This window comes from Bidens hawaiensis, unplaced genomic scaffold (assembly GCF_021521415.1).
Source record: "Bidens hawaiensis isolate Kalapana, Puna unplaced genomic scaffold, B.hawaiensis_p1.1 tig00017568_1, whole genome shotgun sequence".
Classification (NCBI taxonomy): Eukaryota; Viridiplantae; Streptophyta; class Magnoliopsida; order Asterales; family Asteraceae; genus Bidens; species Bidens hawaiensis.
In genome coordinates, this window is record NW_027492656.1 from 264297 (window position 1) to 325244 (window position 60948).

Below are 60948 nucleotides of genomic sequence, written 5' to 3' on the forward strand. Positions count from 1 at the left end.
GCCTTCTATTGAAGCAACTGCTCGTAAAATTCAGGCGATATGCTTAAGGAGGTTGTTGAGATTAATGCCTAGTGTAAACTTCCAGAGAAAGTTAAGATGAATATCCTTTTGGTTATGAGGAAGTTGGGGAATTGATATCGGTTTCAGTTAATATTTAGTTAAAACCATTGAGCTGTTCACAGTGTATGGTATTTGGATAAGATTTTAATTCTTGTGTGTCTATACTTTTATTTGAAGAGATTAGGGATAAAGAAAATAAGCTTGATGAAGTTTTTGCTAGTGACAAAGTGTTGTTGCTAGTGAGAAAGTGAAGAGAAATTCAGTTATTTTGGCTGATGCGGATTGGTTTGTTACGGTAGGGAAGAATAATAGGCATGTTAGGACTATTGGGGTGAGTAATGAAAATGCTAATGGGATTACAAGGGGGGATTACTAACGTTAATGTAAGATGAAGGTTTAATTAATTTTAAAATAGGATTTATAGGGGTAGAGGTAGGAATAATTTTGGTAGTAACATGTATCGTAGAGAGGATTCTAATCAAAACAAGAGTGCTGAGGGGGATTCTAATTATGGCTTTAATGCTTATCAAAAGGCTGATATTGATGTAGCTGGTACTATCTATGAGGGGGCTTCCTTTGAAGGTTGTGGTAAGAGTAATGGTGTAAATAGGTTATCTCTTAAAAGGGCAATATGGAGATAATGCGATTTTAAGAATGAGATATATCTCCGATTTTAAGAATGAGAATAAGCCAGTAACTTGTAATTCTAAGATTAATAATAATGTGAAAATTAGTTGAGATAGGCTATTAGATGTGTTGGTATAGAATCTAAAGTGTATGATATATTTATAAGTGGTTTTGGATTAATAGCATTTTTCCAAATGTTTACTTATCTTAGGGGATTAAACTTTCTAGATTTGCAACTTTGACCTAAGAACATAATTATAGTTTCTCAAATGTCATATGGATGAGTGCATGAATGTGTATGTGAATAATATTACATCTTTTGAGGTTACCTATTTCCTATTGTATTTGGGGCTTGTGATTAAGGAGAGTAATGTGGTTTTGAGTGCTTTGCCTAATTTGGGGGTCAACATGGTAATATGGTAGGGTATACAAAGAGAAAGGTGACTAGTAAGGATGCGAGGGTTGTTGCTGATAGAGGCAAGATAAAAAAAGCTTCTAATATGAAACTATTTAATGCTAAGGCTAAGGAGATTGGTAAATACTTGGTTACTAAGAAGGAGTTACCATTCATTGAGAAACTAAAGACTATTTATAGTTTTGTATGATGTGGATATCAACAACAAGGTTGTATTTAGCACTAATATTGATTATGGGGCTGGAAAGAAGACTTAGGTGGATAGCATGTCTTCTATTGATGCAACTGCTTGTAAAACTCAGGCGATATGCTTAAGGAGGTTGTTGATATTGATGTAGTTGGTACTATCTTCGAGGTGGCTTTTGTTGATTGTTGTAATGGTGTAAATGGGTTACCTCTTGAAAGGGGGTATGGAGAATTTGTGATTTTAAGAATGAGAATAAGCCAGTGAATTCTAATTATATATTCTATGATTAATAATAGTGTGAATATTAGCTGAGATAGGCGATTGAAACTAAAGTGTATGATATATTTAAAGAGGTTTTGGATTAATAGCAGTTTTCCTAATGTTTAATTATCTGAGAGGATTAAGCTTTCTAGAGGTTGCAACTCTGACCTAAGAACGTAACTATAGTTTCTCAAAAGTTGTATGGATGAGAGCATGAATGTGTATGTGAATAATTTTACAACTTTTAAGTTTGTCAGTATTCGATTGTATTTGGGGCTTGTGGTTAAGAAGAGTAACGTGGTTTAGAATGCTTTGCCATTTTGGGGTGGGGGGGGGGGGAAGTTAACAGGGTAGGTATAAGAAGAGAAAAGTGACTAGTAAGGATGTTTGGGTTGTTGCTTATAGAGACTAGATAAAAAATGCTTCTACTAAGAAACTGTTTAATGCTAAAGCCAAGGAGATTGGTAAATACTTAGTTACTAAGAATGAATTACCATTAATTGAGACATTTAAGACTTTCTAAGTCAGTATGTTGTGGATATAAACAAGGTTGTATTTAGCACTAATAATGAATTTGGGGCTGGAAAGAAGACTAAGGTGGATAATGTGCTTCTATTGAAGCAACTACTCGTAAAATTCAGGCGATATGCTTAAGGAGGTTGTTGAGATTAATGCCTAGTGTTAACTATCAAAAAAAGTTAAGATGAATATCCTTTTGGTTATGAGGAAGTTGGGGGAATAAGTATTGGTTTAAGTTAATATTTATTTAAAACCTTTGAGTTGTTCACAGTGTATGGTATTTGGGTAAGACGTCAATTCTTGTGTGCATATACTTTTATTTGAAGAGATTAGGGATAAAGCCAATAAGCTTGATGATGTTGTTGCTAGTGAGAAAGTGAAGATAAATTGAGTTATTTTGGCTGATGCTGATTGGTTTGTTACGGTGGGGAAGAATAATAGGCATGTTAGGACTATTGGGGTGAGTAATGAAAATGCTAATGGGATTAGAAGAAGGGGGGGGTACTAACGTTAATGTAAGATGAAGGTTTAATTAGTTTTAAAGTAGGATTATAGGGGCGGAGGTAGGAATAATTTTGGTAGTAACATGTATCATAGAGGGGATTCTAATCAAAACAAGAGTGCTGAGGGGGCTTCTAGTTATGGCTTTAATGCTTATCAAAAGGCTGATATTGATGTAGTTGGTACTATCTATAAGGGGCTTCCTATGAAGGTTGTGGTAAGAGTAATGGTGTAAATGGGTTACCTCTTAAAAGAGCAATATGCAAATATTGCGATTTTAAGAATGAGATATATCTCCGATTTTAAGATTGAGAACAAGCAATTAACTTCTAATTCTAAGATAAATAATAATGTGAATATTAGTTGAGATAGGCTATTAGCTGTATCGGGATATAATCTAAAGTGTAAGATATATTTATAAGAGGTTCTGGATTAATATCATTTTTCCAAATGTTTACTTATCTTAGGGGATTAAACTTTCTAGAGTTGCAACTTTAACCTAAGAACATAATTATAGTTTCTTATATGTTGTATGTATGAGAGCATGAATGTGTATGTGAATAATATTACATCTTTTAAGGTTACCTATTTCCTATCGTATTTGGGGCTTGTGATTAAGGAGAGTAATGTGGTTTTGAATGCTTTTTCTAATTTGGGGGTCTATATGGTAATATGGTAAGGTATAAGAAGAGAAAGATGACTAGTAAGGATGCGGGGGTTGTTGCTGATAGAGGCAAGATAAAAAAAAACCTTCTGATAAGAAACTATTTAATGCTAAGGCTAAGGAGATTGGTAAATACTTGGTTACTAATGAGTTACCACTCATTGAGAAACTAAAGACAATTTATTGTTCTATATGATGTGAAAATCAACAAGGTTGTATTTAGCACTAATATCGATTATGGGGCTGGAAAGAATACATAGGTGGATAACGTGTCTTCTATTGATGCAACTGCTTGTAATACTCAGGCGATATGCTTAAGAAGATTGTTGAGATTAATGTTTAGTGTAAATTTCTAGAGAAAGTTAAGATTGAATATCCTTTTGGTTATGAGGAAATTGGAGAAGTGGTGTTGGTTTCACAAATATTAGTTAGAACCTTTTCGAGTTATTTGGGTAAGATTTTAATTGTGTGTCTATAATTTTATTTGAAAAGATTAGAGATAAAGCCAATAAGCTAGATGATGTTGTTGTTAGGGAGAAAGTGAAGAGAATTCAGCTATTTTGGTTTATGCTAATTGTTTTCTTACCGTGGGGAAGAATAATAGGTAAGTTAGGACTGTTGGGGTGGGTAATGAGAATGCTAATGGGATTAGAAGTTGGAGTGGGGGGGGTACTAACATTCATGTAAGGTGAAGGTTTAATTAGTTTTAAAATAGAATTTATAGGGGAGAGGTAGAAATAATTTTGGTGGTAACATGTATCAAAGAGGGGATTCTAATCAAAACAAGAGTGCTGAGGGGGCTTCTAGTTATGGCTTTATTGCTTATCAAAAGGCTAATATTGATGTAGCTGGTACTATCTCCGAGGTGGCTTTCGTAGATTGTTGTAATGGTGTAAATGGGTTACCTCTTAAAGGGGAATATGGAGAATTTGTGATTTTAAGAATGAGAATAAGCCAGTGACTTTTAATTCTATATGCTATGATTAATAATAGTGTGAATTTTAGCTGAGATAGGCGATTGAAACTAAAGTGTATGATATATTTAAAGAGGTTTTGGATTTAGCATTTTTCCTAATGTTTACTTATCTGAGAGGATTAAGCTTTCTAAAGGTTGCAACTATGACCAAAGAACGAAACTATAGTTTCTCAAAAGTTGTATGGATGATAGTATGAATGTGTATGTGAATAGTTTTACAACTTTTATATTTGTATGTATTCTATTGTATTTGGGGCTTGTAGTTAAGAAGAGTAATGTGTTTTTAAATGATTTGCCTACTTTTGGGGGGGGGGGGGGGGTGGGTTGGTTTGAACAGGGTAGGTATTAGCAGAGAAAGGTGACTAGTAAGGATGTTTGGGTTGTTCCTGATAGAGGCTAGATAAAAAATGCTTCTACTAAGAAACTATTTAATGCTAAAGCCAAAGAGATTGGTAAATAAATAGTTACTGAGAAGGAATTACTATACATTGAGACATTTAAGACTATTTCTAAGTCTGTATGTTGTGGATATCAACAAGGTTGTATTTAACACTAATATTGAATCTGGGGCAGGAAAGAAGACTATGGTGGATAACGTGCCTTCTATTGAAGCAACTGCTCGTAAAATTCAGGCAATATGCTTAAGGAGGTTGTTGAGATTAATGCCTAGTGCAAACTTCCAGATAAAGTAGTTAAGATGAATATCCTTTTGGTTATGAGAAGTTGGGGAATTTGTGTAATTATTAGTTAAAACCTTTGAGTTGTTCACAGTGTATGGTATTTGGGTAAGATTTTAATGTATGGTATTTGGGTAAGATTTTAATTCTTATGTATCTATACTTTTATTTGAAGAGATTAGGGACAAAGCCAACAAGCTTCATGATGTTGTTGCTAGTGAGAAAGTGAAGAGAAATTTCGCTATTTTAGCTTATGTTGATTGGATTGTTACGGTGGGGAAGAATAATAGGCCTGTTAGGACTATTGGGGTGAGTAATGAAAATGCTAATGGGATTAGAAGAGAAGGGGGGGGTACTAACGTTAATGTAAGATGAAGGTTTAATTAGTTTTAAAATAGGATTTATAGGGGCAGAGGAAGGGATAATTTTGGTAGTAACATGTATCAAAGAGGGGATTTAATCAAAACAAGAGTGCTGAGGGGGCTTCTAGTTATGCTTTAATGCTTATCAAAAGGTTGATATTGATGTAGCTGGTACTATCTATGAGGGGGCTTCCTTTGAAGGTTGTGATAATAGTAATGGTGTAAATGGGTTACCTCTTAAAACGGCAATATGAAGATATTGCGATTTTAAGAATGAGAGATATCTCTGATTTTAAGAATGAGAATAAGCCAGAAACTTCTAATTCTAAGATTAATAATAATGTAAACATTAGTTGAGATAGGTTATTAGCTGTGTCAGGATAGAATCTAAAGTGTATGATATATTTATAAGAGGTTTTGGATTAATAGCATTTTTCCAAATGTTTACTTATCTTAGGGGATTAAGCTTTCTAGAGTCGCAAATTTGACCTAAGAACATAATTATAGTTTCTCAAATGTCGTATGGATGAGAGCATGAATGTGTATGTGAATAATATTACATATTTCAAGGTTACCTATTTCTATTGTATTTGGGGCTTGTAATTAAAGAAATTAATGTGGTTTTGAATGCTTTGCCTAATTTGGGGGGTGAACATGGTAATATGGTAGGGTAAAGAAGAGAAAGGTGACTAGTAAGGATGCGAGGGTTGTTGTTGATAGAGGCAAGATAAAAAAAAGCTTCTAATAAGAAAGTATTTAATGCTATTGCTAAGGAGATTGGTAAGTACTTGGTTACTAAGAAGGAGTTACCATTCATTGAAAAACTAAAGACTATTTATAGTTCTGTATGATGTGGATATCAACAAGAAGGTTGTATTTAGCATTAGCACTAATATTGATTATAGGGCTGGAAAGAAGACGAGGGTGGATAACGTGTCTTCTATTGATGCAAGTGTTCGTAAAACTCAGGCGATATGCTTAAAAAGGATGTTGGAAATAATGCTTAGTGCAAACTTCCAGGGAAAGTTAAGACTGAATATTCTTTTGGTTGAGGAAGTTGGGGAAGTGGTGTTGGTTTCAGTTGAATATTGACTATTTATAGCTCTGTATGATGTGGATATCAACAACAAGGTTGTATTTAGCACTAGCACTAATATTGATTATAGGGCTGGAAAGAAGACGAGGGTGAATAACGTGTCTTCTATTGATGCAAATGTTCGTAAACTCAGGCGATATGCTTAAGGAGGATGTTGGAAATAATGCTTAGTGTAAACTTCCAGAGAAAGTTAAGACATATCCTTTTGGTTGTGAGGAAGTTGGGGAAGTGGTGTTGGTTTCAGTTGAATATTAGTTAAAACCTTTGGTCCTAGTTACTCTTCGGGAGGGAGTGGAAGAAGGGAGGGGATTCTCGAACGCGGATAAGGATCCAATAACTTTGAAAGAATTTGAGTCGTTCACACTGTCAAGTATTTGGACATGATTTTAATTCTTGTGTGTCAACTTTTATTTAAAAAGTAGATTAGGGATAGCTAAGAAGCTTGATGATGTTGTCGTTATTGAAAATGTGAAGAATTCAGTTATTTTGGCTGATGATGATGGGTTTGTTACCATAAGGAAGAATAATTGGCCTTGTTAGGAATGTTGGGGTGGGTAATGAGAGTGCAAATTGAATTAGAAGAAAGAGAGTGACCGGGGTGGGGGGGGGGGTCGGTCAGTTTCAAAATAGGAATAATAGGGTCAGGTGTAGGAGTACTTTTGGTGGTAACATGTATTAAAGTGGGGTTTTTTATCAAAAGAAAAGTGCTTCCAGTTATTGCATTAATGCATGTAAAAAGGTTGATATTGGTGTAGCTAGTATTATCTCTAAGCCGTATGATAAAGTTGATTTAGAGGATAAAGCTTCTGCCAAAGGTGATAAGGGTAATGGTGTAAATGGGCTGCCTCTTAAAGGGGAATGTTAAGATATTGTGATTTTAAGAATGAGAATAAGCCAGACTTCTAAGTTTATGATTGATAATGTGAATAAGGAAAATGTGATTTCTTGTGTCTCTTCTATGGATGTTTGTTTAGATGAGATGATTTTCAAAAACAGGTTTGATGTCCTTGGTACTGATGTTGCTTTATTGCTAGGGTGGATTTGCTTTATAATACTAAAACCGATTATACCAAAGGTTACTTAAGGTTTCTAATGCATAATTCAATGAAGTTATGAAGCATGTTGTGCTCAGATCCAGCCCTTCAGTTAAGACATCGAGGGGTTGGAGTGTAGGAAAATCAAAATTATTTTTTCAGCAATGGGATCTTAGGAGACAAGCTGAGTGTATGGAAACCGATGATGTTGAGTATGAAACTAATACTACTGATATGAATATAGAGGCCGATGTGGTAAATGCGTTGAAAGTTGCACAAGCTTCATGTGGTACTACTATATAAGATTGTTTCCAACAGATGTCTTGGAATGTTATGGGGCTCAATGTGAGTCAAGTCATTAGGATGACTATAGATTATAGCGTCAAAGTTTGTGGTCTACTTGAAACATGTGTTGTTGTCACTAAACTTAGTCGTGTTGGTATGAAAGTTGCTAGGAATTGGAGTTGGATGCTTAATGCTAGTTGTAGTAACTGTTGGGTTAGGTTCTTCATTGGGTGGGATACTAAGATGACTGATGTGGAAGTTATTAGTCAAAATGATCAGATCATGCATTGTGTGGTAAGGCCTATTAATGGTGTTTAGAAGTTCTTTTGTTCTTTCATTTTTGCTAGAATTTAGGATTTGGGTAGAAGACCTTTATGGATAATCTGGTACAATATAAAAGTTTTGTTATTGATAAGGCTTGAGTGTTGAGAGCTTAAGTTCGCTTAGAATTGATAAGGTGAGAGTGACGGTAAATGTGGCGAGACTTGGAAAGAGTAGGGTTCAGTAGAGTACGACAAACCAACAACTAAGATTACTTAAGAGGCAGGCCAACTAGTGGAGGGGAGTTTATACTTCCAACAAGAAGGTGGGCTGAAATGAGAATGGAAAACCAACTAGTTTATACCTCCTACAGAAAGGTGGTCTGAAATCAGAATGAAAAACCATCTAATCTAAAATATAAAACATCGGAGAACAATGTTGCTATTGTGGGCATACTATTTCTCTTCCAGCAAAGGAGCGTATTGCTTTTCAATTATGGAAGAAGGTCTCTTGGATTGGAGAAGTGAATGACCTATGCATCCTAAAAACACTTGAAGGGTGTAATAGAAAACTCAGAATAGAAGCAGATGGTGATTGAATACGAGGGTGGCTTGAAAGTTTTGTTAACCTTCATGTGTCTAGTCAAGGCGAAAGAGTTCATGGTATAAGTGGTTCAATGTTTTATAGGTCTGGGAACAAGGTAATTGTTGCAGTTCACACGGGTTTGCACACGTGGGAGAGAATTCCAGTAAAGAAATCATGAAGTTGACCTTGAAACATATCGGCCCGTTGGAAAACGACACGGCAAAAAAGAGACCGGGATGTAAGTTATGAACATGCTAAGGTACAAATGGTGTTAGGAGATAAAACTTTGGTTTGGCTAGTAACATTGGTTACTCACAACCATTGAACTCTAGGTAATGTTGCTATTAACATTTGGAGAGCAAGAAATATGGAAGTTTAGTGTTATTTGAAAGTAAATGATGAAATGACTTGACTTTAGAGGTGGAAAAAAAAATCCCCATTTAGGTATAGCAAAGTTTAGAGTTGGATGGCTGTATGAATTTAGTTTTAATGATGAGGTTGTTAAAAACGGTGAGATGGGAAACAAATAATTCAAAGGATCAGGAGGTCGACTTCAGTTTTTGGTTAAACTGGGTAACGATAAAGGTAAAGTGTTTAATTTGGAAATTACTTTTAGATTGTATAGCAACCAAGCTAGCTTGTCGGAGAGCTGTCAATTATGCAACTCATATTCAGAATGCTTAAGGCATTTGATGGTGCATTGAAAGTTGGTTAAATATAATTGGTCTATCATTACGAGATTTGGTCAAACTTCCTAGACATGCGCACTCGACTCTCGGGTTTCACATTCTCGCTTTGTTTAGAAAATTATAAGCTCTAGATGGAAGGATGAAGCACACATACCTAAGGGTTCGTTTTGTATCAATTCAAATGTCCTAACACTACGACGGCATAATGGCATATACATATCATTTTGTTTAGTGTTTTACCGGTTTAAGCAAAGTCATAATGTCTATCTTAGGATGCTTTATTTTAAACGCTAAATTTAACAAGTGTGATTTTATCACGAACATTAATTTATTCTTTCATAAACTCTTGTTTTAACTTTTAATAGTTAAATAAAATCTTACTCGAGGTAAATAAAATTTCAATACCTCGCAATTTAATTTTTGTTGTTTAGTTCTTAAAACCATTTTAAATTATCTTGATCGATTTACTATACTTGTATATTTTAACCCCTAAGTCTAAACAACCACAAGTTGCAAATCAAGCCATATGATGTTTGATATTGCTAGAGCCAATTAGCAACATCAAACGGGTCAAGGGGACAATTTTAAAAATTACATTCTTGTATCCGCTCGCACTTGCTTCAAGATACCCATCACCTTCTCCGTGACATCTTTGTTCCTCTGGTTCTTGATCTTCACTTTTCCATCTTAAATCTTGTTCTTGGCTTGGCTTTATTAAATTACAATTATTATAAATTGAAAACTAACCTAGCTATTACAAGGATTTTAAAACAACTAAAAATACATCCATAAAACAAACCAAAAAATGCAAAACCATATAAACAAACACAACCACAGGTCTAGGGGCTTGATTTGCAACCAACACAATAATTCAAAAATAAGAAAACATAAAGGTAGCAATCTTTTGCCACAAAGTAAATATAAATTGCTTTAATCGGTTTTAACCGTTAAAAGTTTTAAAGATTCGCAGAAGTGGCTCCAAAACTACTGTCGGAATTCGTACACAAGTTTATAAATTAACTATTTCATAAATCTTTTGTGTACGAACCATTCTTGACCTTCAGTAGTCCAGATGCGAATACAATAAAACTTAAATACACAACCATAGAAAAGTAAGAAACTTGTACCTTTCGGGTTTGTAGAAACTGCACTAAACTGAAACACCATGGGACAACTCGGTTTTCAAATCCAGTAACGAAAAACATCACACGAGGCAAACACCCGAAACTGCTTCTGGCCGATCACGGCCGAAAGAGAAACAGCCGGCTTCCTTTGCGCGACGGAGCTGCCAGTCTAGGTTTTATCCAGAATTTCAACCCAAAACCTCGTTAGGTAATTGTGGAATTCTGTAAAACTACCAAAACAAGCAATTCTTAGAGATAAAGCCATCACTACCTAGTAAAAATAAGTTAGAAAATTGAAGAAAATTGATATCTTTTAACAAAAAACTTACCTTTTGGAGCTGCCAGTCTATGCAAAAGTGGCTGCCATAATCTTGATGTTATTTGGTGATGTGAATGCATCAATGGGTTGTCTGTACTTTAGAGTAATAGCATCAAAACTGCTCCAGTAACCGAACCGATTAGATCAAAAAAGTAACTGAATGCTTAATCTGTTCATCTTTACTAGTTAAGTTTTGTATTATTCGCGATAAATCCACTGTTGTGACAATCATAATCGGCAAAAATGATTCTAAATTTGTAAGATTTTATACATTGCAACAAATAAAGGTCAAATTTTGAGAAAAAAGATTAAAAAAGTGTCAGATTTTAGACAATTATACCATGGGTGCTACTATACACACAACAATGATGTGCTATATAGACATCACTGAGGTGCCATACGGACACTACGGCCATACGGAGCCGTATGGTAGGGCAAAAAGTGGTCAAATGGGTCGTTTTGATAATCATGCAGACCGTTTGATAGGGCGAAAAAGGTCATACTGTTCGTATGAGGGCCAAACATATAGCCTGCATGATTTTTTTTGACTGAAATTGACTAATATGACAATTGATGACCTTTTTTGTCTTATCATATTGCCCTTACGAAATCCTACAGGCCTATGATAGGGTAAAACAGGTCATACGGTTCGTACGGTGGCCAATTAGCCAAATCATACGAGCCATATGATCTTTTGACTTACAAAAAAAATGACTGATTTAACCACTGACAAAATCCATACGGGCCGCTGTGTGACCTTTTTCGCCCTATCTTATGGCCTATACGACATCATACAACACATCTGATGGGCAAGCTGGTGTACACTTTAGGGGATGGTGTGCCGATAAAGTCCATTATCAAGTTGAAACTTTGAGAAAAAGTGTACCTTTCCTTCATCTTCATCATCTAGATTTATTGATCTAGAGCACTATTGTAACAGTATGAATTTGTGGTAGGTATTAAACATTTTAAAAAAATAAAGAAACAGATAAATAAAAGTTTTGCAGATCGCCTAAAAGCAATTTGGTTCTTGGTGATGGGTGCATATTGAAACCGGTTAAAATTAAACTGAACTGCCAGTTTATAAGCGGTTTGAGAACAAACCGAACCAGATTCGATCTATCTAGTGTGTCATTTATTGGTACTCTCACATGGACAAAATCATACTAACAGGAAGTTCGATTTAGTTACCTGATTGGACGAATCAGAGATGATGAACAGAGTGGTTCTGTTTGATTGGTGTCGCCAGAAGGGGTTTCACATAGAGCAGTAATGCATTACCGCGAACCTGCAAGAATGGAAAACCAATATGATTACAAATATAAAGATTATTAAAATCACATATAAAGGTAGTGCAAGCAGCCCAAGAAAGCCATATCATTTATTGGAGGTTTCCTAAAGTTTATGATTTGTTTGTCAAGTTTATTCATGATTTCATTGGGTTGAAACGAGTTTAGTAAAAACCCAAACTACCATTAGTCATAATTTGATGTATGCGATACATTCCAGAAAATTCAGATTTAATCTAAAAAATTTTGACTAAAAGGGTAATATGGTCTTTTTTGGAAAATCTGGGCATGGGAAAGAATTGGGTCAGTTTGAAAGTTTCTCAAATTAGACTTTTATTGGGTCAAAACTTCTAGTTGGTGGGTGTTGACTTTGGTGATGCACTGATCCTATGCACTTATTATGAGTATGCTAAGGGAATGAAGTGGGTTATACAGTTATCGGGAAAACTAGCACCTGGTTAATAGATGGCAGTTGGGCCTATAAAGTAGGCACCAAATGAAGTTGATCTTGGAAATTGAATTCCAAGATACAGATTTCCGTTCTTATTGTTGAAGGATAATTTGACATACTAAAACGTGATTACAATTTGCAGAAGCAATCTGAAAAGGTTTTTGCAATTTGTGGCAGTTTTGGGCAACTGATACAAATTCTGCGTGGGTGGTTTTTGTAATCATTTGTACAGGTCACAGTGGAAGTACAAGGGCATTTGGGATATGGGTTGGTTTATTTAATAAGTTTGTTAAGGTCAAAGAACATTCAAGATAACTCGAGTTATTTCCCGTCAAGCCCCTCATACAAATAAACTCAAACTAAAGTCATACCTGAACAGAGGCTGAAGCTGAATCAGCGGCATAATAACATCTTCTGTCATAAAATGACCTGCACTGAAATGCTGAAAAAGTCAATAAACTCTTAGAAAAAATATCCACAGTAAGCTGATTATGTTAAAATGACAAACCTTAACCGAGCGGAAGATATTTCATTCATATACATGCAGCAGCACATACATCCACAGTAGTAAGACTCAGAGCATCATTTATGATGTTAGCACCTCCATCTCCGACGTGTCACACAGTCACACCCCAAAAATGAAACCAAAGAAGCTGGAATAGTATCGTATCAATACAATAAATTATGCTAATAAGTTATTCAATCTTAGCAGGTAAACTACTATACTTTTTTCTCAAACTAACATGTTTTATATTGTTTTTTCAAACTTGAAATAGTTTAGTTTTATGTTAAAATGTACACAAATGTAATTTCATAGTAGGCTCTTGCTTAAATATATATTTTACTAAACTGTGTATAAAAATTATAATAATAAGAATGAAAAAAATAATTAAAATATAACAATGGATGTTAACGTGTGTATATGTAATAAGAGGCTACTATAGAAATCTAATCTATGGCGAGAACAAAAGAATATAAATTGTTTAATTTTCTATTAATGTTTCATATTTTTTTGGAATTCATAAATCTTAGATGCACGCACATATGTTATATACATAAAAGAATCACCAAGCAAACTTGCAAAAAATTGTTAAATGAAACAAATCAGTTTAATGATTACATATATACATATAACATACTCATGTGCATGTATGAAGTAAAAAATTTTGAAAAAATATAAATCACTAATTAAAAAACAAAACGATCTAGTTTGCTTTTTCGTTCTCGCATAAACTAATTGTGCTATAATGAACCTCACCATTTGCATACTTAAAATCTTCAATTTTCAAGTGATTGACCAACATGCAAAACACAACTTTCAAGCGTATAGTTTTAAGCAGAATATCACAAGGCAATCAAGATATGAAACTAATCTTGGAAAATAAATTCTATATACAAAATCGGTAACTAATAAGCACTATTCTGTTATCTTATTGGTTTTTTCAATGATGGATGATTGAACAAAAAGAGGTATGACCATTAACCTATAGTTTTCACTATTCTGATATCAGGGACAATAATCCAGCAGTTAAAAGCTATCACAATAGATCGCTAGTCGGTAATTACGTCTAATAATAATCAGTTAAAAACTATTACGACTTAAAAGCTTCTACCGTAAGTACCCTACGATAATTCACATGAGTTTATCACCATAACATCAATCATTATTTACTCCACGTTATTATATTTACTCTTACCGTATCGTCTATCATTAACTACTTAAAAGCTATTACCATAGATCACCGGTCCGTAGCTACGCCTAACCGCTACCATAAGTCCCTTATCATTATTTTAATGAATAAATTAAACTACTTAATGCACACACACACACATATATATATATATATATATAAATATAAGAAGTTTACTATAGACCACTAAGTTATTGCGAGAACAAAAAGAAAATCTTAATTGTTTAATTTTTGATTAATAATTTATATTTTTCATCTGAATTTATACGTCTTAGATGCAAACACATATGTTACATACATCAAAAAAATCACTAAACCGACTTGCAAAAAATTGTGAAATGAAACAAATCAGTTTAACGATTGGAAATATATATAACATACACATATGCATGTACGAAGTAAAAAACTTTGAAAAAATATAAATCACTAATAAAAAAATTAAACGATTCAGTTTGCTTTTTGATTCTCGCATAAACTCGTTGTTCTATAATGAACATCATCCATCATATATATACAACATATAAGTAGCTTATAACATTCAATTTACTCCACATTAATACTAAAGCATATTTCATCGGCTATCATTAACCACTTAAAAGCTAATATCATAGATAAGCGGTCGGTAATTACGCCTACCTGCTACCATAAGTCACCTATAAATGAACAAACAAGTGTAACCCTAGAAAGTAATGTCAGAACAGAATTTACGATTTTAAATCCTTAGAACTCAGTACCAACTCTTTAAAGCTATAACTGTAACCCTAGAAAGTACCAACTAGCTTAAACTAAAAACACTAAATAGAATTGTAGTAACCGTAAGTAAGTAATATCAACAACAGAGTGAGAACCGATCAAATCGCAGGTAGGCCTTATTTACGAGAACCGTTGAATATCTACTGAGTTGTGGATTTTATCGAATAAAAATCCGTGCGTAATCGCAGAGTTTAGACGAACGTAAACCGAGTAATCGCATAGTTTAATCGAAGAACAAATGGAATGGAATCGTTTGAGAAATCAGAGTTCAATTGCTGGGTTGTGGTGGAGAATCATTTGAGTTTACGAGAATAGAATAGAATTAAATCGCATCGGAGAATGGATCTAATTGCATAGTCAGAAAGCCGGACTTAATGACCGTTGGAGTTTAGGGTAGGGTTTTTACCAAAATCAATAAATTCTTAAAAACACTATCCATAGTAAACTAATTATTTTCAAAACAACAAACCCTAACCGAGGGGGATATGTTTCAAACCTTAGCATGCAGCAGCACATGCATCCACAGTAGTATGACTCAGAGCATCCGTTATGATGATTAGCACCTCCATCTCCGATTTGTCACACACCAAAAATGAAACCAATGAAACTGGATTAGTATCGTATCAATACAATAAATTATGCAAAATATCACAAGGCAATCAAGATGTGAAATTAAACTTGGAAAACAAATTCTAGATCTTAGTGATGCTTTCACTATAGATACAAAATCAGTAGCTAATAAGTACTATTCTGTTATCTTATTGGTTTTTCCAATGATGGATGATTGAACAAAAGGAAGTATGACCATTAACCTATAGTTTTCACTATTCTGATATCAGGGACAATAATCCAGCAAACAAAAGCTATTACCATAGATTGCTAGTCGGTAATTACGTCTATCAATAATCACTTAAAAACTGTTACCACTTAAAAGCTTCTACCGTAAGTACCCTACGATAATTCACATGATCTTATCATTAACTACTTAAAAGCTATTACCATAGATCAACGGCCCGTAGCTACGCCTAACCGCTGCCATAAGTCCCTTATCATTATGTTAATGAATAATTTAAACTACTTAATGCACATATATATATAAATATAAGAGGTTTACTATAGACCACTAAGTTATTGCAAGAACAAAAAGAAAATCTTAATTGTTTAATTTTTCATTAATAATTTGTATTTTTCATCTGAATTTATACGTCTTAGATGCAAACACATATGTTACATACATCAAAAAAATCACTAAACCGACTTGCAAAAAATTGTGAAATGAAACAAATCAGTTTAACGACTGAAAATATATATAACATACACATATGCATGTACGAAGTAAAAAACTTTGAAAAAATAAAAATCACTAATAAAAAGATTAAACGATTCAGTTTGCTTTTTGATTCTCGCATAAACTCGCTGTTCTATAATGAACATCATCTATCATATATATACAACATTTAAGTAGTTTATACTTTATAACAATCAATTTACTCCAAATTATTAGTAAATCATATTTCATTGGCTATCGTTAACCACTTAAAAGCTAATATCATATATCAGCGGTCGGTAATTACGCCTACCTGCTACCATTGACTGCCTATCATTGAAAAAACAATTGTAACCCTAAAAAGTAATGTCAGAACAGAATATGCGATTTTAAATCCTTAGAACTCTTGAAACCTATAACTGTAACCCTAGAAAGTAGCAACTAGCTTAAATTAAAACACTAATTAAATATAGAATCGTAGTAACCCTAAGTAAGTAATATCAGCAACAGAGTGAGTTAGAGTGTACGTTAGAGATCAGAGATTCGAGTTTCTTACCAGATTTGACGAGGTGCAATCACAGCTGCTGAGAACCGATTGAATCGTGTTGTTTACGAGAACCGTTGAATAGCTGCAGAGTTGTGGAATTGATCGAATGATAATCAGAGGATGGATTTGAGATTAATCGATGAGTTGTGGTGAGAAATCGCAGAGTTTAAAACCGAGTAATTGCCGCAGAGTTTAATCGATCGCAGAGTTGAAAACCGAGTAATCGCCGCAGAGTTTAATAGATTTTCTCACCGGGTTTGAAGATGGTGAATCGCTCGGAAAGATACGTCGTCGGAAAACAAACCGGATTTGATAACCGTTGGTTTCCCTCCTATACTTTCCTATTTCTTCAAACCGACCCTTTTTTTTAATATTATATTTAGTTAGTGGTGCATTAATCATGCCCGCTATTATACTAAAAACCATACCTTATGCATCATGTTTGGGTTAAAACGAAGTATTTGAATACCCTATTTACGGGTATAGAACCGATTTCGGGGACGTGTATTACCTAGTATATAAATCGGGTCCGGTTCCGAGTACGAGTTTTGGTATATAATGCTCATTGGTATATTAGTTGTCTGTTTCATGTGTCATTGCCTTTTGTTTTGACTTTATACTATGGTTATTCACGAGTTGAGCCCAAGTCGTCGAGCATGGGTGGGTTCAAGCTCGAGATCGAAATTAAACGACGCAGCTCGGCTAGGTTCGAGATCGAAATCAAATGACGCGGCTCGGCTAGGCTCGAGATCGAAATCAAATGACGCGACTCGGCTAGGCTCGAGCTCGATTTTGAAGTTAAAGTAGCCTAAGATCAAGCCAACGAGCCGATCTTGGATTGAACCATCGGTAACGTTTGAGTTCGCAATTGCTGAGTGGGCGGGGATCGGAATACATCACGAACTGAATGAGAGTGATTGTAATTGGTCCAAAGTGTCGGAGAACACCTCCCCCTTGGCGTTTTGGGGGCGTTTTGGCCTTCAAAAACAATCTCAGCCCGAGTCGAGCCTGGATGAGTTCAAGCTTGAGATCGAAATTAAACGACGCAGCTCAGCTAGGCTCGAGCTCGAAATTCGATGATGCATCTCAGCTAGGTTCGAACTCGATTTTGAAGTTAAAGTAGCCAAAGATTAAGCCGGCGAGTCGATCTTGGATTGAACCGTCAGTAACGTTTGAGTTCGCAATTGTTGAGTGGGTGCGGAATACATCACGAACTGAATGAGAGTGATTGTAAGGGGTTTGATGACCGTTGGGGTTTTAATTAAGACGTTTTCAATCGCTTCAAACTTCAACCGGCCGTTCTTTAAAATAGACTTTTTATTTTGGTGGCTATTTGTTTCTTATTATACCTTATATAAAACATAAATGAACAACATTCTGTTACGGTGAATTTATTTTGTACTGTGTTGGAGGCTCGTAGTATAATTAAGTATGTAAGACTGTGTAGTGGAAAGTTATGGCCGATATTATGAATAATTAAACCACTAACAAGTTAGTGGAAAACATGTCATAAATCACAAACCTTTTAGAATATGTTCTATGATTTAATTTTAATGCTTGACAGTTTTTATAAAAGTTATTTATCACCGGTGCTTGTTCTAATTCAATAAAAAAACACACGAGGGTTATAATATATATACCTTAATACCTTATAAAAAAATAAAGCAATTTCACATGCAAAACGTGAGTTGTTTGTTGATGCATTGATCCTAAATATCTAGGGGTGTGCATAAAACCGAGAAAACGAATCGATACAAAAAAAACCCAAAAAACCAAGCCGTACTAGTAACCGGCGGTTTGGTTTTGAACTTTAGAAAAAATCGAAATATTGGTTTTCGTTTAGTTTTGTATTTTGTTAAGAACCGAAATAACCAAAAATTGAAATAACCATAATATCTTAACCGTAAGTGTAACCATTAAAGCAAAATCTACCAACGACTATTTGTTTAGTTTTAACATATGGTTTTAAGGCATGGGTTTAAGTGGACAACAATATCGGTGATCGCAGTTTTTGTTGAGTCTAATTTTTTGTTGCGTGAAAGTGGGAGATGATGATATTTATCGGAAATTGGTTTTTCAAACTACTAATAATATGAGATAAACAATAGAAAACGCACTTAACTTGGGATGTGTCGGTAGGCTCAGCCTTGAAATTTGATAAAATGGGTCGGAAATCTCTTGTGGGTAAAGCGTTTTGTCCGTAGAAAATAAGTAATGAAAGGTCAGCCATACTCAAGCCTCAATTTTTGATATGAAAAAGTGGAAAATATTATAAAGTTTGAAAAGTTTGAAAAAATTGAATACGTTATCATATGATGTTTGGGTAGGTTTAACGTTAGAGTATGCCGTGTAGCCTGTGATATAAATCTTAAACTGCTAGTTTTAGTGTTTTACACATCATTGGCGTATGGCTTTATAACCTTAAATCTTGTATTGATGGGATGCCCCGGGTCCGAAGACCATGGGTCTGTATGCCGACTATTCACCTGGGTATTCACAATTCCAAATGGGGTTGTGAATATTTAAAATAAAGCTAAAAAAAGAAAGCAAACCCGCAGTTTTCTGCCACTTAAGTCTCTAAACATGATCACAAAAAAGTACAAAAGTACAAATGCATTACAGACTTGATCATCCACGCTGTTAGCCATGTGGGGTCCCCTTGCTCGCGTCTCATTACCATTAAGAAACGGACCACAAGGGACACGTTACATGTAAACCCTACAGATGAAATTTTGCATACTCACCAATGGTGATGGTTCGGTGTATTGCTTGATAACGGGGTATGTCATGTTGTGGGGTACACTAGCTATGAATTAATTGAACCTTAATAATATCTAATGGCTGCTTGGTAGACTTTGATGCTTAAGCTTAAGTGGATAAACAATACCCTTGATCGTCTTAACTATTCATGAAAAAAAAAATAGAGCAACAAAAAGTTTTAAATCTGCTAATTTTGAGGTTTAAGTCAAGTTGGGGTGGTTTGGTCCGGTAAAAGCTGAAAATAAGCGGGTCTTAACTGTGTAAACCACTGAGTAAAAAAATTGTCAGAACTTCTTTGTCCCGGTAAAGATTAAGGCATGGGTTTAAATGGACAACAATATCGGTGATCGCAGTTTTTGCGTTTTTTCTAAGCTTTAAAATTAACCTATATGTTTGTTAGACTGTATTTTCCGATTCTGATCTAACTGCATCAAACTTTTTCAGGGACGAAAAAAGAATAAGTGTGGGGATATTTGATATACCGTTACTTATATATGTTTCCCATGATAATTTTATACCGTCTTCGATGATTTATGATTCATTTTCGCTTAGAATTGATATATCACTAACTAAATGAAGTTTTGTAGGTCTCTGGTGCGATAAACAGTCAAAAAGGAGTTTAAACGAGTTAAAACGAAGAACCAGGACAAATGAGGGTTGAACCGGAATGAACCAGTAGAAGAACCGGACTAGAGGGACCTGGTCGCGTAACGCGACCAGGAGAAGGAACCTCGTCGCGTGACGCGACGAGGATATATTGTGTCGCCGCGTAACGCGGCCAAACTCCTTTATCTCGTCGCGTGGCGCGACGAGCACCTTTTTCTGGAAGATTCTGACGTGTGGACGGGTTTTTAAAGCCTTAATCACTATTTAAACATCTTTAACTTAAAACCTAAGGAGAACCTGACACCAGCCGAATTTGAGAGTTTTTGGAGCCATCTTACGAGTCTTGTGGTGATTTTGAAGGCAAGAGAACATCCAGTAAAGAGCTAGACGTTTAAGATCGAATAATACGAGTTTTATCGCCTTTAATCTTTCTTTCTTCATTATTTCACCATGTTTTCATTATTATTTGTTTTGTTTGATTTAGACTTTAAGATGCTAGGCTAGACTTCATGTCTACCTAGGTTTGATGAACATGTTTGAGACTTGATTCTTGCTTTGGATAATTGTTTGATTATGGATTTCGTTATTTAATAGTAAAGACTTGGTTTTGTTTTCATGATGCGTATAAGTATTTATTATCTTGATTGATTATTAACTATTGCTTCACATAGATCTTTTATCTTTTGATTGTGTTCTTTAGATTTAGGGTTTATGTTTAAATCATTACTTGGTGTTTTGATTATTGTGATTAAATGGGCCCATTTGATCATAGAAGCTTGTTGATAGTTAGTTAGGGTTTTAAATGTTTCATGTGTCTTGGTCAATTGCTTGCTAGGATAGTAGTGACAATATTCTTGCTTATTGTGTTGATCCATGTTCATGATGTCATGTTAGCTTATCAAGTTATCTAGAGTTTTGTATTTCGTAAGATTGCTTGCTTTAGATACTATTAATTAACCCTAATTGATGACTTTGCGGAAATCAATAATATTGATTGCTTAATAATCTAATAATTGTACTTTGGGATTTCATTTGATTCAGTCAAAGGTCTTTAGGGTTTGTTAGATGAATATGTTTAGAAATCAGTTTCCATAATCATGTTATTTGTCCATTGCTTGATGATTGTTGATACATGGGATTTTTACCTAGGTAGATTCCTTCTCTTATTGGTTTCGATCTTGTGTTTAATTGTTTGTTTCTCGTTTGCTTGTTTATTTACTTTCTTAGTTTAATATTAGTTTAAAATTAGTTTAAAATCCCCCTTTAAACATTAATAATAAATATTTGTGTCGTAAGTCGAGTCTAATTATTTAATTAACGTAATTTATAGAGTCTTGTGGGTTCGATATTCCGGACTTACTTAGATTTAGTACAATTGACCGGTTCACTTGCCGGTGTTTTGTGTAGTTGAGTCTTAGGTCTAGTTTTTATTACTTGTTTAATTTAGTTGATATTTAATTGACTGTTTTTAGCACATCAGTAACATGTATGACGAGATGTCGTGTGGTGCCGAACTTCAACTTGAAACCAAACAAAATGGATTGCTTTATTTCATCAATCGTTTATGGATTCCCGATCGTGACGATCTTCGCACATTCATCTTGGATGAAGCGCATAAGTCACGATACTCTGTTCATTCCGGTGCGGATAAAATGTATGCCGATCTTCGTTCCAATTATTGGTGGCCCGGAATGAAGAAGGATATTGCGGCATATGTTTCCAAGTGTCTCACGTGTTCTAAGGTTAAAGCCGAGCATCAAAAACCTTTCGGTTTACTCGAGCAACCTCCGATTCCCGTTTGGAAGTGGGATGACATTGCTATGGATTTCATCACTAAACTTCCAACAACCCGTTACCAACATGATAGTATTTGGGTAATCATCGATCGGTTAACCTAATCTACTCATTTCATCCCTATTCGTGAGAAAATTTTGGTCGAGCAACTTGCTAAGCTTTATGTCAAGAACATCGTTTGTCGTCACGGAGTACCTTTAACTATAATATCCGATCGTGATGGTCGTTTCATCTCACATTTTTGGAAATCCCTTCAAAAATCTTTGGGAACTCGATTAGACCTTAGCACCTCTTATCATCCTCAAACCGATGGTCAATCCGAGAGAACCATTCAGATTTTGGAGGATATGCTTAGATCTTGTGTACTGGAATTTGGTGGAAATTGGGAGGAACATCTACCACTCATTGAGTTCTCGTATAATAATAGTTTCCATTCTAGCATTGGAACGGCTTCGTTCGAATCTCTTTATGGCCGCAAATGTCGTTTCCCGATATGTTGGAACGAAGTTGGTGAATCTCAAATAACTGGTCCCGAGATGGTTCAAGAAACATCTTATAGAATTGCTCAAATCCATCAAAATCTTCTCGCCGCAAGAAGCCGACAAAAGAGTTATGCCGATAGACGTCGAAAGCCTCTCGAGTACGAAATTGGTGATCAAGTCCTTCTCAAGGTATCTCCTTGGAAGGGAGTCGTTCGTTTTGGTAAAAGAGGAAAATTATCACCTCGATTTGTTGGTTCGTTCAAGATAATTGATAGAGTTGGTAAAGTTGCTTACAAACTCGAACTTCCCGCTGAACTCTCTAATGTTCACCCGAATTTTAATGTATCCAATCTAAAGAAGTGTCTTGCCAAGGGTAATATCCATATACCTCTCGATGAAGTTCATATCGAGGAAACCATGCACGTTGTTGAAAAGCCGGTTGAAATTGTGGATCGTATGGATAAAGAAACGAAGCGTAGCCGAATTCCGTTAGTTAAAGTTCGTTGGGAATCTAAACGTGGTGCCACGGTTACTTGGGAACGTGAAGATCAAATGAAGACCAAATATCCTCATCTCTTTGTTGCAGTTTCACCTTAATTTCGGGACGAAATTTCCAAAAATAGGGAATACTGTAACATTCGTTATTTTTGTTTTCGTTGTACCTGACCCGTACTACAACTCAGGTCTTGAATTTATTAATAAAAGTTCATCTCATTTATTTGTCATATGTTACTTCCGTTGCAACTCGTTTATGTGTTTTAAGTACCAAGTTTTAGCATTTAGTTGCAACTTATCCAAACTACAGGGACTGTTATTGTCAGCAATCAAAACTATAAACTGCAGGGACCATTTTTGTCAAAACTGAAACTGTTGGGTCAGTCAGCAGCTGCAGCAGTTCGTTTCTGCTCGTTTAAGCTCGTTTAACTCGATTTTCAGCTCGTTTAGTGCTTAATTTTCATCCTATTATCATTATAATTCAAATTAAAGTTTCTAGAATATTACAAGATAGATTCCTATCCTAAAACATCAATATTTATCCTGAATTATTCAAGTTTTATCTCTAAATTGTGTTTTATCTCATTTATTTGAAGTTCAAAGATGGGTTTATCTCTAAAGTTGTGATAAACACGACCTAGATTCGTTTCCTATATAAACAAGACCTATAGTTCGTTCATAACTTGCACCTAAACTCATAAATCCTCTCCATATTCCCGAATTTAAGATATTTCTCCAACTGTTCTTCAAGTTTGACTTTCAAGGTCAAACGAGTCTAGTCCTTAATTGTCACACCCCGCCAAGGCAGATGCACGGGTGCGTGACGTCATGTATACCGTAAGCATATGATTATCGCAAACATAAATTTATATAGGATACCAATTGTTCAAAGCGTTTACAAAACATGATATCTTCAAAATACATAGTAAGATTTCAAAACATTTTAAGTTATAACAATGAAATCCTTCAAAAAGTGGTATCTTACGATGCATGTGAGGTCCCTACTTATATTCCATGACTTCGGTTTTAACCTGAAAAACATACTCGAAATCGTCAACATAATGTTGGTGAGTTCACAAGTTTTATAGTCGTAATGTAAAACGGTTTTCCAGGAAACAATAAAAAGGTTTACGTGCTCGTAATACGAAAACATTCTTGCTGAAAACGTTAGTAGGAATTATTATCCACAATTAGAAATAAGTTTTTCATAAAAACATCACAAATATTCCAAAGACCATATTTAGAAAGCGTTTTCCCTTAATAATGACCAATAACAGTAATAATATAGGGGTCGTAACCAGTAATCGTTTCCTAAAAGAAACTTCAGTATCAACAGTGATCTTGTGTATAAGTATGATTCAATCCTCGTGGGTCTAGGTCTAGCTTGGACTACAATTATGTTATTATATGAGCTTATATCCAACACTTGACCTATAAATCATATATTCCTAGAGTTTTTATGCGCCTCATTTGATAACGAGTATCGGCGATTTAAGTGCCCAACCATCATCGAAGAATCAACCCGTTAGTCCTATTCGTGTAACCTTAGGCTAAGCCGTAGCAAATGGTTTAAAGTGTGAATGATCTCAACAATGCTTAGTGAATGATCCTACAATCCCCGAGTGAATGATCTTTCGATCCTACGTGAATTGAATGAGCTTTCAAACCCAATGAATGATATATCGATCCCAGTGAATGATCTTTCGATCCAATGAATGATCTTTCGATCCCAGTGAATGATCTTTCGATCCAATGAATGATCTTTCACTTCCGTGAATGATCAGTAATTTGTAGCCTTGTGTTCGCATAAAACTTAGTTATATCCAATAAAACTTGGTTATAAAATATTTCAAGTATAATATGGTCTAGTGATTGTATAAAAATAGGTTTGAGTATGTTTCTCCCCCGGAGTTATAAAATCACTAAAAAGCATAAAAGGGGTTGTGAACTCACCTGGTGAGCGTGAATTTGTAACGACGGTGAATATTGCAAAACCTTGTCTCTACGTCGACCTATTAGTGTCCTAACATATATAAACACATTTTAAGTCTTAGGGACATAATCTCCAAAGTGTAAGTTTATGCAAACCAATCACCCAATCAGTTAGATTCGTTCGGTTCGTTAATTTGGTAAAGACCTGCTAGTAATAAAATCTTGTGTTTTCAAAATAAAATATAAATATAAAGTATTGTTTTCACCTCGTATTAACTAGTGTCGGTTTTGTTATTTGTCGTTCTATTTGAACAAATTTGTTTTGGCCAAGTAACACATAAACATATATGTACGTAACTGTACATATTTAGTTTCTAAAACGATATTCCTTTGACTTTGACCAATATTTCCTTAAAATATAAATATATTTATATTTCCTCTTGTATTTCTCCACTTCGTTATTATCAGTTCGTTATGGTCTTAATAAACATTGTCTCACATATAGTTTCCCAAAATATATATTTTGTTTTATTTTTCCTTGTTAAACATACACACATATTAACCTTGTGAAGCATATAATTACCGTTTTCTTGTCTTTCTCCTTACTAAACACATTTTTAATATAGAGATTTTTAAGTTTATAGATTTTATTTAAAATCCTCCACTAAACCATTTGTTTTAAGTTACTAGTTCTAGCCTTTAACATGTAAATGTATAGATCTAACTTTTTGGGTGAGATTAAAGCATAACATACGTGTTATGAACATGAAGGGATTAGGAAGCTTACTACGATATTTATGATGAAGAAAGGATGATGTTTGAATTTGATTCACCATTCTTCGTTTCCTAGCTCATCACCCCAAGCTTGTTCCTAGTTTTAACCCGTATGTGAGTGTGTAGAGGCACCCGAAACAGAGAGAGAGAATGGGTTGTGGATGGGATGTTGGGGCTGATTGTTAGAACCTAGAGAGATGAGGGGGATGAAGGTGATGGTTCGGTGGTGATGTATGGCGATGAAAGCCCGTGTAGGTCGATGGACATGGTGGCTATTAACCCAAGAGAGAGACGAGAAGAAAGGTGATGTATTCGGTCATGATGCGGTGGGGTTGGGTAACGGTATGGTGGCCAGTGGTGTCGACCGAAGGGGAATGGGGGTGGGTTATGGGGCCCGGTTGCAACAAAGCCCTCAATCAATTTCAAAAGAATTAAGGGACTTAATGTTCAATTTAATCCAAATCAATCTAGGGTTTATGTTGGAAACTAATTTGGGGCTTTTCAATTACATTAAGAATTGACCCAAATTAGCTTCTGGCTTTTCAATAACTTATGTTTATAATTAAGTTTTGGACGTGTTGGATCCAGATTCGACCTCATAATGACATTCGGACCGACTACGAACCGAACTTTCTTTAATTTTAAGTTTAAAATCAGATTTTATTATTAATTTTGGTTCGTTTTGGTTTTATTTTAACTTTGGAATATTTAACTAATTTTTAGGAAATCATCAAGTTCGGTTTGGTCAGCTCGCTTAAGTCAGTTTCTTTAATATTCTTATTTCCTTTCACTCGCCAATTTGTAAGGTGAGTAGATTCACATCCCCCTTTTAATTTTAAATGTTTTTGGGGACAACATGTACTATATAAACCTCAAGAATATTATTTTACATCCTCAACCACAATTCTAATACATGCGTTTACGTTTATTACTCAATTATTTGTTACATGTAATGTTCTAAAGTGTTTAATGTTTTATTGGTGGCCTCATCCTCATTCTCATCCTCATTAGTAAGATCTTACGCCATCTTAGTAGCTTGACCTAGTGTCATGATGAACGGATTATTATTTGTATTGTTGCAATTTAATTGTTGTAGTTACGTTTCCGCATAAGAATTGGTTTTTATTATTATATATATTAAATTGTTTTGTTGCTCACCAACCTTGTGTTGATAAAATTATTTTCATACATGCTGCAGGTTACTATCTTGGATAGAAGATAAGCAAGTAGTGGATACCTTAGGATATCAACGGATAATTATCTTTATTTAGTTTATATTTGAATTTTGTTGGATAATGTTTCTTTTGAGATTATGTGATGTACTTGAATTATTTAATTTAAATAATTAGATAATGTCACTTTATTATTAATAGTGTCTTACGAGCTACTATGCAATCAGTCGTGGCCCAGTATTTCCGCCGTAAGTTGGGGTGTGACAACATCTAATGACACTTAAATAAGACGAGGGGGCTCGACCCTTGGATCACGCCAAGAGTGTGGTGCCCCCTTGAACCTCCATGGTATAGGACGTGTTTCACCCCTAGAACCCCAAAGGTTTCATGATACTGGAAGTTAGACTAGTACAAGTATGTATTCCACGTCTCATAATTTGTATTAATTTTTATTTTGATTCCTCTACTGAAATTAATTATACTAAAACAATATCCACAGCACTAAAATCATCAACGCGTTATTTATTAGCTGGTACGAAGAAACACAAAATAGCATACTGGCCAATACACTATTTAACTAAAATATTGTTAAAAAAAACTAATGAAAAAGATTTAGAAGATAGTTCTAGAGCATCCTGTCACCGTTAATAAGGAGTAAATATCCTATTCTTAGTTAATGCGTTCGGATAAGAACTAAGATTATGGTGACAACAAATGAAAAGAATAAAATGAAGAGTGAAGAATTGCTGGTGGAGTCATCAGTAGCAACTTGGCTCATCACTTCTGGGAGAAGAGGTTAAAGAAGTAATAATACCAACACTTCTGGGAGAAGAGGGCGCGCAGACGTTTTTTAATGAAACGTCTTCGAAAAAACAAACACACTGCAGAGCCCAACGTCTGCGCGCCCTCTTCTCAGTGCAGACAAAAGAGGTGGAGAAGTCCTTCTGAGGAAAAACAAACAGCACCTAAGTAGTTGTGTTAAGATTGGACCATTGGTTTTGCATCTTTGGTCTATTCTTCGGGTTGACCATGCTAAATATATCATTTATAAGGTACGTGCGACATTATCCATATAGATATGCATTTTTTGAACAACTAATTTAGATTACTGAGAGGTTACCCGAGCATCTCCATTCTGTGAGTATCGGAGACCACTCTCAGAAGGAAACCTACCCCCCCCCCCCCCCAATTTTTTGTCATATGTAAAACTTAAACCACTTGAGCCAGGAGTATCGAGACTACCCATATAGAATACCAGAAGTTGGAATATGTATTAGGTAATTAGGTACATGTTATATATCATACCTTTTTAAATGTAAAAAAAGGTTAGAATGGGAATTTCATCACAATATTACTTCATTGTATGTATGGTCATGCCATGTGTCCGTGTATGCATGGTCATGTCATGAATCGGCGACCTCATTTAGAGAAAGTCACTTGGACACTGCTAAAGAGCCGTTCTTTTGGTTTGGAGTGTGATTATGAGATTAAGTTAGAGATTAACAATTTTGTTGGCAAACACTCATTATGGGCTACTGGTTTTGTGGGGTGTGGGTGGGGCTGGGTGAGGAATTGGTCCCAACTTGCTAATCGATCTTATAGAAATTTAAGACAAATAAACTGTAAAATTAAAGTTACAATTTAAATTATGAAGACAGAACATATAAACTGTAAAATTAACCCAACTTCATGCTCATTTACAATCCTACTACAATTTTATATATTCTGCCAACACATGAACACATTTTAACATGCCTATTCATGTTACCTCTGTTTATATTAATCCCTCAACATAAATAACATGTTTACAATATAACTTATGGGTGACCTGTTTATAACTTTTTATTTATTTTTTGTTCTAAAATTAGACTACAATCCGCCAACACATTTGCTAACACATGTTACTCATTTAACGTGTTTATGATATATTTATTGATTTTAGTGTAATTTTAGTTAAATGAGATTTACTTGAAAGTTGAGACCAAAGAGAATATATAAATTTCGATACGTGTTAAAATGTATGAAATACACACTGTGTTGAGAGTTGAGACTAATTTTGTCATCAATACTGTTGAACGGTCGGTTTCAAGGAGCTGCACCCCTGGTTGCGGGGGTCTTTGTTGCCCAAGCAATGAGTGGCATGACGCCTACAAGGCTACAATAAATAAAGTAAATTCTCAATAGAAACCTATTAATAGACACCGAAAAATAAATCGTAAATGTTTGATTCAAGGTAACTCAATCCTTGCTAACAAAAGTCAATTAATAACTTATGACAAGATTTATGCTAATATATAGGGAAGAAACACAAATCCACCTCTCAAGGTCTAACACGTTAGTCCGAGGGGTATGGTTAAGTATTCCCCACGATGGGTTATTGAAGGAACATGAGATCTCACCCCTCCTGGGTCAGATGGATGTTCTCTTCGGTTTTGGTACACATGTGAACCCGCATCTCGATCTTCTTCTCCAGTTGCTCGAGACCTGTCATGAAAAGACCGGGGGGAGTGGAAGTGACTGCTAAAAGTAAACTCTTTTTTACAGACACAAAAATATTGGTGGAGGCCAAGAGTCCCAGAAAGGATCCCAAATGAGATATTAAGGTCCTTATATAGGTGACTCAATGACAACCATCATGAACCCTAACCTTAATGGGCCAAGCCCGGTTAGGGGTTACCTCCACAACCCCCCAGCCTATTGGGCCTTAGTTAGTAACCAAATAATATCATAATAAATATGAAACGTAATGCAATAAGTAAATGGTCGTACCGGGGGTTCGGGACCCTACCTCTACATATAGAGTTTCGGCTTATGGTATACAAGTCTCCCTGTTTAATTAATTCTTAACTAACACATCTTTTATGAAGAATTGTGTAATTTGAACTAGACACCCTAATGGTTCCCCGACTAAGGGCCGGGGTGTTTGGGATTCCTTATTTTACTTCCTTATAACTTATTTAAGGCATATGTTATAAGTTACAAAGTTGTAACTTATATCTTATACACTCATAAAATATAACTTTCTCACACCTTATAACTTACAACCCATAAATTATAAGCTATAAGGAACTAAAATAAGGAATCCCAAACACCCCCTAAATCTTTGTTCTATATTGGGTACACAAGTCTCACAATGAAAAATGCGCTCTCGTTCTTGGTTTTTTTCAAAACATCGATTAAATACGCCAGAGAAAAATCATTCAAAGCATTTACAAACTACGAAACTTACATTTAACATCTATAAATGTAGAGTTTTTTTTTTCCCGATTCACTAATTTCATCCTTTCAATCTTTAAACCCGTAGATCTAACACGTAGATTAGAAATAACAACTAGGGTTACACACAAGAGTACTACTTTTGATAATTTTGTATGAAATGTTGGTTCGAAGGGACAAGAATCTAACATGTTTGGGCGAGTGGGTGGACCTGAGGTGATACATGAAAGGAGCCATGCACGTGGTGGTGGTTCACTCTCGGTGGCTAAATATGGTTCACAATTTTTCTTTCTTTTTGTTCTAACACACCTAAAGAGATGCTCCACATCAATCAATCAAATCCCTATTTTCAAGCAATGGCTTTTTGTGGGATTATTTAGTGAACCCTCTTAATTGTTCTTCTAAGTTCAATGTAAGTACACAACAATGGGCGTTTGACCAACCAATTTTTAAAATAGTTAAGCTCTTCGACCTAGGTCGTATCTTAAATTCTTAATTATTACTTGACAGGATTTTTAACCAACAAAATTCCGTCATGCATCATAAAACCATCGGGTCGCTAGTTTTTTTAATCGTTAGAGCTTGACGGGATAATTTGTTCTGGTTTCGGACGTGATTTATTTTGACTTCAGGCGAGATTTATTTTGGCTTCCCACGAGAGTTATTTTGGCTTATGACAAGATTATTTTGGCTTCTGAGAAGATTTTTTTGTCCAAGTGGCAAAATTGGTTGGTTTAAAATCTCGTTGACTAATTGTTAAAAGGTGACCAGGTCGACAAGTTTTGGGATGAGCATTATGGGTCTTGATTCGAGCCGAGGGTCTCACCGGAAGCAGACTTTCTATTCCTAGGGGGTAGAGGTAAGACTGTCTACATCTTACCCTCCTCGGACCCTACCAGTTTTGCTATTGGTGGGATTTACTGAGTACGAAGATTATGATGATGATGATGATGATGATGATGATGATGGGTCTTGATTGGTCAAATAAACATGTTGTTGATAACCGAGATAGGCCGGGAAATCCCTCTTCGTAGACAGATGGCAACTTAGCTTCTATGTAAGGAAAGGAATGCTTGTGCCCAATCAAACACAACAATCATGAAAAGCACATGAATGAAGACCTAAAGCTGAATTGCTAAAGGAACATTTTTCCGTAGTTAAAGCGTGTACGCGTTTCAAGATTTTTTCTTACTCCTAGCAGGGTCGGCCCTTAGGTCAGCAAACACAAGCACGGGCTTTAGGCTCACACTTAATTAAGGCCTCAAAATAAAATAAAACATTATCGATGAGGCAGAGTAAAATCAAAATTTTGTATTGGTCTAGTGGTAAAACATGTGTGTTGCTTAGTTGGAGGTCACGAGTTCGAGATTTTTTTTTAATACACAATTGTCATGAAATAACCACAAAATCTTATTTTGATTTACGACTTCAAAATCGTTGAGCCGGCCTTGACTCTTGATAAAGCATGATCAGTCAAATAGACATGTTGATCATTTTCTCTTTCAAGTGAGGTATATGCATGTGTGTTCCCGTGATAAAACACAAACTCAAAAAGAAAAACTCAGTCACAGGGCATGATTCAATGATTATTATACATATGTAGCTTATAATGAACAAATGATTACACATATTGCTTACTTTATCGACTTCTGAATATATAAGAGAAAAAACTAGACATAAGGCCTGGTTTGGCAAAAATTTTTCCTGTATTTTCTTTTTATATTCTCTCTATTTTAAAATAAAAAATGAAATATGAAATAGAGAATTCAATGTGAATGGTCTTGCCTTTATAGGTGAATGAAGGCTCAATAATTTATTTCTGATAGAGAAATAGAGAATATCTATCACGTGCTTCTGACCCATTTTATTAATTTTAACACAGCATAGTTTTTGGCCATGTGTAGCCAACACCTTAAACTTTAGGGAACACAAAGGAGAATAAGTATCATGTTATGCCTTCCTATCTAATTGTTTAGTTATTCTTGTATTCATGATACACTTCATGGAATTCGAAATGACCGTTGGCATGAAATTTATTATTCTAGGTGTCACTTCTAAATTAGAATATCTGAATATGTAAGTTGTAACATTAAATATGATAAAAGTGAACTAAATTAGTAAATTGTGATAACTACCATGGTTCACAATTATTATAACATGTGCATGGAAGGCGATTACAATGCAGTAACTTTCAAAGTTTTTACTTTTTAGGCAACGGTTTTAATTGACACAATATTATGTGCATGTGCGTTGCAAACGGTCTAGGTTTCGAGATTGCTACAAGGGCCAGTGCCCTTTAATCGAAAAGAGTGTTCCACACTCTTGATCCTTACATTTATTTTGATGCATGTAAGACCATCCTCAATACTAAATATCTAAATTCATGTCATATCACCATTCTTATTTCTCACTCATTCTCTTAACACACACACACTTTTTCATTTTCCCTCGTTCTATCTTATAACATCACAAATGCACGTACTTATCTAAACATTTTTCTACCTTCTCTCTTTCCCAACTTATAATCTTTCATGTCACAAATATGCCCTAAATTCATTGCATTGAGTTCGGTCTAAGTGTGTTGATATACCGCGTGTTTGCAATCTTATTGCATCGATACTAATTAAAACATCATTTTATAATTTGTTTAAAGACTAATATTAAAGATACTTGGAATAAAAAAGTTGTAAAAGCTTATTTTTGTTCAAATATGAATGACTTATTTGAAATTTTTTGTTTATTCGTGTGGAATAAAATTAGCATTAAAAAAAAACTTTATATGCAACTTTTACAATAGAAAATTGAGTGTCCTTGTATGTTTTAAGAGCATGACACCCACAAAATTATAAATGACTTGGTTTTATAATTTCAAAAAGGTTAATGATACACCTTTTTGCATGTTTGTCTTCTATTTTAAGATAAATTCATCAGTGATTTATAAATCGATGATCTATACTCTATAGTAAAGAAAAAAAATAAAGAAATTAAAATATATAATAAATAATATATTAATAAATTTACCAAAAAAATGTATAGCTAGAATATATAAATCTAATTTAAAATGTAAGGAAAAAGTTATCCATATATATATAATAAAATACATAATATATAAAACTAGATTCTCAAATTATCCATATATAGATGAACAAGTTCAATCTTTTTCATATCATTTTCGAATAGTAAAATGATAATAATAAATATAATGTGGTCCTTTTCATCCCTCCGACATTGTTCATATCATTTACTTATACCACAATAAGTCAATAATATATTAAATGCAATTGTGAATCAATTTCCTCCCAAATATCAAATGTGACCCCAAGTAGCTCTAGTCCATATATGCAAGCACCTAAGCCAAAAAGCCATCTGTTTCTTCTCTCTTTCACCACTTATTTTGATCAACCAAGAAACATATACCCATATTTTGATTCTGATTGTGATTAAACCTTGTTCAAGAATGAGTCAGTGTGTTCCTAGTTGGAACGTCGAAGATGATCACTCGAATGCTAGCCATACTGGCCATCTGAAAGCTTCGTTACCTAACTCTATGTCTTCCAATCTTGATGTTCCCATGTATGTAATTACGCTCTCTCTTTCTCTCACTCGCTCGTGTACAAAGAGTTGTTTTTTTTCTATATATATTATGTTAATATTGTGTTATGATGACGATAAGACCATCTCGAATTATGTTAATATCATGTTATAATTATAACAATAAGAATATCTCCAACTCGGTTTTAGTTTTCTCTTAATATATTTATGCGGAGAGAATTGATAACTTGTATACCATATTTATTCGTTACTTGAAACCATGTTAAATTTAGAAATTCGGTAAAATGATAAAAGTACATCATGCTTTTATTTTAAAAACATTACTTATAAATTTTTTGTAAAGTTTTTATTTCTTTAATACACTACTTTAAGTTATATAACTATTTGTTAGTATTTTGCTAATAACGTATTTGGTTTAATAAAAAAATATAGTTTTGTTTGGTATAAAAACAATTTAATTATATAAAATCAGTATAAAAGGTATTAATACTGTGAAAATTAAGAATTTGTAAGAGCTTCTGTAGTAATAAATAAATAAATAATGTTCTAATAACAGTGAACAACATTATGTTTCATTGGTGTGTTGAGTGTTTTAACAAATATGAGAGGAAGAGTAGAAGAATTTGTGTAAAATAGTTGGTTACATTTTTATGATATAAAGGGGTTAAGCATTTTTTTTCCTTAAATGTTCCCACAAGGGCTACATGACTGTTGTTCTTCGGCTTCAACATCAGGTTCACGAACCATTTTTTGTACCCAAAAATCGAACCCGAGTCACTTGAAGCCGTGTTCTCAAAGTACGCAATCAACCCGAATTCACTACCATATGTTGCATGATTTGAAATTCAAATGTTTTTTGCAATACTAGAAGAGTGTCCGCGCAATGCAGCGGGGAATACGGACCTTGGTAATTACATTATAGATTTATGGGTGTTCGTCGTTTCGTTTGTAACTGTGAAACCATGGTATAAGTAGGTTCATAGTTCTAATTTTAAACTCATTTTAATATCGAAGTACAAACGAAACGGAACTAACCATTGTTAATGGTTTGATTTTGTTGGGTAATTTTCAACGGTTTAGTTTCAATTTTTGGTGACCAAAAACCGTTAATAATGGTCTGGCTCATGGTTTAATTTAAGACCATTAAAACCGGACGGCAAACGGTTATATGTAAAATTTTATTTTTTTTAACTGAAAAGAAACTATGACAAGATCATAATCAAATTAAAGAGAATTAAATGCTCGTTTTTATGGTGCAATTTAAAAAAATAATATTAACGTATGAAAAGGTTATAACCGTTTAAAAATCATGGGGATATTTGGGTTAAAAATGAAATTATAAAGAATAAATAGTTAAAAGATAAAATAAAAAAATTAAAGTTATAACTATTTCTTAAATTTGCAAAAATATTCTTAAAGTTAAAGGAACAATCTTGTAACTAATTTGAAGAAAATGAAACACACATGAGATTTAACGTTAAAATGACCACTTTGCCCTCATTTTAGGTTGTATCATGTGCTTGAAATTTTGTAAATCCCTTAAAATTCACCGTCTTAATTTTCCCATCTCTCCCTCATTATATATAGTATAGATTATCTTAATACTATATTATGATAATTAATTATAATTTTTTTCTTGTAGAGTGGATTATGAAGTGGCGGAATTAACATGGAAAAATGGTCAACTAGCCATGCACGGGTTAGGTCCACCGCGCGTGGTGTACAAAACCAACACCACTAAGTACTCGTGGGATAAGCCACAGGCAACCGGAACCCTAGAAACCATAGTCAATCAAGCCGGCCTCCAACGCCACGGCAAATTGCATAATGATCTCTTTGGTTCCGAAGAGTTGGTTCCATGGCTGGACCACCGCGGCTCTGCTCTTGTAGCTGGTAGCGTTAGTGCATCAGCCACCATGACTATGGACGCGTTGGTGCCAAGCTCTGGCACCAAAGCGTTGGTGTCAGGGGATAATGGTTGCTCCACACGTGTGGGATCATGTAGTACTAACCGGTCGGGTGTTGGGGACCGTGTGGTGGGTTATGGTGGTGGCAATGTGGCAGTGCGTGAGTGGAGCAGCTGTCGGGACCAGAGTGTAAGTGGGAGTGGAAGCGGAAGTGAGAGTAGTCGGCAGTTGACCGCAGAAATGCGAAAAAGGGAATTGGGTGTCAAAGGGTTCACGTCTACTTCAACGGGGTCGCCGGATGATACTACCTCGGGGAAATCCACAAAGTCGACGTCTCCCAATGAACATGACTCTGTTTGTCACAGTAAGCCTCAGGTATACGCTAATACGCATTCTCAATGGGACAACTATATACATATCGGCTGACATCTAATCCCACACCATTTCAAATAGCCATCCACATAGAGATTGGATGACTGTTTTGACCAAAAAAAATTAAAAGTTTAATTGTCTATGGTAATACCAATTGTCCAGATATTGACCAAACGGTAATTCCAACCAACAATTTTCAAAGTTTCATTTATTTGTTTATTTTTGTCAAAATGACTATCTGAATGTTTTGTGGACGACTTTTATTGGTGTGAAATCAAATGAAGACGGTGTTGCTATATCATGATCCTTTTAAATACTGTTAACAATATTTGATGGAATTTTATATAGTTAAATAACATAAAATAATTGTAAATGAAAAAAGTATATAACAAAGTATAGAAAGTAAAAAATGGCAATACTAAATTTTTTTCCACCTATTCACCGTATGTTTAAAATGAAACTAGACACCACAGCAGTTAATTAAGATTTTTAAGATAATTTTTCCTTATCTAACACAATTATTTATTTAAAAGATGGTACCAGAGGAAAAGAAGAAAGGAAAAGGGAAATCTTCAATTCCGATTAAAAGAAGTAGAGCGGCTGCAATTCATAATCTGTCTGAGCGGGTAATTTTAATTATATAAAGTTGTTCTTAGTTTTAGTTTTAATAATAAAATTAATTATATATTTGTTAATTAGTATTCATTTTTCTATTATATATTGGTGTGTGACGAACTTTATAAATCAATCATTTTAGAGACGAAGAGACAAGATCAATCAGAAAATGAAGACTCTACAAAAGCTTGTTCCAAATGCTAACAAGGTATATTTTTCGCTATCCGAAAAATGAATATTTGTGACCGTAGTAGTAAATTTTTTTAACATCTTTTGTGGCATTTTTATATCACACTATTTCATTTGATATCACACTATCAACCCGACCATCCACTAAACACTAAGACGGCCTAGACCAAATAAGTCAAATTTTAAAAATCGTTGGTTAAGACAGTCGTTTGAACAATATCCATATGGTCATTATAACCATAGGAGGTCAAACTTTGAAAAACTTTTGACAGAATGGTCGTCTGTTAATTATTTAGACAATCCTTCTGACCATAAACAGTCAAACTTTAAAATTTTTTGATCAAAATGGTTGTTCGACGGTGTGTGTATAACTGATCCCGTTATCCATAATGTTTATATTTATAATTTCAGACGGATAAAGCGTCAATGTTAGATGAAGTGATAGAATATCTAAAATAGTTACAAGCTCATGTTCACATGATAGGAAGAATGAGCATGTCACCTATGATGATGCCATTAGCCATGCAACAACAACAACTTCAAATGGCCATGATGAACCACATGGGTATGGGAATGGGAATTGGCATGAGTCCCATGGGAATGGCAATGCCTGGAGTCATGGACTTAAACGCCATCGCTAGCAACCGCCCCAACATTCCCGGAATGCCACCAGTCTTCCACCCCTCCGCCTTTATGCCACCCATGCCGGCTTCATGGGATATGCAAGCGTCCACGGGAGACCGAGTTCCAAACCATAATGATCCCATGGCTGCCTTCCTTGCATGCCAATCACAGGTATGTAGTTAAAAAAATATTAAAAGACTGTTTATTGTTAATAAAACACTCTTAGTAAGATACTTAGACATGAATCAGGTAGGTAGTAACATGTTTTAATTTATAATGGTTGTTATTTCTTAAATTTTGTGTTTTTTTTTAATTTAAAAATTTTAATTAGTTAATATTAAAAAAAATGTCTATACAAGGATCATAAGTCTATATGAATCGTACAGACTTATACTACTTGTATAGGACTATATATGCGTGACACGGAAACATGTACGGACACAAAACTGACAAAAATAGTCCATATACGACTCGTATTGGTCTCAAATGGTCCACCATGGTGTCCAAATATTGCATGCATAAAACAATACTTAGCTAAATTAAACATGTTGGTTGCAGCCGATGACAATGGAAGGCTATAGTAGAATGGCTGCTTTGTTTCAGCAGATGCAGAATCAATCTGGCTACTCTGTTCTCAAGAATCTAAACTGTTATGGGTGGTTTATATATTATTATTTTGATAAAGTGCAAGGTTAATTTTAGGTTAATGTAATGTGTGTATATGTTGTTAACTATTAAATATGGTACTCAAAGGTAATGAATATATTATCTAGGGTTTATTTAATCTATTCAAGTGTTATCAAGAATAATTAATGTTTGTGTAAAATACATATTACATGAATAAAATTAGTGCAATATGTATCTGGTGTACAATACAAATTTTTAGAAGTTATACATTTCCAAATGACTTCATACATGCCAACACTCATTACCCCTCTCATCTGTTTTACCATACCATGTCTCCTCAGTCCGAATTGACGGACTTCAACCTGTCGTTCATTCTACATCCCACTATGTGATAGCAACTACATCAGACTCTTTCCCCCGAGGTTTGAATCCATGTGGCTGCAACAGACACGAGGAAAGGCAAACTCCACCGTCGTGGATAAAAGTTTTTGATGGATGGGTCCTTGGAATCAAACTAGAAGCAGACGCCAACTGGATCCAATGGTTAATTTTACTAAAAACAAATAAATAATAAACAAATCAATAACCATCTTCATGACTCCATCAGTGAATTTGTCAAATAATATAATAATAAACACCCTCCAATGGTCACATTAAATGAAAAAAATTAATACAAAATTATAAATTTTCTACAAATACACACTCAAACGTACTTCAAACTCACACATAATTTTTTTTGTTCTCTAAAATGACTCATATAAACTTTAAAAAAGAGCTCTAGTGAAGATGAAACTCTGCAATCTCTGTCTCCTCCTTTTGTTTAGCGATGTTTAATTTTTATTTATGTTATTTCTATTGTATAATGTGTTAACATTTTAACTATTTTGTGTTTAAATAATAATGTTATCAAAAGTATTATACTTATATATGAAATATAAAAAATAGATATGTTATGAAAAGTAGTTAAATTTAAATTATTTGTAGGAGTAGGTTATGATGTGGCAGTTTGTGAAAGTTTGTTGTTGTGGGAAAATGCGAGGTTTTTAAGTAAAGTTTGAAATATGATGTGGCATTAATGTGACGATTTGTGAAAGTTTGTTGTTATGGTGGATCCTCTTATATCATATCTTCCAATTCTGTCTTGGTTGTTCCAGTCACGTATCCATCTAAGCAACAAAATACTAAGTGTGAATATAAATATTTAAAGTAGCATACACTCTCTTGGTGAATTAAAAAGAACTTTTAAGTTCAAATATAGAAAACAATGAATTGTAAGTTGTAACATACATTTTTTTTTGGTCATGTACATACTTTATATATAAGGCTTAAAAATAGTGAATTTATCAAAATAGAAGGCAAACGGATAACAATCTGCACCATTAAGGCATTAACTCCTTTTGAATCGTAAAATCCAGTTTGTTTTAAAAAGCACATTAGGTGATCTTGGAGATATAACATCACTTGTTGAACTCAGCTAAATAACTTCACAACCTAACACGCGAGAAAACCAAAAATATAAAAAACAAAATGAATAAATACATGTTGATTGTTAAAATAACGCACCTTCTCATGTTTTAAAACAACTTGACTGACTATGAAAACATTTCAAAATTCCCAAAACAGTAGCAGCTTTACTGACTCTGAAACCGATAAATTTTTAAAAAACATGTTTTTAACTTTTAATTAAATTTCCAAGTGTAAATAAGGAAATCCAAAAAACAAAAATATAAAAAATTCAAAGCGAACTCTTTCCTTTTTTGTCAACTCCCCTCACCAAACCATTTCAAAATTCCCCAACACAAAACCTCCAATTTCTCATACCAAATTTCCCCATTTCAAAACCCTAATTCTTTCAATCAATCAATTACCCCAAATTCACTCTTAATTCATGGAATCAAAACGCCAATTAATCGATTCCTTAACATCCCACATCTCCCTCTACAACACCCACTTACCAATTTCATCATCATCTTCATCTTCACCAAACCCTAACCCTAGATCGTCAATTCTCAATTGGTTCAAATCACTCACGATTCGTCAACGGCAATCTCATTTAACAATCGTAGACAAATCTTTTACTCAATTACTAATCCAATTGCAGTTTAAGCTCAAAACCAATGGAATTGGATCGTTTATTGTGTTACCTGATATACCCAGTTCACAATCACACCCTAATATCCCAAGCTTCTGTTTTCGGAAGTCCCGCGGGTTGTTATCGAGAGTCGGCACTGATTCGCCGCCCGAGAAGCGGATTCGGGAGTCCGTTAGAATGTTCGGGTCGAAAGACGGTGAGGATTTTGGTAGTGGTAGTAAAGTTAGTTGTAGTTGTTTGGATTCGGTTACGGTTAGTTACGAGTTTGTTGAGAATGTGGATGAGTTTGTTGCGGAGATGGACGCGGTGTCGAACGGGGAGTTTTTGAGAGGGGAGGAGAGTGTGGTGTTGGGGTCGGTGGATTGGGCGGAGTTGAATTGGTTGAATGGGAAAGGTTATTATAGTTTGGAGGCGTTTGTGGCGAATAAGTTGGAGTTGGCTTTGCGGTTGGCGTGGTTGAATGTGAATGTTGGGAAGAAGAGAGGGGTGAAGGTGAAGGAGAAGTCGGTTTGTGCGGTGGCGGGTGTGGCGGCGAATGCGTATTGGAGGAAGGTAGGGTGTGTGGATTGGTGGGTGAAGTTGGATGAGCAAGTAAAGAAGAAGGTTTTTAGAATAATATTGGGGAAAGCTGCGAGATTGTTGGTATGTGTCTGTTAATCTTTTGTTGATATTAGTTGTAAGTTGTAACACTAAAAAACCGGTTTTTATTTGCTAAGATTGATTTATGTTTGTACATATAAGTAGGTTGGAACTTACTGACTTGTAAACGAACCGAACGAACACAAATGGAGCATGTTCGTAAAATTTTAACCAAGCGAATGTTTTTTTTTTGTTCGTGAAGAAAATGACATTTTCGTTTTTGTTTGTGTTTGGTCGTTAATAGTGTAAACAAATGGTTCACGAAAGAACATAACTGAGCGTCTGAGCTAAAATTAGTTGAAAGTAAATGTGAACAGCAATGTGTTGAGCCTAGAAAATTATTAAAACCAGACTAAATTGTAATGTGCCTATAAAATATAAATTAATATATCAACAATTATAACAAATGAACTTAAAAAAAAAGTAAAATGAATGGAAACGAATTTAAACACAATCGTTCACGAACATAAATGAACGAAAGAGGCACGTGTTCATGTTTGTTTGTTTATTAAACAAACAAACATAAACAAAATTGCCGTCAAACGGTTCACTAAACATTTGGTTCGTTTACAGATCTAGAACTTAGGGTAAGTTGGGGGTAAAATGGTAAATCAAGGATTTGATATATATATTTTTTGGAATATTCAGACTCGTGACATTTTATATGGAAGTAGTGGTATGGAGGATGAGTTGCAGGCCACTTGTGGGAGAGATAAACAACCTTCTAAATACAATCATCCTAGCTGGCATCAAGAAACCGTTGATACCTTTAAAGGAAAAGACTTTGAATCAGGGATGACTCTTTTTACTACTCCGTCTAACAAATTATCTTCAATAGCCCATACGTTTAATAGCCTGCTAGTTGTTTGCGAGATTTCAACAATGTTACTAGCGTTTAACCATGGTCAGTTTAATGAGGAACAACTGTTTTTTAGCTCGTTAGAGGCCGTTAGTACGGTTTCTGACCGTGTGTTAAGGAGATTGCGAGGCTTGCTCATGGTTGTTTCACTTGATTTCACAAAACTTGAGCTTCTTGAAGATCATAGCTCAACCAAACCCGTGAAGAAACCGAAACCGAAACCGAAACCAAAACCTGTTTCTGGTAAGAAAGGAAAATCACGTGATGTGAAAAAAATAAATCCCGTTCAAATATCTGAAAAGAGTAGTTCGACTTCAGACACGGCTACTAAGGTGAACTTTCTTTAGCTGTATACGTGTATTTATGTTTTAGTTAGATGTAGACGGATCGACTTGGGTTATGTTAAATCACTAACGGGTTAATGGGCTTCAAACTTTTCAGGACAAGGGGGGTAAATCCGAGATTCAAGAAATGGATTATAAACAAGAAAGCGGGCCCACATCGGTAGAAATGGTTGTGCTTTTTGTATGTGATTTATGTTTTAAATGTTGCATAATGTTGAACGTTTTTTAACTCGTTGATTAATATCAGGAGCACGTTGAAGAAGTAACTAACACGCCAGTCCAAACCACCTCAAAGAAGAATAAGAGAGCAAGAAAGAAGCATAAGAAAGACGGCATCAATAACCAACTCAAAAATATCATTTCCCAAACTACCCCTGTGGAAGTGTCTGATATTAATCATATTACCACCGATTGTGCGAGTGTTGTCGACAACAATCCAGTAGAGTGTGATAATAATATTATTGAAAGTCAAGATGTTGACGAGATCATCAATGAGCAAGTAAAGGAAATGGATACACAATCTTCAGTTACTAACAAGGAAAAAATGGAACCAAATCCGGTAGTCGTTCATGATAATGGGCCCGTGAACTTTTCGGGGAACCCAAAACCGCCAAATGAGCGGCCCGTTGCATCACCTCAATTGTCATTTGTCCACCAATTGGGCTTTGTGCACACAGTCGGGCTTTGTACACGATAACCACTTGGTCAGAGAAGATGATTTAGCAGTTTCCGGGTTGGACTATAGTCAATATTTTGGTGGTGGTGTGATGTATTGGGACTCTTACGATCACCCGGTGGCTAGTTTTTCAAGACCACCGTCTCTGAGCTCGGATGACAGCTCGTGGGCTTGGCAGGAAGCTGATATGAACCGAACCGTTGATGATATGGTTGCGTTTTCGTCTTCTTATAGTACAAACGGGTTGACATCACCATCCGCGACGTCATTCTGCTCGCCTTTTGACCCGATTGGTTACGTTTTACCCAGTGAGGTATCCGGGAAAATGAAGGAATTATCTGAAGAAAACGTTCCGGTTTCTTTAGCCAATTTTCCAGGTGATATCGAAGCGAAAACCAGTGATTTATTCCCGTATCCGATTTTACGACCAATTATTATTCCAAATATTGATCGATCACGGGAGTTTAAACGTAACTTTGAACATAAAAGCCCGTGTGTTCCTCCAAGCAGACGGGAAGAACCTCGAATTAAGCGACCACCGTCACCTGTTGTGCTTTGCGTTCCACCGGTTCCCGATTCGCGAAAACAACGCGGGTTTCCGACCGTTCGATCCGGTAGCTCGAGCCCGAGGCAGTGGGGTGTGAAAGGGTGGTTTCATGGAGAAAAAAAGAGCCTTTCGGCCCATCAGTTAAGTCAAACTTTACCCGGAGCTTTATTGCAGGACCGTTTGATTGCTATCTCACAATTAACGCGTGATCAAGATTCGCATCCAGATTTATCGATCCCACTTGATAAATCATCGCTCGATTCTTCGACTCGGAAATCATCACTTCCCGTTATGCACGGTTTACTAAACGATGAAATTGACTCGTTTTGTAAACAGGTGGCGGGAGTAAACATGGCTAGAAAACCGTATATTAACTGAGCGGTTAAACGGGTTGCCCGCTCGCTTCAAGTCTTATGGCCTCGGTCCCGAACAAACATTTTTGGTTCGAACGCGACTGGTTTATCGCTTCCAACAAGTGATGTCGATCTTGTGGTTTGTCTTCCACCCGTTAGAAACTTAGAACCGATAAAAGAAGAGGGAATCTTGGAGGGTAGAAACGGAATTAAGAAACTTGTCTTCAACATGCTGCTAGGTATCTTGCTAATCAAGAATGGGTCAAAATCGATTCGTTAAAAATCGTCGAAAATACCGCTATTCCCATTATTATGCTCGTCGTCGAGGTTCCTCGTGATGTCATCGTGTCGGTTGACCCGGAAATTTCTGGAAAACACACGGACGTGCAGTCGATCCGAATCGATATTAGTTTTAAATCCTCGTCACACACCGGGTTACAAACCACCGAGCTCGTTAAACAGCTAACCGGACAGTTTCCCGCAGCTACACCGCTCGCGTTAGTTTTGAAACAGTTTTTAGCCGACCGATCTCTCGATCAGTCTTATTCGGGTGGGTTGAGTTCATATTGTTTAATATTATTAATCACACGGTTTCTTCAACACGAGCATCATTACGGACGGTTGATAAGTCAGAACTTTGGTGGTTTACTGATGGACTTCTTTTATTTCTTCGGGAACGTTTTTGATCCACGTCAGATGCGGATATCTGTACAGGGAAGCGGGGTGTATATAAATCGGGAACGGGGGTATAGTATTGACCCGATTTATATCGATGATCCTTTGTTTCCTGCAAATAACGTTGGCAGGAATTGTTTTAGGATTCATCAGTGTATAAAGGCGTTTGCGGATGCTTATTCTACTTTGGAAGATCAACTCGATAACTGTGAATCGAGTAACGGGTCGTTATCGGTTAAATTACTCCCTTTGATCATTCCTAGTATTGCTCCTTTGTAGATATGATCGTACAGCGCGAATTTGATGATAATTGCGAGAAAAGTTGACTGGTCAGAAAGTCAACGGGTGGCACTCGGAGTCTTCTGATGGAAAGACGAGACAATGGATCGGGCTGAGCCTGTTTACACAATACGGGCCGGGCTGGGCCAGGTTGGGTTGGGTTGACCGCTAGTAATCGCGGGTTCTATTTGTTGGCTGTAGGCTCTATATAAGTACAAATGGCGGGCCCCACGAACCACCCGATGCTCTCTTCTCCCCACAGACCGTGACCAGTTTGTCTCTCCTCCACTCTCGAAGCGTTTAACAGGAGACGAGTTTTCTATAGTTATATAAAGTGTGTTGATAAAAAGAGTTGTAGCCATAGCTAAAAATATAAAATGTCACACAAATCTTTATTATTTAAAAGATTGTGTATGTTGTTTTACATAATCTATATTAAATTGTTTTGACCAGTTTTGTGTTCTTTTGCACACTAGCAAAATGAAAGTATGAAACTTAGTGTGTTTAACGTTTTATCTGTTTGTCTTCTTCGTTATTTTTTATGTAACCATTTTTTTATGTAAATATTATTGTTTGTTTTTTCTGTGAAATATTTCCCACGTCCCAATTTTTGGTATTTTACCTCTTTTATATCGGAGATCCTTTCGGAGATTCCTAAGAATTGGTCGTTTCTAGTCTAGACATTGTGTCACTCTTACTTTAAAGCAATTGCTAATTTTAAAGAAAAAAATAAACTAATTTATTGTTATGATTAGCAAACTAACAGAGATAATGTAAATAGATCAAATAACCGTATTATCGTTTCTATGAATGTAAATTATATTAGTTGTGCTCGAGTTTGACTCGTTTAACTTTAAAAGCTCCAGAACGAGCTCAACTTGTGTGCAGTATTTCAAACTTGAAGTCGAGCTTATTTAGTACTTATTCGTTATTTAATTATTTTATTTATTTATACCATATAAGATATTTTGTGCATATTTTCTAAACATAATGCGTACAGTTAAGTTGTTTTGAAGCACGTAACATTATTGGTATATATCTTTAGACGAACTTGATTTTTTTTGTTAAATGGATATTAACTAGAATACCTTTAGGCTAAAAGAAAACAAAATAAGATATATTATTTAATTATATTTCATTAATCTATAATATTAAATATAATGTAAATATATATTATATATTTAACACATTAAGTAATATACATATTAGGCCCGTTTAAACTAGCGAGCCAACTCAAACTTGATATATGAAGCTTGATCTCGTTTATCAAAAGTGCTCCAATATAAGCTCAAAATCGACCCTAGCTTGTTTAAACTTAGCTCATTTTAAACATTTAGCAAGTCGATGTTAAATAATTCAAAACCAAAAAGTCATGCATTACCACATTTACTATGGAAACCAAACCAGTAATATAAACCAATGTAGTAATTTTGTTTCGCATTCATATTGATTTAACACAATAATAAAAGAGAAATGGCACATGTCATTTTTAAGATTAAAAGAAAGTCATTCTAGTCTTAGTTGGATAGATAGAAGTGAAAATTAGGTTCAAAACTTGACACGAGAGTAAATTATTCTTTATAATAATAGCTTAACAGTAGAGATAGATGGGTGAGTATAGGGTGTGAAAAACAAAAAGAAAGTAAAAACTTTGGTTTGTGTGGATGTATTATTTTATTACCAAAACAATGATAATGCATGGTGTTGGTCTAAAGCATGAGTATTACTAGTGGAATATGCCAAAATATCCCTTCACTTTTTCTCTAATCACGACTTCATACACGCCAAGCATATGCCCTCTAAATATTCTAACTCTTTCTTGCTAATAAATTTCCACAAATTTCATCTTTTTCATCATAAATTTTGATAGTTGTGATGTGGGTATTTTAGATTTTGTGTCCCCTAACAATACCCAGGTTTCAAATTTACGGTTTTGTAATCAAGAAAACCGGAAAATGAAATTCGGTAAGAGATTGAAGCAACATGTTCAAGAAACTTTACCAGAGTGGCGTGATATGTACTTAAATTACAAGGGGTTAAAGAAACATGTGAAGTTGATATCTTCGTCGTTGGAGTGTGAGATATCTGAAGATGAGTTTGTTTATCTTTTGGACAATGAGGTCGAGAAGTTTAATGCGTTTTTCATGGAACAAGAAGAAGATTTCATTATACGTCACGAGGTAAAAGTATCCATTTTTTTTGGTCTCGCATATCTATTACCATAAAATCTAAGTTGATATAGAATGTTTTCCCTATATTTTGATAATAAGAACTTCAAAAATATTTGTATGCCTTTGTCTTAGTTAGTGCGGTAACATCATTTTGTTAAATACAATACCCTATCATGTCGTATATAAAAGTTAATCGACCAATAAAACAACTTTATCTTGACAAAAAAGATGACTTTATCTTGAAAACTGTTTTGTCTTGTATAGTTGTCTCATATCTTACTTATTAAGTTTGTATATCTTTTTTGCAATATGATCATAAGTCTAATGTGGTTTCCAAGGAACAAGAACTAGATTTCTCTATATGTTATAAGATATAGTGAAATTTTTAGTGTTTTTCTCATATATGGATTAGCATGAATCCTAGTTGATATAGTGTTTTCCCTCATATTTGGAGTAATAAGGACTTCAAAAAATATTCTGTTTGTTTCCTCTTACATCAGCAAACTTTTGTTAATTACAATAATATAGTGTCAAAAGAATCAATTTTCTTTTTTAATAACTGCTTTTTCTTGTATTGTTGTCTCAAATCCTACTTACACTGACAATCCATTGTCACATGTTGAAGTCTTTTGTACTATATTTTATCCGATTTTTTTTTGAAAACCGTGATGAGCGATCATCTTGTTGACTAAGTCAACGGCACACGATTTCAAGCATAATTGTTTTTCTTAGTTTATTTGATATTTTTTTTCATGAAACATGTAGGAGATGCAATAAAAAATAAAAAGGATTATTATGAATGAACCATCATCACAAGAAGAGTATGATACGTATGAACAAGAGATGTCAAAAATTAAGAAAGACATCGTTGACTTCCATGGTGAAATGGTTCTTTTAGTCAACTATAGTAACATCAATTACACCGGTAAGTCAAACTAGAAAAAGTCAACCTATTTTATTAGTCAACAAAAATTATTAGAATTCAAAGATCCAATCTTTCTAAATAAATTAACAAGCTTTATAAACCTTGACTTTTTGGTGTAGGAGTGACAAAGATTCTAAAGAAATATGATAAACTAACCGGAGGATTTTTTGAGTTTACCATTCATCCAAAAGGTCATGGAGCAACCTTTTTTCACCACGGAGCTCGTTTCTAAGCTCGTGAAAGAATGTGAAACCACCATCGGTGAGCTTTTTCCTGCGATGGTGGCAGCAGAGGAGATGACAAAGGCGGCAGGCATGGTGGCAGGAGAAGGGATTTTTAGAAACACCATAGAAGCCTTGTTGACAATGAAAGAGATTAGAAAAGGGAGCTCAACTCATAGTCATTTCTCCCTCCCGACTCTAAATTTACGTGACATTGAGCTTATACGATCCTTTCAGTTCAGCTCACCTATACCTATCATTTAACTTAAAGTTGTTAGTTCGGATTTGGATATCGATACTTTCAACTCAATTTATTTGTGTCGGTTTTAACTATGTATTTCCTATCACATTACATGTATGATGTATCCATTATGATTTTTTTTTCTTCTTGAAAGCGTTTATCTAGTTACAATCATCAAAGTCATACTATTATGCTTATATACATATACATACTACATTACATGTATCATGAAAAGATATGACAAAATAATCGTCCTATGGACCACACCTTTCAACATATTGCAACTTTTGGGGATATTATAATATTCTTGACTTGCAATTTTTTAACGGATTGATAACTTAAACTAGAAAGTGAAGACTTGTTTTTACCGGTGTTAATTTTTGTATAATATTTTGTATTTCTAATTAATTTTAAAACGTCTCAAATTTTAATGTTCTTTTAGTATTTTATAACTTTAAAATTATTACAACATTTTTCATATTTTAAATTGTTTCTATCAATGAATCCTAAACGATTAACCTTAAAACACTCGTAGTAGACATATGTAGGGATGAAAAATGATAATTTGAAGGGAAAGCGGGAACAAGAATATTTCGGATGCATATCGAGACTAGTTTTATATATTTTTGTTCATGTTTGGGATGTAACTGGTATAAGACGATACTCACATGTTTACTTATATCGCTGAATATACTAATATATTTCACAAGTTTAAAAATATAATAAATATTATGTTGAAATTGTTAAATTAACCAAAATGTAATTGGCTATGAGATTTTCATATCGGTTTAAAGTGAGATTAAGATCAAGTTTAAGGCAATGAGCGTTTCGATAGTAACTTTCAACCATATTAGACCATAAATGGATGCACCCCTAAGCACAACATGTAATGAATAAAGAATACATGAAGTCTATAAAAACACAATTTTATAACGAAACATAGTAAATGATTTGAGAAACCTCAATTGAAAGTTGGGCATACGGGGCAAATGAGCTGAGCTTCTCACTAGCTAGTTAAGCTCGGATCAATAAAAAGCTCGAAACAAGCCCAATTTTTTGAACCCGAACCTTAAATAAAGCTCGTTTAGTTATCGAGCCCAAACATTGTACATGAAGCTCGTTTAGGCTCGCCAAGCCTTAATGAACCTTGCGTACTTATAAGTTTTACCTCCTTCCGGCGTCTCTTTACTAATTTCACACTGCATAGTCGTTGTTTAAGGTACTACACGGGCTCGATCTGAGTTTAGACTCGTGTAAGGTTTTTAATTAATATATTAAAAATAAAGAAAAAACTTTTATTTATAAGTAAATTGATATATAATAAACGAATCGAGCCATAAATTAGAAAATAAATAATAACTTACGAGCCTAGCACAAGTTATAAAAAAAGGATCGAAATAAGCTCTCGTAAGTTAAAACGAGCCGATCTCGGACATAGAGGAGAAACTCTACTTCCTATTATTATTCTTCTTTCTCTCGATTGTCTTCACTGCATCAAACTGAATTAAACAGAGGCGAGTTTATGCGTTGAGGCTGCATAAAACGCATAAACTCAAATTCGTTGAGTTCTAATCGATTGACCAGGTAACTAATTTCATCTATTATTCGAAACCCTAAATTTATTATTATTATTATTATTATTATTATTATTAATTCTACTTTCTTATTTGAATAATATTAGAAACGAATAGATATATAAATTAATCAGACTCTGGAATCTGTTTGTGAGTTTGATTTGATTTAATTTAATTTCGTTTAGTTTTAGGGTTTATTGGTCTAGTTTTAGCTTCAAAATTAGTAGTATCATTTCATATGAAACTGATGGTGTTGAATATTACCAATTTAATTTCAATATTGTCATGTTTGACCTCTTGATTCATATCTTTTTTAAGTGATTATTATTCAATCAAAGGAGACAATCACATCTACTCGTAAAAGTCCCTTAACAGTTTTTTGCACGTAAAAGTCCCTTAACATTATTATTATTATCTTGCACATAAATGTCACGCCACGTGTTAAATTTGAACAAAATTGTGATCTTTTTAAACTTATTATAGCTGAGCTAAGCTCATTTTGATTTACAGAGCTTGAGCTCGGCTCGTTTCGAACTCTTTTTATCAAGGTTGCAAAAGTCGTTAGGCGGACCCAAGGACTGTGGAGTTGGGAGTACTCGACCTTAGTCGGTGAATACTCGGGGATGGCTTACTGAGAACTCGGCTTAGGCGGGGATTACTCGTTGAGTGCTCGGCGTCTAGGCGCGATTTTTACAACCATGTTTTTTATGAAGCTCGTTTTGAGGTCCTTTTCTAAAGCTCGAGCTTGGCTCGTTTCAAGATCTTTCTCTAAAGTTTGAGCTTGGCTCATGAGTCGTATTTTCAAGCTGAAGTTCAGCACGGGCTCAACTTGTTAAAAAGTTATATACAAATGATATCTATCGTTATTATAATGTAATTTGTTAATTAACGTGTTCATGATTTTATCCAATCATAATAACTAAGAAATGTATATGTTTTTCAAGTTTAACATGTTAAGGGACTTTTATGATACAGTTTGAAAGCATGTTGATTTTTTATGAGCAAAATATTGTTTAGAGACTTTTATGGGAAAAAATAGAATGTATGTTGGTTTTTCATGTGAAAAATGTTGTTAAGGGACTTTTACGAGAAGAAATAGAAAGTATGTTGGTTTTATATGGTATGCGCCTGTTAGGCCACCTGTAGTGGGCGACAAATTGCCAAAATATGGGGCGATTTGGGGGGGGTGTTTTTTTGTCGCCGGTTATTGTTTGATTAATATTATTATTATATCTGTGTGTGTGTGGTATATATATATATTGTTCTACAACATCATTGCATCCCTAAAACAAAAACCCACAATTTGCTAACTGGGCGCCACATGTCACAAAACGCCCCATTTTGTAGCCCCCCCCCACTACACATAGCCTTATAATTTGATCACCTTTTAATCCTTTTGTGTTTCAGTGTTTTGACATATTGTTTAAATCCTTTCTTTTTCAGTTTTCAGGTAAGTTTATACATTTAATTTAACCGTATAATGGCTTCGGTTGTACGACCTCCCTCTACAATGGCATCAATGGTTCTTTCAAAAACTCACTCTACAAACCACAAATTTTATAAACCTACAAACTACAGGCTCACCTTTCCTCATTTAGCCACAAAACACCGTACCATTTGTTGCACAAATGCGACCCCATGGGACCCACCTCCCGTGGCATTTGCACTAAAAGACGACACCACCAAAGGCGAGTTCTTAACGGGGCCCACCACTTTATTCGAAACCATTGATTCCGATGAAACCAAGTCAGCCTCAGCCGAATCTTTAACAACAGATACGAAACAAGTCTCGAAACTCGACTACATCAGATGGCCTATGTGGCTCATGGGCCCGTTGGTACTTTTAGCCACGGGAATGGTTCCGACTCTTTGGTTACCAATTTCTTCAGTCTTTTTAGGACCGAATATAGCGAGCCTGTTGTCGTTGACCGGTCTCGACTGCATATTCAACCTCGGTGCATCACTGTTTCTGTTAATGGCTGATGCATGCTCACGTCCAAACACCCCGGATCAAGACCCGTGTCTTAGCCAGCCGCCTTTGGGCTACAGGTTCTGGAACATGGTTGGAACCGTATCCGGTTTCATCATTCCTTTAATCATGTTTTTCGGTTCTGAAAAGGGTCTTTTCCAACCTCAACTTGCGCCAATTTCCTTCGCGATTCTTTTGGGCCCGTATCTTTTGCTTCTTGCAGTACAGATGCTGACTGAGATGCTGACATGGCACTGGGAGTCGCCTGTTTGGCTTGTGACGCCGGTTGTGTACGAAACGTATCGTGTGTTGCAGTTGATGAGGGGTTTGAAGCTTGGGGCGGAGCTTGGTGCACCGGCTTGGACGGTTCATGTGATTAGGGGTCTGGTGTGTTGGTGGGTGCTGGTTCTTGGTATGCAGGTTATGAGGGTTGCTTGGTATGCAGGTTTTACAGCTCAACTTTATCAAAACCGTTCGTCGAATGATGCTAGTGAAGTTGAAGTTGAAGTTTCTTCTGGTTGATGGTTATATGATATATCAGTTTGAATGTTATATTACTAATTTTGTGTTTGTTTATAAAGTGTAACAATAAGATATAATTGTACAAACTTTTAGCAGCATTTTGTTAGGAAAAAAAAAAGATGGTAATCACTGTGTATACATGACTTAGAAGATGGATTTTCATTTGTTATAACTTTCTCATGTGATATTGTTATATGATGAATTCACCATGTTTTTTACCATTTCATAAATTGATAACTTTTCTTTTAATATAGGCAAATTGGAAATAAATAATCTCAGCATTTATGTACTGGCCAATAATAATTCTAACTTTAAAATTTAAAACTCACTATCAGTAGTCCCAACTTTTAACTATTTTTGTCTCAATGGACATCCGTTAAAAAACACTTAACGCGTTAAGTTTTTTCCCGAGTTTCAAATCGATGTTTTAGGGCTTTTGATTGAAAGAATGATATGAGTCGACCGATGTAAAATTTATCTCGAAACGGTGATCCAAGCGATGAAACAATGTTTCAATTCGTGTGTTTGAATTTCCGATTAACAAAAATCAAGTCATTTGAATTACCGTTTCGAGTTAAGTTTTACATTAGTCGAACCGTATTGTTCTTTCGATAAAAAAAACCCTAAAACATCGGTTTGAAACTTCGGAAAAAACTTAACAGCGTTATGTGTTTTTTAACGGAGGTCCACTGAGACAAAAATAGTTGAAAGTTGGGATTGCTAATAGTGATTTTTAATGTTAAGATTATTATCAGCCAATACATAAAAATTATGATTATTTATGTTCAATTTTCCTTTAATATATATAGATAGAGAAAGATGTTGAATATAAAAGCAATTATTTTAAAAACAGGATTGACATAAACAATATGAATAATGAAAAAATAGTTTACAATACATTAAATGGAAGTTCCAATGCAATCATTTAAATTTAAACAATAAATACAAAAAATTACCCAAGTTTAAATAAACATAACATAATCCTGACTTAGGTTATTTGCCGTGGTTTAGTAAGCGATGGCTACAACGGATAAACTGAGCCACATAACTCGTGAACATCGCAACGGGTGTTAACCAAACGGTGGCTTCAACGGCATAAGCGAGCCGGCTAGCGGCAATAGGCAAAAAGTGAAGGGATAGGGGCGCGAATGGCTAGCGGACCGTCAGGCCACAACGGGCTCAAGAGAACGGTGGCGCGAACGATAAGAGGTGACGGATTAAGTCCAGTCATTACCATGCGACACAATATGTTAGTGGTGGCTTCAACCAAAACACAATAGTGTTAAGTGAACCTAACACAAGTTTGAGCATATATAAGTGACTTATAGAACATCCAAAATAAGCACCATGAACATTCAAATCATCTTGATCTTCATTTATTTCTTTGTCTATAGTTTTAGAAAATGACAAAATATTACACAATAAATAGCAAATTGAACACTCACTATGTGAGTACATGTCACTTAAAAAACATAAGATTATTTCACATATTTGCCTGGCTATTTCATAAACGGGCTACTATGACCTTGTCAGCGTCTTGTTCGATCGTTTAAAACGTTGTATAAACCAATTTTAAGTAAACAACCACTATAACCACATATATAGTTGTACATTTTGTTTCAACTTAAACTGCTATTGTGTTTTCGTAACCGCTCATTTTATGGTCATTTCAATTCTCATTATATTTGTACACCAATGCATACACGTATGTTATATGATTGCTTGAAGTCTACCGGTTCTTTTTAACTCTCATTATCTCTAGAAATTATTACGTACAAGTGTATTTTACGATTCTTTTTATTTTAAAATTAATTTTTATATTTGTGTGTGCGCATATAATCAACCTATTTTTTGTTTATAAAGAACAAATAGAATTATGAGAAATCCATTTCCCATCGAGTTTTTTTTTTCACATGTAAACACATGGTACATCACCAACCACTTATTTATTTAGTGATAATGTCCATTTAATTCAATAAATTAAAGCAAGTAGTCTTTAAAGGTGAATAAAAAAATAAGAAAGCGAGATAAACAGTTAAATAACTTTATTGTATTTTACCAACAAAATTGAAGGTGTACGTATTTATATGATTTTAGTGAAATTAATAACGTTTTATACTATCATCATATAAGTTAATCATTGAAAGATAGAAATATGTTCACTTTTTAAATAAAAAGGTGGAAACTTTTTTTGTTGACGGAAACGTTCAATAGCCCACCCCAAAGGAAAAACAAGCCCACTAAATAATTGTTTTAAACATGTGAAAGGCAAATAAAAGTATAAAACTTAGTAGAATAATCGCATATTCAAATCTTGCTAATTAAGTATAGATATCTATATATATATATATATATATATATATCCTATATATAATACATTAAACAAGGACAAATTAAGACACCTAATTTTAAGTAATTTACAACACTTAAAGCATGAAGTACATGTGTTAGTAAGGGTAAACTTGTCTTTTAAACACAATCCATTCAACTTACAAGTTTGGTCCCTCATCTTTAACCATATTATGTTTTTAATTTAAGTTTGGCCCCCCTAAAACTAACTTCCCACCCATGATTTTTAAACGCACGTTAATATTTTTATAAAAAAAATGACACAATAAAAACGAGCATTTTATTCTCTTTAATTTGGATATGATATTGCTATAATTTTTTTCATTTTAAATAAATTAATATGTTACGTATGGGTGTTCAGTGTCCAGTATAAACCACGAACCACCCGTTCACTACGTTTTGAAAATTTTGAAACCGACCAACAAACCGAAAGTAAAAAAAAGAAGTCAAACCAATGACCGGTTTAAACGATTTCAAGGTTTTAACCAAACCATAAACACTTATATTTGTTACGTGATTAACAGGTTCAAACACCCGCTGCATCGCGCGGGCACCCGTATAATATTAAATATATATAGACGAAACAATTCCTCATTCCCTCAACCAATCATATTGTTTTTATTTTTAAATGAATGTTTCTTATGCATTTGACCCGAATTCACGAGTATGCCGTATGAGTCTCACCAAACCTAGATAGTCATTAAACCGGTTGTAACATCTTATTAAATTAAAATTTAATCTCACCAAATATTTGATATGAATATCCATATAAAATAGGAATATACTAAAAGTTAGTATCCGATTTTAAAAAATATATATGTTATTTATAATTAAGATACAACTTTATATTAAAAAAATAACATGGCCATGAGTCTCACCAAACCCAAATAACTTTTAAACCGGGTTATAGTATTTCATTTATTTGTGAAACCATTTCATTATTAAATTCTAAGTATATTATTAACTTCCTTGCAGTAAATAAAATTAAAGTCCCAAAAATATATAAATATTAGAAACGAATAATGTAAAACAAAACCGTAATACAAAGGTTAAAAAGTAGTGTGTGTATTTGCGATAAATTATCTTAAGTATTAAAAAAATATTATAATATTTGATATCTTTAAAACTTTGTATTTAGTTATCTAATCAACCTTTTTAAAATTGGTTTTTAGCACATAAAAGTATTTATCTATCTATCCTCATATATAATTGCCTACTGATGCGGGTCATGGGACAAATCGGTATTTGTCTTAGAAGAGTCAAAAAACAAATTTACAAATATGAAAACCTTTAAATATATTCAACGTCAAGCCGAAAGGTGAATATGTTTAATTGATTAACAAGTTGATTTTACTATGAAGAGGCATATTGGTTATTTGTCTTAAAACTGAAAATACAAAGATACCTTCAATCTAAAGAGTCTGAACAAACTGATTTTACTCTGAAAAGATAAATATGTTATTTGTCTTAAAGCTAAAAAGACAAATATATTGTATATCTCGAAAGGGTCAGAAAACGTTTATAAAAAATGTTATAGCACAAGATAGAAAATAAAAGTACTCAGACTGAGTACATATATGTCTGGATCCAAACATAACTGACAAATAGCAGGCATGTTATGCGTCGGTCTCAAACCATATTTCCAATGGACAGTTCCCGAAAATATTGTTGACTTGTGTGTGTATGTTAGTGGTACGCCCCAAGGTACAGAGCAGAAGCCCTACTACTCGGTTGGGAAGGAGAACTAAACATTCTTTATAATGAGGTGAATACCTTCCCCATCATAACGCGTTTTGGGCGTTTAATGATAGTGGATGAGAGGAGAATTCCACAGTTAAGCGTGCTCAGGTGGGAGTAGTTTGAGGATGGGTGACCACCGAGGCGATGGTGGTATGTCCCGGCCAAAGCGGACAATAATATGGTGCGGTGGTAGCTGGGTTGTTACAGATGCTATCAGAACCAAGGCCGAACCGGTAATGCCAGGTCCCGAGAGGACACTGGAACCCTAAGGGGGTGGATTGTGACATCCCACATCGGTTGGGAAGGAGAACTAAGCCTTCTTTATAATGAGGTGGATACCTTCCCCATCATAACGCGTTTTGGGCACTTAATGATAGTGGATGAGAGGAGAATCCCAAACGAACAAATGATGACCACAGCGAGTAAATGAAGATTAGAATGATGGACTCGACCCCTTAATCAAACTAGGATATCATGATAGCCCTGTTCACTGAAAACCAAGGCCCACGAGTCACTGATAGCCCATTCAGTGAAAACATAATTGACACTTTTCAAGCAAAAAAATGAAATCCAAAACGAACAAATAATGACCACGACGAGTAAATGAATAATAGAATGAGGGACTCGCCCCTTTAATCAAACCATGAGACCATGACAACCCTATTCAGTGAAAACAAAAGCCCACGAGACGATACGAGCCCGTTCAATAATAATGCGAAGATTTAGCTATTGTTCAGAATTTTGAGGGTTGATTGAAATATCCAGCTTCTTAGTCATCCCATGAGTCGTCAATAGCCCCGTTAACTAAAAACAAAAGCCTACAGGTTTCTGCTTTCCCCGCATAGTGAAAATAAAATCGGCACTCATAAAATGAAGAAATGGAAGCCAAAAATGAAGAAATGAAGGCCCGCCGAGTCAAATAAAATTTGAATAAGAGACCCACCATTTTAATAGTCCCACGAGTCCCTACTAGGCGTAGTATTAAAATATCCAAAAAATATTTATTTATTTATTATTTTTTTCTCACTATCTTGGGCTCCTATACACATTGTTCAAATAAAGTGAAAATTTTTGAAAATGCGAATATTTAGCTATTGTTCATAATTTTGAGGGTCGATTGAAATATCCAGCTTCTTAGTCATCTCATGAGTCGTTGTCACACCCCCATCTAAGGCCTAGGAGTATGACCCATAAGCTGGTATCGTAATTGTAAATAAATCGTAGTTACGTTTAGTTTGCGGAAGACTTATAAATTTTAAGGATCGAAATATAATATTTACATAAAAGGCGGGATTATAAAATACCCGTTTGAGTTAACAAAAGATTACTTGTTTATGTTACAAAACCACCATATATTAAGTTTTACAAAATAAAATCCGAGCCATCGGATATATAAGCACTTCGTTACTCCAAGTGCTAAACTTGTTCACTTGCAAAATGTAAGAAAATACGTTAGCAACGAATGCTGGTAAACACGTTGATGCATAAATACTTTCTTTTACTTTATTACCCCTCGAGACTACGCCTGCCTCGGCCCAACGTGGCTTAGGAATAAAAAAGTCAAATAACACATTATAAATTAGAGCCTCTACGCTAGGTCACCTCACAAACACCGCAACGTTTGACTTAGTTAAGTACCCGTAAATATACACAACGGTCGTACTCCCTGCAGAAGAGCGTCCTACGACCAAGGGTGGTGCGATCATGCCCATACATCGCATAGTACCACCTATGTAAGGATCCTGACATATGTATACCACAGCATGAGGGCTAGGTTCATACCCATGGTTATAACGGTTTTAGGAACACATAGTTCCTTGTAAACAATTTCATATAACAAGTTTGACTCATTTAAAAACAAGTTTAAAAGTTTGGGGGCGTATTCACCTTATCTCTTTAGGATCGGCTTCACTCACTGATGTACATATAAATATACATCTTTTCGGCATCAAATAATCTCTAAAAAATGCAATTTCTATCTAATAACATAGCATAAAAGACTACTTATTATAATAAAACATAATTTCATGTGAAACCAAGCCCCAAACAAAGAAACAAGCGAAAAGACGAAGAAAAACAGAAGAAAACACAAGAAAACGAAGAAACACGCCCCCATGCCTCAAGAAACACGCCCCCATGCTTCTAACATAAGAAAAGACACAATCTGGAAGCAAAAGCACGGGGCCGTGCTCATCACGCACGGGGCCGTGGACGAGAACACAGAAAAGACAAAAAGAATTGAGCACATGTCACTAAAAAAAGCACAGGCCGTGCTTATCACGCACGGGGCCGTGGACGAGAATACAGAAAAGACAAAAAGAATTGAGCACATGTCACTAAAAAACACGGGGCCGTGCTTACCAACCACGGGGCCGTTGCCACCTCACACAAAAGACAAAACAAATCTGGCACATGTCATAAAGTTACATGGGGCCGTGCTCATCATGCACGGGGCCGTGCCGCACCATCCAGATTGCCTATAAATAGTGGCTCATGTTGCATTCATTAAGTGTTCCTTGAAAAGAGTTCTATCCGGTTTTCACTTATAAAAACACACACTAACACTCACATTGAAGATCTAGTGAAGAGTTTGAAGGCTTGGAGGTCATCATCATCAACCATCATCATCATCCATCATCACCATCATTAGGAAGGAAGATTCATCTACATTTGGTTAGATTGTTCAAGTTTAATCATGTATTTGTTATCATCATTCATCTTAATGTTTATCATCATGCTCATTATGAGCTAAACTCCTTTTACCATCTAAAATTTATGAAAAAGCTTTGTTTTACTTGATGATTATATAAAACATGTGGGTTAGTCTAGTAAAGTACATGGTTATATTACAATTATCTTTTGATGAGAAATGTTTCACCATCTTAAATCACTAATTCAAAGTTGGTGGTTGTCAATTCCATTGGCAATCGTTCATGATCGATTCATGTTCTTGAAAAATAGAAATACTTTGATACATTATCGAAACATGGATCCTTATATTGTACTTAGAAATGATGAGATATAAGTTATGATGTATTTCTCTAAACCTTGGTAATCCAAAAATGGCTTTGCTTAGGATATCAAATTAGTTAAAGAAGTCATATGTTAAAGGAATGTGTAATTATAACCTACACAAATCAACAAAGGGGAGGTTGTGTGAGTTAACTACAACCACCCGAAGTTGTTAGAATTGGTATTTGAGAAATCGAAGTCAATCCATATCTTTCTACTTTACAAAACTACTTGCCAACTTAAATTGACATTATTGAGGTGGCATGACATTAAGAAAGGATGGACTTTAAAATGCGCATGCTATCTCCTTAGTGCCAAAGATGCTCACTTAAGGTTTAAGGAGCTATCTATCATATATTATTACGGCAAGTCTACCACATGTTTATATATCAATGATCAATGCTAAAATGGAGTGGATTCTTGATCTTAGATGGTAACCTTCGCATAATTGAACAACTTGTTTAGAATCTCTTGTCTTGGTCACCTATATATTATACATAAGTATTTATATTTTATAAAAAGTTCAAAAATTAACCCCAAAATGATTAAAACCTCCGATTGAAGTAAAACAACGATTTATTATTAGAAACATTTGTGTCCACGGATCGATACTTGGTTCTTACCAATACTATTCTACATATACGATAGGTACACTTGCCTATTTTGTGTGTGTTTAGTATTTGTAGAAATCACTTTTATAAAGTTAAAACACGATCTTGTGCAAAAGCTAAATATCCAATCCATCATATTTTATACAAGCCGCGCACACGCACATCACTCACCGTCCAAGGGTCTTTCCCTTTCTTTATCTCAAACCTATAATTACGAGTATAAATATTTGTTAGTCGGATACACGATCCGGCTTAAGACCTTTAGTCTTATATCTCAATTCTCGATTGAACCTTTAGTTCAATTCTTATTTACTTGAAAACCTCTTGTTTAAAAGTAAATTACAAACCTTTAGTTTATATGAAAACCCGACGTTTCTTCTTCTCTAAGAAACGTAATCTTTTCTTTTATTATTTAAGAATACTCTTTATTCATTAAATAATATTTTCATAACAAATAATATAATCATATATACTTACACACATATATATGTATCACTATATTTAACAATCAAATTTTTATTCGTTTCTTTGTTATGTTTTATTTTCTCTTTTATCGAGGTATCGAGTATAACCTCGACTTAAGGCCGAAGCCTTGAATATAATATTGAATTCGATATTACGCCTAATCTTAGTGGCGTACCGAAATCCTAGGGACTTGAGCATCACTCCGACGCTGCTTTACTTTTCAATCGTCAAACGATTACACCAAACTTCAGTACTCGTCGACAGCTTACCGAGATTCATTGCCATTTCAACAACACCTTCTTGGTATGTGGGTGGATGGTGGCACAACTTCTAAAGGAAACGCTGGTACACAAACGATGGACCGTGGCACAATTATTGAGGCAAATCGCTTATAGGTTTTAGAGAGAGGCTAGAGAGAGGTGAGAGAGCAGATGTGGGATGTGGAAATGATCTGCCCTTTGCTGCTATTTATAGGCCTCAAATTGGTTCCCATCGCGGTACGCGATGGGTCCCTCAGCAGACCGATCGTGTACCGCGATATAGGTCTGCTGACGCACAGCGTAGACCTGCCACGTGTCGACACGTGGCAGGAGCCGCTCCACGTGGCGGCAGTGTTGCCACGTGGTGACACGTGGCAGAACATAATGCCACCGTGTTCCAGGTGGCACACGTGTCACAAATTGTCAGACATCCCATCGCGGTACGCGATGGGAGTCTCTTCTGACTCATCGCGTAGCGCGATGGGTCAGGAAACCAGAATTTTCATTTTTAACCATTCAGTTTGGATTTTGGCAATTTTAGTCCCTAGACTTTGGAAAGTTGATACTTTGAACTCGAAATTTTTACGGTGTTACATCCTCCCCACCTTGAAACAAATATCGTCCTCGAGATTGCTTTACAAGAATAGTTGGGGTATTTCTTTCTCAT

The 60948-nt window shown here is 34.9% G+C and overlaps 1 protein-coding gene, 1 long non-coding RNA gene and 3 pseudogenes across 6 annotated transcripts; 4 read left to right on the plus strand and 1 right to left on the minus strand.

The window, feature by feature from the left end:
- Window positions 1-11448: 11448 nt before the first annotated feature.
- Window positions 11449-13172, minus strand: LOC143554223 (uncharacterized). The gene is made up of 3 exons (XR_013138967.1): window positions 12891-13172; window positions 12754-12816; window positions 11449-11930 (listed from the first exon to the last, which is right to left on the minus strand). It is a non-coding gene; the product is annotated as an uncharacterized LOC143554223 (long non-coding RNA).
- A 19923-nt stretch (window positions 13173-33095) lies between these two features.
- On the plus strand, window positions 33096-37888 carry LOC143554236 (transcription factor UNE10-like; annotated as a pseudogene). The gene is made up of 6 exons (XR_013138974.1): window positions 33096-33444; window positions 35066-35705; window positions 36236-36328; window positions 36460-36525; window positions 36918-37301; window positions 37689-37888. The product of XR_013138974.1 is annotated as a transcription factor UNE10-like (transcript).
- A 1675-nt stretch (window positions 37889-39563) lies between these two features.
- Window positions 39564-44665, plus strand: LOC143554237 (uncharacterized; annotated as a pseudogene). Its single transcript, XR_013138975.1, has 4 exons — window positions 39564-40491; window positions 41137-41679; window positions 41789-41872; window positions 41939-44665. The product of XR_013138975.1 is annotated as an uncharacterized LOC143554237 (transcript).
- A 1207-nt stretch (window positions 44666-45872) lies between these two features.
- LOC143554224 (SPX domain-containing protein 3-like) lies at window positions 45873-47849 on the plus strand (annotated as a pseudogene). Its single transcript, XR_013138968.1, has 3 exons — window positions 45873-46401; window positions 47158-47317; window positions 47437-47849. The product of XR_013138968.1 is annotated as an SPX domain-containing protein 3-like (transcript).
- A 1411-nt stretch (window positions 47850-49260) lies between these two features.
- On the plus strand, window positions 49261-52024 carry LOC143554238 (uncharacterized). Of its 2 annotated transcripts, none has more exons than XM_077044042.1 (2): window positions 49261-49363; window positions 50797-52024. In XM_077044042.1, the coding sequence occupies exon 2, from the start codon at window positions 50834-50836 to the stop codon at window positions 51842-51844; it is 1011 nt and encodes a 336-aa protein (XP_076900157.1). In that variant the 5' UTR covers window positions 49261-49363; window positions 50797-50833; the 3' UTR covers window positions 51845-52024. The 2 variants fall into 2 exon arrangements, with proteins under 2 accessions (XP_076900157.1, XP_076900158.1); XM_077044043.1 differs by having other exon boundaries at window positions 49324-49363; window positions 50804-52024.
- The last annotated feature ends 8924 nt before the right edge of the window (window positions 52025-60948 follow it).

Excerpts from the sequence above, each read along its gene's own strand:
- LOC143554238 (XM_077044042.1), top strand. The coding sequence starts at position 50,834 with ATGGCTTCGGTTGTACGACCTCCCTCTACAATGGCATCAATGGTTCTT.